The sequence below is a fragment of the Manacus candei genome, unplaced genomic scaffold (assembly GCF_025592945.1).
Source record: "Manacus candei isolate 608988 ecotype Guabito, Panama unplaced genomic scaffold, ASM2559294v1 h1tg000089l, whole genome shotgun sequence".
NCBI lineage: Eukaryota > Metazoa > Chordata > Aves > Passeriformes > Pipridae > Manacus > Manacus candei.
This window is the reverse complement of record NW_026138137.1, coordinates 2,875,281-2,947,369: the sequence shown is the minus strand read 5'-3', so window position 1 is coordinate 2,947,369 and position 72,089 is coordinate 2,875,281. Positions and strand designations below refer to the sequence as shown.

The 72,089-nt window shown below is 42.7% G+C and overlaps 1 protein-coding gene across 1 annotated transcript; it reads right to left on the bottom strand.

Annotated features, from left to right (window-relative positions):
- Positions 1–36,964: 36,964 nt before the first annotated feature.
- On the bottom strand, positions 36,965–68,903 carry CNPY1 (canopy FGF signaling regulator 1). The gene is given in 5 exon segments (XM_051812877.1): positions 36,965–36,975; positions 37,284–37,380; positions 39,115–39,273; positions 66,856–66,951; positions 68,895–68,903. Coding segments are annotated over 5 exon segments (372 nt in total).
- Positions 68,904–72,089: the final 3,186 nt, after the last annotated feature.

Genomic DNA, 72,089 nt, shown 5'->3' with positions numbered 1-72,089 from the left:
TAAGGTTGCAGCCACCATGTACTTCCCCAAGGGGCAAAGAGGGGGGAAAAAAAATGTAGTTTCTCCTCCTACAGGGACTGCTCTTTTCAGTGTCTGCTCCCCGCGGGGACAGAGATGGGGTAGCCCGGGAGGGGCCCCGAAGCAGCAGAATGCGGGGTGTCGTTGGCTCCAGCAGCCCAGCCCCGGCTAACCCTAACTCCCCCTCTCTCCTACACGGCCCCGGCTCGGTGGGAGCCTCTCCTGGCCCCAGGAGTCCCGGACAGTCTCTGCTCGCCTTCACCCTCCCAAGGCCCGGGGCCAAATTTCTTCCTACTTGATGGATTTGCACAGGGCTGATGCCAGATTCTCGTCCCCCTCCTCGCCCTCCGCCCCGTCCTGGTGCCCAGCAGTGTCCCCGCAGGCTGGGAGTGAATTCCCGGCCGTGCCCACGAGCCAGGACAGCATCCCCCAAGCCAGCAGTATGTCCATTTCCTGGGCAAATATGGTGGAGAGGGTGCTGGGAAGAGGGAAGGAAGCCAAACCTGCCGTGGTGGGTGTGGGGAAGGAGTGGGTGACCCTTCACCTTTCAAGTTCCCATGCCAGAGGTCAGAGGGGCTTCCTCCCCCCAGGGACTAGAGGAGCAGCGGGGATGGGAGCACACAACTTCCCAGCAACGCACCTCCGATGGGACCCCTGTTTCTTAGAGTTTTGCTACCTTTCCGGGGTCCTTTTTTTTTTTTTTTTTTTTGTGTGTGTGTGTGCAATATATCTGCAATAACGCCACGATAAGCTATTCCCCTCCCTGCCCCCCCTTTCCAAACGGGTCTAAGTAGCCCTTTTAAATTAATTGGTGTTCCTATAGCTAAAACATAATAGGCTTTGATTACATGCTAAATAGAATCAAACGTAATCCTTGAGTTAATTATGTGGAGATAATTTTATAATTATATCAATTCAATTTAAAAAGCAATGCATTGTAACTTCGCATTCTGAACTGGAGTAATGATTCCAAATAAAATTCTCATTAATTTGGAGTATCTCAAACTCACATCAGGTCCCTTTCCTCCCTCCCATCTCCCTTCTCCCTTAAACAGCAAACGGGAACGTACATTTATCTCGCTTTTTGTCGTATTACCTGTCTCTGCTCATATCGAGAAAGTGGAAAACACTGGAAAATCACAGACAAAAGAGGCTGTCTGAGAAGAGCATTTCCCAGCATTGACCTGCTCTCAAATGCTAAAGAAGCTGATCTGCATTTCTATTCTGCCCAGCTTGTATGTGGAAGTAACGCCCAACGGCCAGTGACTTGATGAGCCGAGGGGGAGAGGGCGGCTGTGTCTCCCAGACGATCCAGCTCGCCCTGAAAGGAGCTGTGGCCAGAGCCGGGGTGAAGGTCAAAGCCTCTGTCACAGCTGCAGGTGGCTCGTTTCCTCTCCCCCCTCGTGTCCCCCCCCAGGGCAGCCCCCGCCTCTGAAGCGGTGCCCGTTCTCTCCCCGGGCCGCCCCGGCAGATGCAGCCACCTCTGGCCGCCCCCCGGCTGCGATCCCCCGCGCACCCTCCCGCATCCTTCCTGCCTGCCCCGGGGCCCTGCTCTCTTCCCCAAACCTCCCTCCCGCGGCACCTCTTCGCTCCATCACCCAGCAGTGCGGATGCCCCTCACCGCACGGAAAGGACCTTGTGGAGCCCGGAGTGATGCTCTGGAATACAAAGCTGGGGCAGCATCAGTGTACCCCTGAAGTCACGGACCCCAGAGGGTCATCATGAGCCAAAGCTTTGGTACAGCTGCCGGTGGGAGAGGAGTTCATCTGCAGCTCACTCACACAAACTTACACACTCCTTATGACTTTTCAAACCAGGTAAGAAAATCTGGTGACATCAAACTGAGTGTTGGCTCTTGCTGCCTTTTCTCAGTGAAGATTTAAGGCATCCTGCCCCTTCCCCCCACAGGGTTATTTCATCCATACTTTTTTTTTTTTAAATGCTTCCTAGTCAAACTTGAATATGCAATGAAGCTCCAGAGCTTTGTGACGGAAATATAATTAAACTGGTGAAAGATGTAAAAGATGAAGAATGGGGATGACATCAGGCTGATTTCACACTTGGCACTCGGATGGCTGGGCCCAAGCCGTGCTCTTGCCACGCAACACAGATCAAAGTGCACTGCCACTGCTAAAAAGGCAAAAGGGGACTTAAGTATGCTAATCCCCAGGACAAATATATTTTAATCTTGTTAGAATACAAGTTAATGCTGCAGCTCAGTGGCTGAACTTTGTCAGAGTAGAGATCTACTTTTACTTTAGCTATGAATGAGGTAGACCTCCTGGTTTATTCATACTTCATAAAAGTAAATTTACTAAATGAGCCTCCTTGCAGCTCACCTAGAGGCTCCTTTAAGTGAACCAACAAAAAAACCCCAGTGACTCCTCTGTCTGAAGCAATTCGGTGTGCCCAACAAAGGCACCCGGGAAGACTCGAGCACATCCTCTTTCAGAAAAGGATCCCTTAGAGCCGAGCATCCCAAAATGCTTTCAGGTCCTCTGAGCAGCTGAAAATGTTTGCAGTCCTTCTGAGCATCCCAAAACACTTGCCGCCCCTCTCAGCATCCCAAAATGCTTGCAGCTCCTCTGAGTGCTTTTGGAAAAATTTCAGGCCAGAGGTTGCAAGAATTCCAATGTAAAGTGGAAATAATGTGTGAAAGGAATGTGGCCCTGGGCAAGAGCTGCTCTCCTCTAGTTTTGGGAGCTGCAACCTCCTTGGAGCCCAGCAGAGACTGGCCAGGCCGAGCCCTCAGCAGTGCCTGCAGCACCAGGTGCAGGAAAAATACGGGTGCTTGCAGTCCTGGGTGCCTTGGTACCTCTCCCAGGGTGCCCTTTGCAGGGTTAATGCAGCAATGGCTGGGACAGCAGGACATTACATGGATAAAAATGGAGAAGTTTCAATCAGACAAGTAAGAACTGAGGAAAAAGTGGTGTCACGGTGCAAACGTGGGTGTAAAGTATGCTGGGAGTAAACAAGATATAATCGTGCATCCCACCTGTAAAGACCAGCCTTTCTCTTACTGCCCTTCCCCAAAACCAGGAGTTTTCCTGCTGCTAAACCAGTCCCAGGGAGCCTCTTCCCAAAGAACATGTAAATCCAGCTGGTGAGGAACAGAGTGCCAGTGCATCACACTCTGACATCCAGAGTAATTCCCGATAGTCCTGGAGCTGACCTCTGCCTCTCTGAGAACTTTTTTCCTGCTATTTCTCCATTTTTGGAGGGTTTGTAATTATATCTACAAACCTCAGCCTGACTTAGGGCTGCTTTGCCTGCGCTGTGTTTTACTGAACATGAAAAGCTGAGGAATATCTTGCCTAGAGGTGGGGAACAAACCGCAGCAGCCCCTGCCTGGTTTCATTTCTCTCCAGTCACAGTTTTTCCTAATTCCTTCCAATGTTACTATCAGGCCAGCTTCGGTGGTGTTAACAGAGAGGCGAGGAGTGCCACGGACAGCACCTTTCATGTCACATCAGACAAATTAACCACCCACTTCAAAAGCTTTCGGTGAGCCTCCGTTCCTCAGTGCCTATGAAGTGCCACGACTCCAGGACTCGAATCTACAAACAGTGAGAGTTATTATTTATTTACCGAGTGTAAAAATCCCCCGTCTACTGCTTTCAGACTAACCCCGTAGCCTGAACTTCCAGAAATCAATTTACATTTTTAAATTCCTTTATGAGTCCTCGGTATTTGACAGCATTCTCTTTGCTCACAGGGATCTGACAGGCTTTGTTCCAAGATATTTTCAATATTTAGAACTTCGAAGAGATATTTAAAATATCAATTATCTTGTTTGGATAAGTAGCCATTAAACATGCAGAGTAACTTGCTTGAACTGCAAGTCTGCAGGCTAAAAGTGCCTCGCATTTTATATGACATTCTTCATCCGTGCTTTTCAAATCATTTTACAAGTACTAATGAATAAAGTTTATTAACAATCCAGTGAAGGAGACAAGAACTGTTATCCTCTTTCCATGGCATGGAAATTGGGAGATATTTGTGTGTAATCTCGTTTGTGCTCGCTAGATGCCAAATGAACTCAAATTCCTTTGCACCTCTCCAGCACTCTAAAAATTCATTAAAGTCATCTAATACATACTTTAAATTCTGCCCCAATGAAACCCTCTGTAAATGTGAATCAGATCCAACATCAAGTTCTGGCATCACTGTGACAGCCAGTCTGCAGTCACATTAATGACATGAGTATTGACCTCAGGCCCAGATTCCATCATATTTGGAAACAACAGAAAAAAGGCCACAATTTTGACTTAGAAAGACTTGTAATTTTTTGATCTAGTGATTTTTCAAACTTTTATTTTCTGGATTTTGAGCGCATTCAAACTGTGTGTTTTTATGCTCCTCATCTGATCCAGGTAATCAGGGGCTTGAAGCATTGCAAAATTGTTAAGATTGGGAAAAAAAACTCTCTAAGGACCATTCTTGTCTGAAATGCTGCAGTCCAGGATCTGCAAACACTCCATGTGACCAAGGAGAGGCATTTCAGCACTTACTGAATCAGTAAAAAAGACAATATGAGGGGAGGAGATGCTCCCTTCTTACCTGTAGGGTATGAATTTACCCTGCCCCAGGAAAATTCTTACCCAAACCCCAAACTGGCAGACTGAGTCAGAGTTTCAAGTGATTATCCAACTTTAAAGTGTTCATCACAGTGATGTCTTTTCTTCCTCAGAAGCACACGTATTTCTGTTGCTAATTGTAGCCCCAATTATTCTCTCTCATCCCATGAGGGAATAAACCAGCAAAGCAGTTGACCTACTAGTACATACACCCGGGAGGACCTTTGCCGCGCAGGGTCTCCTCTAGTTTGGGATTTGGGGGGGACACTCAGGTCCCCACAGACATTAACTGCTCCCCAGGGGTCTATTCTTGCAGCGCTCCAGTCGAGGGACTTACATTCCGCATGTCAGTAGGTGCAGGATTCGTCTCATGTGAAGGACAACTGTCACTTTATTAAATAGTGACATCAATGATCCTCTGCCTGGCAATAGCTGTGCCTCGGTTCACAGCTCTGCACTCAGGAACTAGAGCATCTTCTGATCGGAAAGACCACTTTTTATAACCTCATCCCACACGGTTTTGCAAGCAGTAATACATCCCAGGGAGACCATTAGACAAATAGGGTCTTAAAATCTTATCTCAGATCTCGCTCGAACATGAGATTTTTGTAATCATAAATGCTAAAAATACCGCTCGCGTGTAAGAGTGATAATGGCAAGCAGGATTCAGGCTTGCCTGACATTGCTGCAGTCCAGGCAATTCACAGTTAATACATAATTCTCCTGACAAACAGCTCAGATGACAACATACCTATAATTATAGTTATATCTGATCATGTCGCCTGGGGAGACAGGAAGGTGATACTGCAAACGCAGAGGGGCTGTGTCCTAGTCTCTATCTCCCAGCCAATGCTCCAGACTCCCTTGGACCTCTCCAGGAGTTACTGCTGGCTAGTCAGTCCTGGGAAGGGATCTGCTAGAGATGTCGTGCACTCACCTGTGTATCCCTAATTTTGTGAGCTGTGCAGTGCCCACTTAACATGACGCTGGCAAATTGGAGCAGCCTAAAAATGCAGGCAGGTAATAGAAGCAGGGTAGGCTTGAGCTTGCGTCTTCTATCCCTGGGAGGTTTGCAGGGCTGGCAGATGGGAAGCCAAGCGCTTGCACCGTCGTCATTACTAGCATGGTGTCGCTTGTATGCCAGCTCCCCGGGGTGTGAGCCAGCTACTGTGGCTGTGCAAGGGACAAAAAGGCCAGTGCATGACAAGGGGGATGAAGAGAGGCCACAGGGCTGGGGAGGCAGAGGGGTTTGTGTCCTGCATCCTCAGGGTTCATCCTGCCAAGAGCCCACCTTCCTGTGGAGCTGCTGCATGGGCATCAGCCTGGGCCACCTCTTGGCTTGCCAACAGAGCTAATGCCCTTCGAGATTTACCCAGTCTTCAGTTTGGCAATCCCTTTGCACCTTATGTGCAATCCTAAGTATGAAAGAAACCTCAACACAACTGGCTCAGGTTCCTGTCTGTCCCCTTTTTCTCCAGGATGTGGACTTATCCTTATCAAGCAAAACCCCGTTGCATGCCCACTCTTTTAGGATGACCACTCTCTCTAGCTCAGAGTGAGCAGTGGTACTCTGTATTTACATTGTTAGTAGAGATATGAGGCTGTCCTTCTCCTTACATTTGCTCTAAATACTCAATAGATTCCCAGGACTAATATTTCCAGGATGAATATTCTCATATGATTTTGCAACTTTCTTTTTTCGTTGGCTGAGACAGCAGCATTTCCTAATGTGTAAATTTTCCTGTTTTTTCCCTATGCATAAACCTTAAACTCTATCAATAACTAATTGTTTCATGTGTCTCAGACAAAGTGTAATCAACAGAGAGGATGGTGGAGAAGTGTGAAATGACAGAGTGACATTCTATGCTTAAATAAGCAAACTACACCCAAATCGAACAATGGCTTGAAAATGTTTCCATAATAAGGATGCATAAATTACCTCCATTACTTGGAAAGCTCTTACTTGCATCTTACCAGCCACATTTCTAGTATTCACAAGAGCTGATACACTCTGATCATGATAGACATGCCTCTGTTACAGTAATTATAAAATGCTTTGTGAAAATATCATTGTGTTTACAGAGCTACTGAAGTTGTACCGTCTCCTTGGTATTTGTTTATTGCCTCTGTGAATTTAAAAAATATAATTAAAAAGAGGAAAAATAAATGCATTTGGAAAAAAGATAGACCACTTCTTGATATTTATTCTCTGTGAGGGATAAAAAAAGGAAATATATCTCAGGTTGTGCCAATACATGATATGCACCGGCTGCAAAATGTAAAGGAGGGATGATTCATTGAAAAAACATGAGCAATAAATCCTGATCGGGTGGAAACATTTAGAGAAGGTACACTGATGGTTTCCCATGTGTGATCTCTATCACATATGCATATGTGCCTACGTACCAGGAGGGCTTGGGAGCAGGAAGCCTTTATTCTGAGAGGGCCAAAGGCACCCAGAGCTGGGTGCTGCTGGTGGTGCTGCCCCAGGCTCCGTGCAGCCCCTCTGGACCCCACAGAGGGTGAGCTAATCACTCCTCTCTCTTCCTCTCATCTTACAGTTTGAAAAGGAATTGCTAGTCAGTGCACAAGTGTCTTTTTCATTTTTGGGGTCCTACAACTTGAAAAATAGTAACTTTTTTTTTTTTTAAAGGAGAATCTTGTACAATTCAAGCAAAAATAGAGCCCTTACTGTTACTTATTCAGAGAGTACAAATCCCATAATTTTATGTATTTCTTTCCCTCAAATGTTTTGTTTGAGTTGAATACATGTCATAATGTAAAGCTATAAAAAGTCGATTTAAAATTCTTTTAGATCACTGAAAATCTGGAAAATAATTATAATAATAAATAAAAAATAAAACAGAGCAATAAATGAGGTATGATTTGCTTTTAATTTCATGTCTGGATTTATCATTTCACTGAGGTAATATCAAGTATCTGACCTGAACATGATTTTGGTCCTTATTACAGTTGCTGGATTCATTAAAAAGATCATGTTAACTTTATTTTAATAGTACAAGAATCTTGAAGGATAAGTATTTTCAAAATTAAAATCAGTCAACATACGTAAAAGCCTTGAACAAATATGAAATGTCTTAAAGGATTGTTCTGAATTAGTTTTAGCACACAGTGTAAGAGGAAAATGTACTTACATCCTACAATTTTTATTATAAAAAGCGTATGTGGAGGAAGTTTGGAGAGAAATTGTCCACAAGCAGTGAAGTGCAAAGTGTGAAATAATAAATATACTCGGGTTGTTTTTTTTTTTAAATTGCCTGGTTTTAACAAGCCAACAGGGTACGAATGCATGAACAGCATCGCCTGTATTTCAAATTAACCATAGCAAGCCCTTCCACTTACCTGGAAAACCTGATCCGTACGCTGAGATTTTGTATGTTAATTTATACTGCAGAGTTCTTAACATCTGACATCGGCTGTAACATTACAAGTTGTGCTATGACTTTATTAAGGGATGATTTCCAAAGCCCTAAAGAATACTTATTATGTTGTAATATATATTTCTGAAGAGGATTAGGTCTTTGATGCTAAAACCTAGACGTTTTAAAGGCAAGTTTACTGAAATGAGAAAGATTACACACATGCCTTTTGTGTTGCACCAGGTAGAGCTTTTCCACCTTCATTTCAACTTCGTTTCACAAACCTCAGTGGTATCACGACCGAGAAATGCATTCAAAATCCCTCAGAGTTTCATTACTGAAATGGGATATTCCAGAAAAGGACCTGGGGCTTGTGCTAACCACAAACTGAATAGGTAACAATGGGAAAAAAACCTGGAAAAATATGAAAAAAACCCCGAGGATACATCCCTTCCTGCAATGTGTTAATGTTAATATCAGACTGAGCAGCACCCGGATTTCAAGTGTCGGGTCTGGTTTTGGATGCCAGTCTTTTAAAAGGACTGAAAAAGTTGAAAGAAAAGCAAGAACAATGAAAAAGTTTAGAAAACTTGACCTGTGAGAAAAGACTGATGAAACTGGGTTTGTTTAATTTAGGAGAGAGAGGACGGGTAATGGTTTTCCAGGATGTAAAAAGGTTGTTGCAGAGAAAAACACCATCAGTTGTTCTCCAGATCCACTGGGGGTAGAACGAGAAATAATCAGCTTAATTTGCAGAAAAAAAAATGTAGGTTAGATATTAGCTAAAATGTCAAACTATAAAGAGAGTTAAGCACTGGGAGAGGTTACCTGGGAGTACTGTAAAAAATCTGGCACTGGAGGGTTTTGAGGCTGGGTTAGAGGAGCAGTGGGGGATGCTCCAGGTACAGGAGTTGCCTCGGGCATGGGACACAGCATGTCCTTCAGGGCGCACCCAACACCACAGCACCACAAATTTGCTTCCACAGAAATCAGACAATTCAACATCATTACAGAATAGTCTGGTCAGGTTGGGATTTTCAGACAAGGGCATTTTGTCATTTTGCTTGAAATAGCCCATTTGTCTGTTCTCAGCATCAGGAGAAATACTTTCCTTTTGGCATTCTCCCCACAGTTTATTGATATTTCAGCTCTTAGGTTGGTGCCTATTTTAATATATATATAAATACACACACACATATGTATTTTAGGTAGGAAAATAGTTTGATTACCTTAATTGAAGAGAGTTTACATTATATATGTGCAAAAGTAAAAGGCTTTTTGTTTTTTCACTCCCTCCAACCTCTGCCAGCCTCATCTCCAGCACATGTTCCCAGGAGCCCAGCAACCAACCCAAACTTACCTTTCCCTGTGGGATGGCTCATAAATCCCTTGGTCCTCAGTGCTCAAGAGTACCGTATCCCCAAGGTCACTTCACACTCTCAGATGAGGAGATATTGCCTTCCTCCTGCATGGAAAACGCAACCATTTGTTATCACAGTAAAATTTATTTGCTCAGAAGGGAACTTTCTCAGACACTCTTTGAAATGGTGCCATGATTATGAGCTCCTTTAGGAGATGTGGAGCACTGAAAACCCCATCACACCTGGGGTTTTGCAGTAAAAAGGAGTGAAATCTTATTTTTTCTTTTGTAAACTGGGGAAGGGAAGGGAAGGGAAGGGAAGGGAAGGGAAGGGAAGGGAAGGGAAGGGAAGGGAAGGGAAGGGAAGGGAAGGGAAGGGAAGGGAAGGGAAGGGAAGGGAAGGGAAGGGAAGGGAAGGGAAGGGAAGGGAAGGCAAGGCTTTCTTTTTGTTGGGATGTGTAAAAAAATGTAGATCACACATGGACAACAGAAATATTTACTAATGTACACCACATTGCTATCAATAAACGACTATAAGAAATTAATAATGAGACTTCCACTTCCAGGCTCAGCCTGACCCTGCAGACAGTAGCTGTCATGCTCTTCCCTCTCTGCTGTGATCCTGCTCACTCTCACATCTGGGTTTGTACTGAGATTTGTGTCCTCCCATATGAATTCCCATCTTCCCTGCTCGTGGACAATGGAGTTGTTGAAGGGCCCAGAGCACGAGTCTCATGAGAGGCAGCTGAGGAAGCTGAGGGTGTTTAGCCTGGAGAGAAGGAGGCTCAGGGTGACCTTATCACTCTCTACAACCACCTGAAATGAAATCGTAGCCAGGTGAGGGTTTGTTTCATCTTCCAGGTAAGAAGCAATAGGAAAAGGAGAAGCAGCCTCAAGCTGTGCCAGAGGAGGTTTAGACTGGATATTGGGAAAAATTTCCTCACTGAAAGGATTGTCAAGAATTGAACAATCTGCCCAGGAAAGTGGTGGAATCACCATCCCTGGAGGTATTTAAAAGACATGTAGATGTGGCACTTGTGGACATGGTTTAGTGGTGGACTTGGCAGTGCTGGGGTAATGGTTTGACTCAATGATCTTAGAAGTTTTTTCCAACCTAAATCACTCTATGATTCTATTTTTTCTCTAGGTCAGTGCAATGAGCAGCAGACTTTGTGGATGGCTGGAGCAGGAGCACAGGGCCATGATGGAGGGGATGCTCATAAGCTCATAGCCCAGTGGAGAATAGTTGCTTGGGAAAAAGGACCCTGTTCCTTGCACTGAGTCTGTTTTTTATATTAAACTGTCACTGGGTAAAATATGGAAAGGCTAGAAGCCCCTCTCTTCCTTAGCCAGTGATTAGGTTTGGTGATGCTCCTTTCTGGGGGATGTAGGGTGCTGTTTCCAGGTCCAGCAGCGCAGGCTCAGCCTCCAGCCCTATATTGTAATCAGTTAGTTCATGTTACAGGGGCAAATGTCTTTGTCTTTATCAGGGCTGCTGGAAACCTGTACAAATCTTAAATGTGTTTTAAATTTATGAGATGAAAAAAAAAGGAGGGGGGGATGTGAGCCGAGTACATTTGCACAGTAGCTCAACTTGAGAAGAAGTGTGTAAATCTGCACTCTTTTCATCCAGCTCTGTTCTCTTCTCAAAGAAAATCCCCAGTGAAATACTATTCAGAAAAGAGTCACTTTCAAATACGGGAAATGACAGTGCTTTTTAAGTGGCATCTACATGCCCCAAATCCAGGGAAATCTTAAAGACACAGCATGAATCTGTGCTCAGGCATTGATGCCATCATACTTTCAGACACAGAATAAAACTACATGTGATAAAAAAGCTGCTTTGCAGGATCTGTGTGTGTCAAACTGCATCCTGACTGTATCCTCTCTATTAAACCAAACACTTCTCTTACACAGTAAAACAAGAACATAGGTCTGCAAGAACCAAGTTACACTGAAACAAACACCCGTAGGTTCTATGGGGAAACGAGGGTGCTGTGTTTAAGTGAGGTGCTATCAGCTCACAGCCAGGTAATCTGAAGACATGCAACACTGTCAGGTTCCTCACCAGCACAGGGTAGCTTGTTTCTGTTCACAAGATAGTTGCCTGCTACTCATACCTTTAAATTGTGCTTTTCACCATTTCACTGCGTTGACAAGGTTCATCAAAGGATGATTTAGGATATTAAGAAGGTTTTGGAAAGGAACATCCCCATTTGCCCCAGTAGCAGAAAGCCCCTGTTCAGAACTGCAACTCACTGCCAATATTTGCTAAAATTCTGTACCAGATGTTCTCTCACTGTAACAAAGAGCTCTTAATATAGCCTTTCCTTACTTAGTATTTCTCCATAGCAAATTCTTCTTTTTTTAGAAAGAAAGTTGAAAAAGGCTCCTCTTACCCTCTCCAAACCTTTGTATCAGCTCCCAAAGATTCTTCCATGTACCTGGGCTCCCAGGCTTGGCTCCTCTTCCTGTCCTCCACCTTCTGTGAAGCACATTCTCTCCACTTTCTCCCATCTCGACAAATACACCCACTTTCTACCAGGGAAAAAAAAAAAAGAAAAAAGAAAGAAAGAAAAAAATTCAAACAGACACAAGAGCATAATTTTTTCAGATTTTCAGTTGGGTTGGTACTGGACCTGCAAAGATACTTGTTTTCCATCCCTCTATCCTCAGCTTTTCCTCCCCTGAGCATCCCTCTGTCCTGCTGTTTGTATGGTGCCTTTCCCATTTCCATTCTCATTTCCATCTTTTTCTTCGACTTGCTGTTACCCAGGAGCTTCCACCCACCTCTCCATGATAGCTCACAGGGTGATCAGCCACATGGGAAAAGGTTTGGATGTGTGAAAGCCGCTTGTTCATCCTGTGACTCTGCTGCCTCCTTCCTTCCCTGGGCTGGAGACAGAGCCAGAGCTACACGAGGAGTGTTCTCCAAGATATGGCCTGGGTTTCAATCTCCCTTCCCTGGGGTATTTATTGCCATCTGACTTAGTACCCCAAAACAGGGACTTCAGAGGAGATAGTGGTATGAACCTCAGCTCCAATATTTGATTTTTTCTTCTTCTCTTTTCTGTTCCTGTCTCTCAATGCACCCCTCAAACGGGTCCAGCAGCCACGTGTTCCTGCAACCGCTTTGTTGCCTGCCCTCTCCCTCACCAGCTGCTGGTGCTGTTGTGGACCATGAACACACCAATTTGGTGTTGAAACAAACAAGGAAGAAATGGTGAAAGACAGACTCAGCTTTGCCATCACGTGCTCCTGCTTGTGGGGATAAGCACCTTCTGGCGTGGACTCTGCGTCTGTATTACTCTGCCTTTTCATAACTCAATCCTGCCAGCCTCTGAACTATTTTTATTGCTCTCCTCTGAATAATTTTCAGTCTGTCACTATCTTTCAGGTAATGTGGTGCCCATAATTAAATACTGCAGGCGCTACCGCACCAGAGCCATATGCAGACGGGCTATTACCTTCTTGCGCTGTGATGTCTTCAGCCCCAAATCAAATTGGCCTTTTTTTGCTGCCATATCTCAAGGCAAACTCATGTCTAATTTACTCCACACTATCATCTCTAGATCTCTTGCAGCATTACTGCTTCTCGGGTTTTTATCACTGATTGAATATCTGGGGTTTAGATTATTTTTCCACAAATGCCGTAGCTTCTATTTTCTCTGTTGAATCTCATTTTATTTTCTACTCATTTTTCCTGCCTTTTTGGATTCCTTTACATTATTTTGCCTTCATCTTTGGGATTTTCAAATGCACCTAGCTTAGTTTAGTTTGCATATTGCACCCACAAAGCATTCACTTCTTCTTTAAGATCACTGAAACAGCTGGTAAACAAGCTCCCCATTCAGTGAATCATTTCAGCACCTGCTTATAACCTCTATGAGGTGCCCAGATATGCAATGAAGCACGTGTTGGCACACTCATTAGTTTGGTTCTAATAGGGAGAGCATCCTTCATGTTTGAAGTGCAGCAGGTGTCTGTGGTGGGGCTGTAGTGAGGAGGGACAGGTGATGTGGGGCAAAGGATGCACTGAGTATCGCTAAGGAAGCAAACTCATCACAGGCTGCCAAGTGCATCCACACATCCTCACCTGCACAGCCAGGGCTTGCATTAGGGTTTTGCCCTGTTGAGATGCCACCAGAGGCTCCCTCAGATCAGCTTGTTGCCATTCTTCTGTTCTTTCTGCTGAGACACGTTCAAAACCACGTCAATCTGAATTAATGTTGGGAGTAAGACGCTGGGTGACAGCAGTGACTGTTTTATTAAAATCCAAGGACCCAACTGGGCAGTCCTGAACTGTGCTCACATGGATAATCCCACATATTTTGAACATCAGACCTGAATTCACAAATTTTCTATTTCTAGAAAATAGGAACTCAGTGTTTGGAGGTCAAAAGGTACTTTACACAAATCGATGCTGTTTCTTTGTTAACCTCTAAGTGCCCAATCCCACCAAAGTCTACGAAAGATGCGCTTTGCCTCCTGACATCTTCAGATCTGGCTTCAAGGATTTATCTACCTGGAGAAAAATATCTGGAATATCGACAGTGAAATAAAATCAGTCCCACCATCTGAAACACATTATTTGGATAATCTGTTCTAAAGTCAAAAGTATTCGGTTTTGGAAAACTCCACTCGGAAGAGATGGTGATTATTTGGAACCAAACCCTCATTTATCTGGGGATATTGCCCACATGAGGAGGTGCTCCAGTACAGCTATTTTTTAGTCTACCTTTTTTTTTTTTTGCGGGGGGGGAGGTTGGAGGGTGGGCTGGAGTGGTAGCAGAATGGTTGATATCGGCCAAATTCTCTATGTAGACAAACTCAAGCTCATGTTTCTTTTATAATGTTTGTTCTTTTAGTTGAATTGGTACAGGAGATCTGTTATTTTTACTAGCAAAACAGGACTAGCTTTCTTCTGGCATCATAACATTTTCATCCTAATTTTCCTACAGCTCTTCAGCTTTTCATTAAGAAAAGAAAATAAAGTGGCAGTGCTTTAGGAAATTTGTTAGCTAATTCCCTTAGCGGTGAAGAAATCCAGGTTAGGTAATTTTTATATTGTCACATTTCGTAGAATCAAACTGAATTGCCTTTTTTATTCTGCTTGTCCTTAAGAAATTCCATTTCAGAGCCTGTAGATACTTGGGTAAACAGGTTTGTTGTAGGACTACTTGCGAAAAGCCAGTTTTAAGTAACATGTAAGAATATTGAGGAAAAAAAATGTGATGATACGATCCTGGAGAAGTCTGGCTGGTGGCAAGCGGGGTCCTTATGGGGAGGCTTCCACCCTCTTGCTCAGGCAATGGCAATACAGACTCTGACCTCTCTGTCCACTCAGATGAATTCTCTCAGCCTCAGGTTTGAGGAGCAAATGCAAACAACTCAGCATCAACACACTTCACAAACAGTTTACAGAAAACACTGTGCAAGGGTATTTAATAAGTGACATCTCAGAAACCTGTAATACCCTTCCAGACCATCTGTGATCCAAAAACAGGAAAAAATCAAAGAGATTATTTGTTATACATTTTTACCTTTCCTCGCTTACTTATTTTACAGTTTTCTGACCTCCTTACAGAAATTGCCTCTATTTTTTTATTGTTATTAAGAATATTTTTTTTTTAAAAAGTCCATCAGTCCACTCATTTTTTGATTCACCAGTAATTTAAACCCCTTCTAATTAATTAATGGGCCTACTGTCTCTCCAGAATGTCTTTTCCCTTTGATATAGGTTGTAATGCCCTTTTAAAGTTCTTCGGTTGGCCTTAAATTCTTTTTTTCCCCCTATCCTTATTATTTCCCCTATAATCCCTAACTGAATTTGAGTATGCTTGTTTGATTCCTTCCCCTGCCCCCTCTTGCTTTCTAATTTTGACTACAGCTTTTTTTTTCTTTTTTTTTTTTAATTAAAAAAATTAAAGCCTCAGATCTTTGCACAGTCCCTTATGAAGCCACATTGGCCGCTTCTTGTTCTCTCTGTTCTTCATTTTGAGAGGAGCAGGAGTCTCTTGCAGCTTAATTATGGTTTCTTGCAGGAGTCCCCCTGCTTCCCCTCACGCTGGTGGCTGTACAGTATTCCTCCTCCTCCTCCTCCTCCTTCTCCTTCTCCTCTGCAGACTTTTGTTAAATACAGTATGCACGGTGTGTAACAACCTTTTAGATCTACCAGATCTCTCCCACACTGATTTATAAAAATACCTGCCTAAGGACTTTTCATCCAGGCAGGCATTTTCCTGGCCCTTGCCTTCTTTCTGGAATTAAATCCACTTCCAGAAGGACCAGGGGTTGCCTCTCTTTTTGTTAGATTTAGCGTCCATTTTTAAAATTGTTTTCCAGCAATCACAGCTACAAGGTCACAATCGATCCATGGCCAATGTTTTGGCACATTTTATATATTTCATCTGAACATAGCTGAAAACAGGGCCAGATCCTGCAACAGGGGTAAATCTCAGCATCCTTTTACTCCCTTAGACCTGCTTTCTGCAGGCAGCGGATGTGGCTCAAAGTTCCTTAAGACACTTGGGAGCAGTTTCAAAGCCCTTCTAATTTTCCTGATAATATTGGCACTCCTGGGTGCTGGTTTCCTGGTAGCTTAATTTTTTTTTTCCTATATATATATAAACCTGAAAATGTTGATAGCTTGAATTTCTGGAATCAACTCTCAGCCCTCAAGAAGCTATTTTAATTAGAATGGGAGGGCTCTGTTAACTAAAAGTGGAAAAAATATTGATATGAGGATGCTCTGAATTGTGCTTAACCTAGTGAGCATCTCGTAATTCCTTGTGAATGCTGAACTATATGAAATTTTAGGTAGAGTCGGGGCAGGTGACTTTTTTATCTCTCTCTCTTTTTTTTTTTTTTTTTACTCTTTTTTTCTCTATTTTTTCCTCTCTTTCTTTCTGTTTTTCTCTCTTTTTTTCTCTTCCTCCACCCTTTTTTTTCCCCGCATCATCTACTATTACGACCTAAAATCTTTTGTTCTCACATCTGTAAAACACCACATTCCCAGCCACCCTTTTCAGAGCACGCATTGACGCTCAGAAGATCTATAATATCTCCCTGTCCTCTTAAACCACTACCCTTCCCCAGCCCTAAGCCCACATATGGCGCCTTATAGTCTTGTCTTATTTGTTTACATCCACTTGGTTTTAGTTCCTCGCTCTTTTTCTCTGCGGAGCCTTCTATCCCCCGGTTTCCTCTGAGCTGCCTTTCATGCCAGCGGAGCCCGGCCGGTTAATTGTCCATCCGGGATCGGCGAGGTTGAGCCGGGCTGAGACGCGTTTCCTCTTGTCGTGACAATTGTTCGGACTGTTCGCCACTTCACACTCCGATGAGTTTTTCCCTCTCCGCAGCCCGCACGGCCTCGGTTGGCTCTCCCGCGCCTCCTGGGCGCAGGCACATCCTAACACACTTCCCCTTCAGGGAGACTTTGCCTCTGCCTCCGCAGCAAATTTTTGGCCATTTGGGGTTGGGATTTTTGCCACATTCTGCCAGGGCTGGCGGTTTTGTCCCGCAGTCAGCCTTGTGCGGGCTGCCCCAGTATTGACTCCCAGTCCTTCTGGACTTTTATTTTATTTTGTTCAATGTTGGCACCATATGGCAACTATGGCAACTGAATATATAACCCTATTCAGTTCCCGACTCCAGTCTGGCCTGTTAAAGGGCTCCATGTTCTGGTCTGGAGGAAAGAAAAGTGATTCTTATAGGACATAGCTGTAGAGAAGTTCAAATAAGACTTTGCTGCCTTTAAAATTCCCCTTTTTTGTTATGACAAACAAACAGAAAATAGAGAAGGTAAATATATTTGGAACAGTTTCACATTGGGCAAACATATATGATGTTGAAAGAGTAACAGGTTAGTTTGAATTGATAATTATTGTATACATAAAATCACACTGTGTGTAAAGCCCATGAGCAACATATTTGTGTTTATTTTTATTTTGTTTTATTTTCAAAGTAAGCTGTAACCCACTGCTTCTCAGGAAGCCAACTGCTAATAAAGCAGCTAATAAAGCAGCTGGCTAATAAAGGGCAGAGATAAATGTCTGAGGGAAATATTTAAAAGCATCCCGGTGACCTAGGGACATGTGTCAGTTGGGACACATCATTTATTTAGGCATTTTCAGAAATTACAAGTGGAGCACGCGCTTGCTCACATGAGTAGTTTCACTTGTGCACTGCCTTTGAATTCAAGTTAAGGTTACTCATGTGCATAACTCTCCTCAGGACTGGGCCCTACGGCTGTTTCTTCCTCCTGAAAAGATACTGAGGGAACTAATTTTTCTGATGATTAATCTTGAACGCTGCACCTGCAGTGCCTGCTTTCACTTGAATGAGAAGAGATTGATTTATCTAGCTATCTTTCTGTCTGTCTCATTATCCATCTCCCGTAGCATCGCAGTACCTCAGAAAGTGATGACGAACTTATCTTCCCAACATCCATGTGGGGCAGGACAGTATTATCTCCACTTGCCAGATGGGGAGATCAAGGTAGGAATCAGCAAAGTGACACGCCCGAGGTTGTGTAAGAAGTTAGTGCCAGAACCAGGCTGTGCAAAGAGCTTTCTGGGCTCCCAGAACCCATGCCAGGATTCCAGTGCCATCCAGCTGCTTTTTAGATTCTCTGCAAAGGATTAATAAATCCCGCTGCTCAAACCTGAGCTCCGGTTCATGGAGGAGCAAAACCTTGCTGTGGTCCAGCACGACTGATTTCCTGCACTGGTACTCGAGCAGAGAGCTGCAAAACACACGTGTCCTGGCAAGGGAGCTGTGAGGGGCTGGGGGAAAGGAGCAGATTCTCTTATGTTTTAAGAATAGGAAAAATATCACTATCAAAATAGGACAAAAAGTAGATATCTCCTGAGGTTCCCTCTGTGGTCCCTGAGGTGCAGCACTTTAGTTAGTCAGGAGCAGCAGTGGGGAGGGTGAGCATGGGGGGCTGCCTGGGGGGACCCCAGCTACAAGCACAGCATGGGCAGAGCAGGGTTCTCATCCAAAGGGGTCTCCTTTGGATGGGTGAATACGTGAGGGGCCAGCTGGGTGTTCCTACCACCTGGCACAATGGCAGCCTCAGCCTGGCACACAGGGAGCTGAAGGAAAGTGTTCAGTGACCATGTCTCCAGTGGCTGGAAAACAATCCAGTCCTGGCCATGCTGTGTGGAAAGCCCTTGTGGTAACCTTGACAAAAGGCTTTTGTGTGAATGTTTCCATGCTCGTGGGTGCAATTCCCTGCCAGCACTGAGGGTTTCTCCCACAGGCTTGCAATCCCATTGATTTTCCAAGGTGAACTAACAGAGAGCAGCTCCAAGGATACCCCAGTATGTGATACACCTGGAGCAACCTGCGCTTCTTGCCTGACTCCAAATCAGAGGTTGAATCCAGGCTCCTTCTAGTACCTAGGCATGACCCAGACCCTGACCATCTCTGGTGCTTCCCTCTCTGCTCATCCAGCCCTGAACAGCTGGAGTGCAGATCTGACCTGCTCCCGATAGGACCTGGATTCACAGTAATCCCACCAGGAACATGCCGTGAGACAAGTTATCTGGTAAGCTCCTGGGTATCCCATGGTCAGAGGGGACCTTTCAGATATTGGTAAAGGTGGGCACCAGCCAGAGCACTGGGCCCGGAGCAGGGACACTGAAGTTTCAGGCTTGCCGAGATCAACTCCTAAAGCAAAAGGGCAGACAGCATTAATTAAATTCCGAAAGCACCAGCTTTAATTAACTTTTATCCTCTCCCAGCGCCCAGTAGCACCTCGTACCCCTGGCACCAGGAGGATCACGCTGCAGTGCCCACCAGCTGATGGAGGTGGCACTGTGATGCCTGGGCATGACCTGGCCAGGTGCCAGTGAGGCTGCTGGGGATGGCAGAGCCCACAACAAAGCCGGCTTCATTCTCTTGCCCCAGCCTCAGCCAGCTCCCGGGGGATATCCCCGCTGAAGGCACTGCAGGTTAACTTTTCCGGGCATGTCAGCTCCATTGCTTTCAACAGGGCTACAAGCACGGAGAACCTCACCTTTCTTTTTTCCTAATGTGTGTCTTAATGTGCAGTCGATGGGGCTAGTTATCTTGTCAGGGGCCTGGGGTGAGCGGGGGGTGATGGGCGATGGCAGCCAGCAATAGCTCTTCGCACGCCGCTTTGTAGTGTGCACCCAAGTATTACAAGCCTGGGCCCAATACAAATAAATAATTAAGCGCATTTCCCGGGGCAAGAAAATGAAGGCTTGGAGCTGTGGCAAGAATGAATAAGTACGAGACCTCTAGACCTGCAGTGCGCGCACACAGCGTGTGACCGACAGTGGGTTTCTTGCAGTCATCACATCAAAGGCTCCAGAAAACCACTGTGCCGGGTGCTGCCGAGAGGAGAGGGCCTGGCCCTACCAGAGGGGGGGACCTAGAGTGCAGGGTGGGGTCTGTAATGCAATCCGAGGTACTCCGGAGTTTGAGCACCCCTAGGAAAATTTGCTGTTCTTCAGACGGCATCGTCAGTTCCAGCACGGCGGCCTTCGGTGAAGAGGAGGATAAGGGCCTTCCTCTCCCCAGCCTCACAGGTTGAGGGTGGGCGGCATGTGAACCTCCAGATGGACCCCAAGGGACAAGTGAGTTGTCACCTGTGTCCTCAGTTGGCTCCTGGCTCCCTCCAGAGCTGGCTCTCCTCCCATCTCCCACCTCCCACCCGAACCCACCCACTCGTCCTGTCTCACTTCTGGCAGGACTCAGGGCATTATTATCTCCTCAGAAACATAGGCACAAGCCTTAAGAAATGAAGGAGCTCTAATCCCCAGCACTAAAGATCTTCCTATCATATAGGCTGTCATGTTGGTGATGCCTGGAACTGCTGGAACTGCTCCTTGATACCTGGGGCTCCTGAGGGGCATGCTGGGAAATGGGTCAGCATAAAAGCCATCCTTTCCTAAATCAGACCTGGGATGCCTCCTAAATGTGTTTCCAATATGTAAAACAGTGTGGAAATTGCTGCACATGGGCAGCAAGAAGGTTTTACACACACCTGTGTACTCAGCTTTCTGCTACAGAGAGAAGGGGCCAAAATTAGGTACCCCAAATCTTCATCCATTTCCCCAGACAGGCTTTTTGGGGTCGGTTGGAGTCTCTGTAGAGGTCTCTCCATTTCGGAGCATGCCACCTTTGGAGTGAGGGCTGCATGTTGTGGCAGGTTGACACAACACAAAACACTCCCAAGGCACTGCTCAGGTCTGCACATTCACCACCAGCTTTCATGGGCCATTGTAAAATAGACACCTGGTATCCCTGCTTGAGTTTTCATTTTGGCCTTACCTTTTTCAATAAACTGAGTTTTTCCTCTTCTCTGTCTGTAAGTTGGTTTAAACCTACTTTTTATTTAATTTCCTTTGGGGATATTGGATTCTGTTTGATTTTGTAAAGAATCTTTCTCAACTTTGAGGGGAAAAGAAATGCAGCCCAGTGACTCTTCTCCAACTTTTCCCTTCTTTTCTACAGCCTGGTTCCTCCTAGGCTCTCCTTTTTTGATCCTTCCTTGGATTTTGGAGCCTTCTCTGGAGAAGACACAAGTACTAAGCAGGACACAACAGACTCAGAGGGGACAACAGCACAAGGTAGTTAGTCCTTTGTAGAGAAGGCAAGGAGCAAACCTGAGCCCTTAGACGTCCATGAACCTTGGAGTACACATTACTGAATGGGCTCTGTAGTGTAAAACTGTGCCCAAGCTCTGCCTTAGTTATTTCTATGTTTTGTCTTAATTCAGAAGTCATCATGTGGTGAAGAACATTAATATTCCTCAAGGACTATACTTCAATAATTTCGAAATTGTCTTTCTCATCGTGACCTGGAAGTTTCTTGGAGGTAACTATCTCCAAATAAAGCAGGACAGGAACCTGTCAGTGAAACAGCTACTTCAGAATTGCTTTGCCTGAGTGAGCATTGCATCCTCTTGCCGTGACACACAGACCACACTGTGCAGAAGTGTGGCTGGGACTCCAGGTTTGCTAGATCAGAGACCTGCAGAAGACATCCTTGTCTTGGGATGAAGTTGAGGTGGGAGCAGTCTCTGTGATACAAGCAGGATTAGAAACTAGAAGATACAGTGTGATCTCTGCTCATTCTCTCCTTTCCCATGTGGGCTCATCCATGACACAAGCTATGAAAAACTTGGACTGAATGACCCTGATTCCAAGCCACTATTTGCATCATCAGATGCATAAGAGGAAGGTGGGTCAGTCCTCTCCTGCTCTCCTTCAGTTTATTCAAGTTTTGACCAACAAAAGTTGCTCTTTCTGGTGACACATCTATCAAAAGAGACTGGTATCTTGTTTGAAACAAGGAATTGTGCCTGTTTGTCCTCAGGAGTGAGAAAACTGGTCCAGAGTCAAAGAGCAATGATCAGACTGAACCTGGGCTCTTCAGGTTAAAAGCGAGGCTGACAACCTTCCCCAAATGCACATACACAAATAAATTCTTGTTCTCGAGGGAATGGAAATCACTAGTGTGGAGGATTTGTATTAAATATTCCAAAATACGTGTCCTCCTTACAATAAGACAAGTGCAAGATGAAAGATTGGGAAGGTGATAAGACTAAATGCAAGTAAGAAATTGTCTTCTACAGAAATTTGTCATATGATTATAAAGTTATTTTTCCTGTCAGAATACCACACAAGATGGTATCAGCCAATAAGATGGGATCTCACAGATTTGATAGTTGGTTTATGCACTCATAAGTAGTCTGCATATATATGGAACATGAGACACATTTCCTTAAAAAGTTTGTATCAGTTTCTGGAACGATTGTGCTCAAGCTCTGAGAAAGCAATTAGGAGTGGACAGATAGAAACTATCCCTAACTAAATACTAGTTCTGGATAGTGGTACAGTGATTTAACATGTGTCTGTTATCATCAATCACAGTCTAGGCTGTAGGTGCAAGGATGCAGAAGCTTGATGCTTCCAGTATCAGACACATCTATCTGAAAACATTCAATTCACAGCTTTTCTTTGTGGAATGATTTATGTCTTCTGAAGCTAGAAATGTCCCCATGGACAAGCTTTTTCTGATCTGAATGATCTTGGGTTTGCTGCAGAAGATCTGGCTGTTGGGATGGAGGTTGTGACTCCAGGTCTCAGAGGCACAAAAAGCAGAAGTAAAGTTTAAAAATCCCACTCTTGTTGGTTCTGAAGGATTGTGTCCATCAAGAAGCTTGGACCCATGCTATCCTGGAACACAGCTGGAGGGACTTTGTGTTTTCCTTTACAAAACTAAGGTTTTTTTCAGATCTTTCCTCTCTGTAGGAGGAAGAAGTTAGAAAATACACTAAAAAGAGAAAACTTAATCTCTGTATTCTAGGTATAGTTCATTCATCATCCAAGATGTAATTCTGAACAAGACCTGCTAAGACGGGACCTGGTGCTGAAAAGACTGTTCCATGGCCTGAGCCCTTGCAGACAAATAGAAAGATTTGTCTGCTGGTATGGACAATGTCCACGCAGTGTCAGTGAAAAAAACCTGCTGATTTGTTCTTTACTTGCAAGAAAAGCTCAAAATATTAGAAGAGTTGCCTTGATTTGTTAATGATTTTTTTATACAGAGAACTCAGCTCTTTATGTGTTTCTATACAACTTAGCTTTTCCAAGAATAATCCATTTTTAAGAAGTCTAAGATAACTCGTATGTTCTGCCTGAAACACATCTTAGGATTGCTTTCAGTAAGCACAGAACAATGAAAAAGGCTTTTGAAACAGAAAGTTTAAATTTTTTTGAGGTGTGTTTTAAGTGAAGTCTGTGTGTCCCACTGAGGTTGATGCATTTCTGCTATCCAGATATGTGGAAGTCAAATTTAAAGCACAGCAAAGTGTAACACTCTTGTGGAAGAAACTGTTGTAGTTCAGAAATACTACTTTGATAATTAGTCAATGAGAAAAACTCTTTCTTTTAATCATGTCAACATGTTGGGTTCATTTCTCTTTTGAGAGCATCAAGAATAAGTTCAATCAAATTCCCAAAAATTTCCTGGTATAAAATAAGTCCCATCAAGAAGAAAATGGAGCACTTACAGCATTTGGGAGAGTGCTATGAAGGTCACAAAACATGCCACATCTCCTTCCAGTGTCTGTAGAACTGGAAGAGAGTATACACTACCTGCAAAGTAGAGTAGAATCCTTCTGGAGATGTTCCCATAAATGTTATCCAAACAGGACCTTCCATACAAACCTGTGGCTTATACAGAGCCTAAAAAGCCTGAAAGCATTGCAGTAAATGGTAAGTCATCATGAGGATTTGAAGAGCATCTTGGAATAACCGTGCTGGCTCCAGACCCCATGGCTGTATGCAATGCTCCAGCTGCACAAAAGCTGTATCCAGGTTACCACTAAGCTTTAGCTAGATGGTTTTCTTCCTTGAGTCACCCAGCAAATAAAGACCAAAAGGACAGGTCTTCCATGAAATCAGAATCACTCCTTCCTTACAGCTTTTGATATCTGGAAGCATCTGCAAAGCAATCCAGGTTGGATCGTGCTTTGAACAACCTGGTCTGGTGGAAGGTGTCCTTCCCCAAAGCAGAGGGGTTGGAACTGGATGATCTTTATGGCCCCTTCCAACCCAAACCATTCAACAATTCTATGATGATTCCCCCTGTGTATTTCATGTGCTTAAAACTCACCCTTCCTAATTTCTTGCACAGTTAATACAAGGCCTTAATCTCTGTGGGGCAGGTGCCAGTACTGCCCATGCTGACACCATGAGAGCCCTGCTAAGGAAGAGTAACCTACCTGCCTTCCTGAATGCAGCCACGACAAAACAGCTTCCCGTCAAGGTAAACTAATATTTTATTAAAAAAAAGCTGTCATATAGAACTAAAACCCAAAGCTGTGAAGTATAAAAGAGGCTTTCAAGCAGACTTTCCTTGAACAGTGGCAGCTTAAATCCTGTTGCCATTGCTGAAGCGCATCATGAAATCATTTAAAGGGCTCAAAGGTTAAGAATCTGTGTTTTCACCTGGACACAAAGGTGAAAGATCAGATTGTTGATCTCAGCTATTTGTGTTTTGTCTTTTTATCATAATCTTCAAATGAATCAAGGAGCTGTTCATTCCATTTCATGAGGGCAAGACTTTTTTAGACGTATCCAGTGTTGTTTACAGGCCTTTCAGGAGAAATGGAAGACCTTTCCCGAAGAGAAAAGGAGGAGATGGTGATAATCTTTGTTATTTCCATCACAGCATTATTTCAGGAAACACATAAAATTAGCCCATGACATTAAGTTTTGCACCAATATGTAGTACCAAACATGAGCTCTGTCTTTGTTATTTGAATAAAGAAAATAGATGGATCAAATGAGCAGATTGGGCTGAAGGATGGAGGAACATCTCCCACCATGGAGACTTTGCAAAGTCAGTGGGAGGTGGGTAACTGCTCATACCTACAGTGCATCACATCTGGTGTCCCAGACTCTGGCTCCCACTAAAGAGAGAGCAGCTCTCTTGTTTTGTGTGTGATACTCCAGGGCTCTCCCCCAGTACTTCTGAAACTCTTCACAGTGCAGCTGTTCTGTGCAGAATGAAACAGGGTGACAAAATCCCTGTTGAGGAGAAGCAGTCTTAGCCTAAAAGGACTCCTCCACAGATAAAAGATGCCATTTCCTCATTCCTTACAGGTTTTGTGCAGGAAAGGACTGTAGGCAGATAGATCTTCATCTGTCCCTCTTTTGAACCTGAAAGACAGCAGACATGTGGGTTTCCTGAGAGCTTAAGGTTTGACTGTACAGGAGAAGCACAAACATGGGGAAAATGAGAGTCACTCATTTTGGGATGATCCCAGTTCATGTCTTTTCCAAGTGTTCCCACTGCTCTCAAGTGTCCCCAGCACAAGGGTGGCTCAGCCCAGAAGGACCTTGGCTGTCATCCTTCAGTGTGCTGCATTGAAATGTCCTGACTGTGCTCAGCACCACCAGATTATTTCTCAGCCTGGTTTCAAGCATTTACTAGAGTCCCAATATTCACTATATAAATAGGCTGCAAGTGCAGAGGTGCCACCAGTCACCTCGGAAAGTGAGCAGAATTGGGGAAGCAGTGTCTGGTGGGAATGAAGGTCAGTAATCCAGGTTATCGGTGACCACCTGCTGAGCTGCAGTCCTCCTCTCACCTGGGCCAGTGTAATCAAGGGCTTTGAAAACAGGGAAAAAAATCTGGATTTTGGTGCAGTATGCCACAAACAACATTTCAATGCAAAGTTTTGTGGTCGGTACCACTGAAATATAAATATAATTGTAATAACTAATAATAAAAGCAATGTATGTCTGCAACTTGGTACCTATTTTTGTTTAAGTAATGTGGAGCAGAAAATCAGGAGATGGACATAGAATGAGAATGTATGATTTGTAGTCCTGTTTCTGCCAAATTTTGTCTCTACTCCTTGTTATTTTAAGTTGTGGGTAAAGATACTTATTCACACTGGTAAAGTGCTTGGCTGCTCTGAGGAAGAGCACAGTCAAAGGCTGTATGAAAGATGTCTCAGGCTCAGAAAACAACAAATATCTTGAAATTCCTTTTATGATCTTACCTGGTCATGCAAAGTTAAGTCTTTGAAAGAAAAAAAAAAAACAAAACAACAAAAAACCCCAAAAAAACCTCACATATTCCCACTCCCTGGGATTCAGGAATCATTACCCTTCTCCCAAGTTGTGCCATCCCCTGGTGATCACAAATGCCTCTGCTTCCACGTAAGGCATGGCCAGGAAGGCTCAGGGAGACACAGATGTTTAAGTCAAAGCCCATTCCAGGTAGGTAAGTGTTAAAGTACAAGCTGAGTGTTGGGGTTTAATTATGCATGGGAAGCTTCTTTAGGAAAGGCAGCAGGCTGGGAGCTGAGGGCTGGCACCACTGCCTGCACTGGGGTTAAGCTCAAGGAGCTGGAAGGAAGGAAGATATTTGAAACCATGAGACCTACCAAATCTAGACAGTTCAGTTTTATATTCTGAAATTCAATGGTAGTGGGGGAATTATGAGGGAAGGACACACATGGAGTAGATTGATAACCAAAGCCACACAGTAGGCATAGCCACAGCTCCATACTGTCATCAGCCTTGTAGGCACAAGGAACCCAGAGGCTTATGCAGGGTGCTCAGGTGCTCTCTTTGCATCCATCAATCACGAATTTCACAGATTAGGAATGAAACTGATTCTTCATCTTCTTCCAGAAGAGTCAGGACTGTCTATCTGGATGAAATGCAGTATATTTTGCAGTTCACTTCGTGTGCTGCAATGGGAAGAGCAGAAGACTGGGAGCACAACCACACTGTCTTGCTTCTGGCCAACATAGCTGAGCATAGCAGAACCCCCCTAATGCAGCTAAAAGGAGTGGAGAAATGTTCATTAGTCATCATGGTACTGCTTACACAGGGAAATAAGTTGAGATGAGTCTCCATCTTCTTTGGTATCAGTAAACAGGCCTTTAATCACTCTTTTGTGTCCCCCGATAACACTTTCTAATAATTTACCACTCCTGTGGAGGCCAGAAGAGATGGTCATGTGGTTAAGACCTGGCTTTGACAAGGCAAAAGTGTTTAAACTCTGCCCACTCTCAACCTGTGTTAATGAAGGAGCAATGGTCCTGCCTCAGCAGGTGTGTGATGACAGGAGCATCAGCTCTGGGTGAATTAACTGTGCTGCTTGTGCAAGGCCAAGCCCAGGGGATCCTGATCCCGACCAGGGCTGAGAGCCACCCCTCTAACACAGCTCCTGATGAACAATGGTGATAGTGAAACTCAAAGACAAAACAGAGCAGCTCAAGATAACCTGGTCATGGTGTGACCAGGTGTGCACAGTGCTCAGCATTCACTTTCCCACTCTTTACAAGCACCAGTGGCAAGCTGAAAATTTCTGCAGGAATTTGCAGAACTGACCAACATGGGCAGTCAAATAAATACAGCCCTGCCAAGCACCAAGCCCTTCTGAACTCCCACCTTTCGCTCATGTCACATTTAATATGACAGGGAAGAGGTTTTTTTCTTTTTCTTTTTCTTTTTTTACTGTTTAAGAAACATTGCCATATTCAAATATCTTTCTTTCTTCCTTCATTAATATCTGTGTCACCTCAAGGGTTGCTATAATTCCTTGTTGGCTTCTCTTCCAGATTTGCTTTAAGAAAACTTCAGCTAGTTTTGAATGTGGCTGCGAGGTTAACTAGAAATAGAAAATGTCACGAACATGCTGGATAGATATCCCTTCTGCTTCCCTGCCACTAAGCCAGCTTTTCATAAACTTTGAAACTGATATTAATATTTAACTTTTAACTCACAAGATCTTTCATGGTCTCAGCTCTGCTTAATTAGCTGACATTTAGCTCCCTCTATTCCACGGCACACACCTAGGAGTCCTTGGGTACTGGTTTATTAACATTCCCCAAAGTAGATTGGAGCAGGCGGTTACCAGAACCTTTATCAATTGCTCCCGAAGGCGATGGAATTTATTGCAGAATGCCATTAAACCAGCCAGGTCTGTAAATATGGTTAAAGGCACGAAGACACTCTAGTTTTCTGAAGCTTCTCGCTCAGTTTAAATGAGCTTTGTGAATTGGTCTCTCTTTTTCTCTCGCTCTTTTGCACGCAGCCTTGTTGAGGCGCTCCTAAAGAAAGACTCTGTATTAACCTGTACAGAATTAAGCACAGTTCTGCTGTTAATCAACGCTCTTACAGCGACATACGCTGCTGCAGCGCTGCTCCGGCACAGGCGCGGCTGTGTGGAAGTTACCGAGTGCAACAACTCCACCTTGCCTTTATTTCCTAACCTTCCACACTCTTCCCTCGCTAAAAGCTTTCCTTGTTTTCACCCAGCCTCAGAAACCCCCTGCTCAGACAACGTAAGGTGTAAGTGCTGGTTGCACATGCACACTGTGCCCCCAGTAGCATCCCAAGAGCATTTCTCTCCTCACTCCCTTCCCACCCTGCCGGTGGTGCTCCTGCCCAGCAGGTAACTCCAAGAGACTTATTCTAGAGGTAACTGCATCCACCCCAGCACCAAGAGTAAGGACCATTTTCAGAGACCAACACAATTTAAGATCACTCACAACTCCATAACCACAATGCTAATTACCTACTTAAGCCTCCAGAACAAAGTGTGCTGCACTCAGATGTGTACGCCGTAATTACAAGGTATTCCTCCCCGCTCCCGCTGTAAGACCCATTAATAGTCTTTCATTTAATATGTATCTGGCTCTCCTCATTTCTGGTAAACTTAATATGTATTAGGAACACCATACAAGTTAATATTTGGCTCATAATATTCCAACACGCTTGTTCTTTGTGGCAATGAAACAAGCAATACGTAATTTCTAAAAACTGTATTTCGATGAAGCTATCACAGTACAAGTAAATGTCAGACCACAAAGACAAATATGAATAAAAAATATGACTAGTTAGTGAGAAATCTTGTTTTAGGGTTTATCTTAATAGATAAAACATTGATCTTGCTGTTTAGGATCTTGCTTCATCCGTTTTTGGTTCCTCATTGAAATGAACTTAGTGACCTCCACTCATTCAGTATAAACCATATTTGCAATAAAATCTGTCACTAGAAAAGTGCTCTTTGCCTGGTATATTTGGCATGGAAGGTGAAATTAACTGTTTTAAAAAAATATATATCAATAGTCCTCATGAACTGGGGAACCCAAATCTTCCCAGGTCAAACGTGACAGCTCTATCCCAAGTGAATAGACTAAAGCTACTTGCTCTGGGCAAGGATCCGGTCCTCCTTTCTTAGAAATGATCTTTACACTTCTGTTGCATTGATAAAAGACTAGATCATGCCTTTGGATACATCTCTGACTTCATCAGAGTAGGGTGAGTTAAATATAAAAGAGAAGACAGGGTCTGAAGTCAGGACATATTTCCTTGGATTCCCATATAGGTTTTGAGATGCTCATTTCTTGGAGGGAACTAAAGAGACCAGCTGAAGACAGCTACATAAATATCTGGATAGATGGGATCCCAGGCAGTTCATGTCCTGTCACATCATACATCATATCAGATCACATCATTTTCCCTTATCTGTTAATTCACAGATGATAAAAAGCACGAATCCTTTTTTAGACTGAGCACATCTTACTGAACCCAAGATGAGTTTGGCTTCACAAGGGGCCTTACAAATACTAAGTTTGCTTCTCATTATCTGTTTCAATAAAATGATAGTGAAACAATCTGAGCATTTACCCCAAAAATAGATGCCCAAGGCTGGAGAAAGCACGTATCAGATGTGGTCCACTACAGCATCTCTCCAGCTCTACCCAGGTTTCACCAGGATAAGACTGGGGTGATACAGGTGTGAATCTGGCCCATATCTTTACATTGATGCAAAAAGGAACAGAGACCAAAATTCTCTGGCACTTTTTCCACTCCAAAATCCAAAGACAGATTGTAAACATGTAAGCGTGCAAATTATAGTTTAAAGACCTTCCTTTTGAGGGACGTGTGTCTCACTACCATCATCTCGTAGTGTTTTCTCAGCACAAACCACACCAACTGCAGTGGTTGGATGCACAGTGAGGACTTGATGCTCAGTAAAACAACCCAGCCAGATTACTCAGGAGGTCTTTTCTAGCATGATTGTGATCAATTTTGGGAGCATTTCAAATAAAGCACAACACTGTGCTCAAATTTTAAAAAAGACAGAGAAGGAAACTCTAATATACCCACCTGAAATAATTTACCAGTTGCTGTTACAGAAAGCATGAAAGTTCCCTCTATTAAAAAAAAAAAAAAGGAAAGAAAAAGAAACCAAAATTACCCCCTGTTGTCATCTAAGTTTGTTTATTTCGATCTTTTGATAATGGTTGGCCATTTGCACTATGCTGTTCTCCCAGAAAAGCAGTTTTCTTTGTTACTTTTATGGGTTTTTCACGTTGAATGATAAAAAGGAGATGATAGAGAGAGGCAAAATACTTTTAAATTTTTTGGGGAAAAAAATATATGACTAAACGTAGACTTTGTCATAACTGCACAGATTCCAAGCACCTGTGTTCCTTTTATGTGATCTGGCAATATATGGTTTTTAAACACACTTTGAGCCAAATCTGTCTTTCAGGACCACTCAAAAATCAACAGATTTCACAGAAAGGAAATAGGACTGGAATCCAAACCTTTCCCATGAGTTTGAAACACACATATCTTAGTTTTATGTGCAAATGTATAAGAAATATTTTCCTGCTCTCAGACTTCAGTCAGAGCCCTTTGGCTGTAGGTTTTGCATATGAGGTGAGCTCAGTATCCACACTGAAGAACCCATCCCAGCATAAATTGGCTGTTTGGAAGCGGAATGAAATACAAACAGTTCAAATATTTGAAAGTTTCTTTAAAAATCTCTGTTTACATGCACATGAAAGAAGGTGTTGAATTGGATTAAGAGTGAAGAAAATCTTCCTTAAACACTGAAGGCATTATTTCCATTTTATATAGCATAGCTGCTCCACGATACTCAAATTATAACTTTGATGAAGTATTCTGCAAAATTGGTCTGTCAGTAAGATACGGCAGCAAATATCCCACCTTGAGCAAAAGCTTCAGTCTTTTTAAAAACATGAAACCAGACAACAAATCTTTGTGTAACAGGTTTAGGGGACCAGATGTTAAACTGTTGTAAATCAGCACTGCTCTAATGGCTTCTGTGAAGCTCCAACAATTTACACACACTGAGGGATGGACCGTGTTATTGTTGAAATATTTAACTTTTGAAATATTGTAGAAATGCATAAATAAACTTTAAAATTATGACTTATTAACAAATTTTTAATCAGAGAGAGTTTTTTTTTTCTCCATGATATGATTGATCATTTTACATTCTTCGGTGGTCACTCAATCTGTAAAGGTGACCTATGCATTTTCAGAACTTTTTCTTTGTTATAAAGCCTACTGTTACTCTAAAAATTCTACTGCTTTGAATGAACTAATCTTGTTACCTTAAAACCATGGCTAAGTAGTTAATGTCCTTTTAAACAGTGATTTCATAGAGTATTGGAGCCTGAAGCAGATACTCTCCCACTTTATCTTCTGGGGACACAGGAACAACCTCAGCCGAGTCCCAGCTCTGGGTGAGATTTATGACCAAATATTTCATACTGATTAGTAAATATTTTGGACAAAAAAACCTCACCCCAACGATGAAAGGCATAACCTCTGTCAGGAATATTTTGATGTTTTTTGCCATTTCTTCAGCAAGAAAGCTTTAATTAAAAAAATTATTACACTAGTGGTGCTCAGGTTGAGTGAACGCTTATATCGGGATCAGTAGGACATTGATATGGAAATTTTAAAGGAATGGCTTGTTTTAAGAAAACTGCACACATTCCACTAAGCTATTTCACCTTTAAAAGGACAAATATTTTGAAAGTTTCCCATTGTCATCTCAACAACAGTGACAGAAACTTTGCAGCTCGTAGCTATAAAATCTGAACTCTTTCTGGTCTGGAAATACAGATGAAATGATCATCTGTTACACACATGAAAAAATAATAAATTTGTTGAAATTATCTTAGTAATCTTTTTCTGCTGGAAAAGGAAGTTCAGTTTTTAAAGACTCCAACTCTGTGACAATCAGATGTTGATTTTGTGAAAATCGGCACAACTGAGATGAATACCTTGGGGTAAATAAAAACCCAAACACAGAAATAAGGTAGAATACCCAATTCCCCAATAAACTCCACATTCTCACCAGAATCTATGCACATTTCATGTCAAAATATCAGAAACAGAAAAACAGTTAAAATAATAATAATAATAATAATAATAATAATAATAATAATAGGAAGTGCAGACACATTTAAAGATTAAAAGTAGAAACAAGAGGAGGTATTACAATGGCAAAAATTGATAAGGCAAGGAGAAAAGTGGTGTTTTCACCTTACTTCAGTGTGAAATCAGGAGCTGATCTTTTCTACAACCTTTGTGGGCAGCAGCCTTTGCTGAGCCACCTAAGGAAGGAAAAGTTCCCTGTGATTTACTGATGTCCTGCCCAGTAACACTTTGCTGAAAGTACCTGTTTCTTTAATTAAAAAAATATATTTTTCAAACTAGAAAAAACCAGGTTTTCTTCTTGAAGCACTTCCACCACTGGATGTGTTAAGTTGAAAATTAAGGCATGTTAAACAACTTTGGGCAATAAATGAGAAAGGAGGAACAGCGTGAGGCATAACCATGACAGTGAGTCAGGCTCTTTTAGATACGCTCTTTGAAACAGATTAAGAAGGATTTTTAAAAAACAGAATGAAGCAATCTATTCTCAATTTCTGTCTTCCAATGTCTTAAATAATTGAGTGTCCAACTCTTCCTTTACAGGGCACGAACACCACTCGTGCATCCCCACCCAAGATGGCATTTTTGCAAAGCCCTGAAAACTATCGCTCATTTGAACTGAAAAATTGCCCCACGATGCCGGGTTCTCCTCTGATTTTTACATCACATAAACACAGTTTATGGAGAAATAGCTGCTAGAAAACCTCCTGGAAAGCACCCAAGCTCCTGTGGTGAAACTGTCGCTGCCCAGGTGGGTTTTGGGTGCTGGTTTTGGGCACTTGACGGTGATGGGGTTGGCCATGGATCAGCCTTGGAGAACAGACCCCAGCACACTGAACCCTAAGACTCCCACACATACAGAAAATATCCCATCTCTCTCTCCAGAGGGGGCTACGTTAGTGTTTAAATTCACTTTCCCTTGTCTTCTCAGTATAACCTTGTTGCTGATGGGTTTTTAGATCAAACTTCGTATTTAAAACAAGGAGTGACACAGCCCAGCTCTTTAGTAAACCCCACTGATATGGATCCTTCAGTGCCTTGTAGTGTTTGGGGAAATCTGTGCTCATAAATCCTATCGCAGGGCAGGGACGCAAAGTCTAATCTCTGTCTTCACTGTTCTTTTTCCTAGTTGCACAGGGAGAAAAATGTGAGAAAATATGTAATTCCAGAGTGCTGTGGCAGCATTAAACCACAGCTTTGAACCCCATTTATTGCCTTTATTAACTGTAATCTGGCAGAGAGTGTTAAGGTAAGTGGTAAATGGTTTAATGGCAGTTTAATATTCTGCACATACCCATAACAGACATTTTAGTTGCTTTTAATTGATGTAGCTGCTAGCTTTGTTAAACTCTCCAGGAGAGTAGTTCTCACAGGGAATGAGCCTCTTGGAAAGTATCAGTTTGCAAAAACACAATAGTTTGAGTGATAATTGTGCAGAAAGAGACTTCTGGATTTCTTTGCAGTAGAATAAGAGAGTTTTGTTTCACTTTTCTATAACTCAACATCGGGTGCCTAAATTATAGTCAAACTTGGCAAACAGCTAAATAAAGAAACACATGGGATAAGTCACTTTTAAGATAAAATGGGGACTAGAAGATTTTAACCGAACAGAACATTTTATAGCTGTGAACACATAAAAAGAAAATCATGTAGGAGAAGTCCTGGTGTTACTTAAACAGTAGCTTTCAGCACCCATAAAATATGTGGTGTTAAATTATTTTCCACTTATAAATCAGCTGGCTCTGGTCTGTACGTTACCACAAGCTTTAACTGGTTTCTGGCTTCTTACTGGCCTTCACATAACTCCATTTAACCCTGAATGAAATGCTGCTGGCACGGCACTGAGCGCCAACTATCACAACTAAAAATATATCTAAGTCCAGAAAGAGCACACAGAAAATTATTGCAATCAGCAAAGAAAATTAAAGGCCAATTAAAAAAAAAAAATCTCTGTTATTCCATTGGGCTGACCAGCAACGGGCACCTCCTGTTTGGGAGAGGGAGGGGATAAAGAAAAAGGTAATCACCTCGAAAATTAACTTTCAGACTTTTTTTAATCTTGTAAAAATAGTAGAGGATCTGAAGGTGCATCTCAGCAGGTTTTGCCTGCCTGTCTAGCACCGAGACTTTTTGTGTGATCAAAGAATACATGACAGTGAATGGATCTATGCTTGTAAATATCAAACGGTTTGATCATGCTAAAAGACTTTATTGAAGTTTCCCACTTTCTAATCAAACAAGAAACATCCACCTCCGGTAGCTATATAAAAAAAAAGTCTACTATGATATAAGAATTAAAGAAAAGCGCTGAACGGGACTTGAGGAGAAGGGGTTTTCTTACCATAATATGGGACGTTCATTAATGTCATGTTAGTAGGCTGAGAGAAAACTGCAGTGCTTATTATTTTGCCATGGCACAGTATAAAAAGGGTTTGATTACACCAATATTAAGTCCTCAGTGGCCCACAAGAAAAAAGCCATGTTCACATACGTAGACTTTTAAAACAAAATTAAAAGCATAATAATGAAATGAATACATCACTGACTTGGTTTGGTTTTGTTAGGTTTTTTTTTTTCCCCCTACTTTATGGTGAAATCCACAAGCATCAAAATCTGCAACTGGCCCGTGGAGAGGTTTTCTATACTGTTCCTGTCGCTTAGTATGATAATTCAGCAAAAAAAAAAAAAAAAAAGTTAAAAATGCCATTCTAAATGAACACACAGAGCTCTGAATAAAAAGAGCCAATAATTTACAGTAGGATGATAAGAGTGTAATATTGCTTTAATATAACGTATTAATGAAAATTGCCGTTGTAAGATAGATAAGACCTAATAATATAAGTCTCATTGTGTTCTGTGAGTTGGAGGCTTTGGTAAGTTATATGTTAGAGCTGCGTGGCTGGTGTGAAGCCTGACACAAATTCGAAGACTCGCCGTTTCCAATGCCACCGGTGTCTGAATTTATTTTCCCTGGAAAAACATAAGCAGGTACTTTCCTGCTCTGTCAGGTATTACTGTGCTCCTCTGCCATCTCCTTCCTGCTGCAGAGTTTATGAAAACGTGTTTTCATTATCTTAAATTCAATTTAATACATTTATTTTCATCCCACTTTATATGTAGAGCGAATTATATTTTAAAAAAAACCCTCTCTGTGGCTTTTTTTAGTCTTTATTCTTTATCATACTAACATTTTTTTAAAGGGCAGTGGGTTGATATGGTGAATGGCAGATTAATTTCTTGTCCTTATTTTCATGCCAGGGTAGCTCAGCATCCTCTGTAGTGTTCCTGCCGCTTTTGCAAGCATCCTGTATTTGCAACGTTGAGAACTTATACTTCTGTTTATTAAATGGAAGCTTGTTTGTCTGTGCTAATTGCCAGGAAGAAAACTAAACTACTTTCCCCTCTGTGGACCACTATTTATAGTCAGAAAGAGCAGCCCTGCACATATGCAGGGGGGTATTTGTGTGAAGGAGGCGAACGTGCGCTTACAGCAATCTCGTCTGCCAGAAGGAAGGAAATTATCTTGTTGATGTAAGAAGGCTGGATGAGCACACAGTGTGGGTTTTAAACCCAAAATGTGATTTTAAAGGGGGAGGCGGGGAGGTGAAAGCTTTTGAGTACATCCATGAAAAAAAATAATAAAAAGAAGTTTTTAACAGCGTGGGCTTTGATATCAATATTTTGCCTGTGCCTTCAGAAAATACTTTTACAGAGTTCCTGAAGATGCACAAAACTGCAATTTGTTCTCTGAAAGGGTTAGGGGCTGCTATGAGAGGACCCGAGGAGGAGAGAGCATTTATCCCCGTCTCCTCCTCTCTGAGAAAATCACTCTGGAAGATGATGATTTTTCTACACTATCCCACAGACCGCTCTGGGTTTTGTTTCCAAAACATCCAGAAAGTTTTTCTGCGCAAAACCCACTACCAGAAACCCTGTCGTCCATTTTGGAGGAAGTACATTGTTTTCTAAATAATTTGCTACTCCTTGTGTCTGTTCTGTCACAACCGAGAGTAGCTCTATCACGGCAGAGATGACAAATAAGAAATATCTGTAATAAATCAAATTTGTTCTGGAAAGTTTATTTTCTGGGGATTATTTGTCCAGGGAGATTATAAGAGAGAACTTTGTGGCATTATAGATGGAGTTCTCCAGTGCTCCCGATTATGTGTTTTCAATAAGTATTACAAATACTCTGACACTTTAAAGTATACAAACTTATTTCTAAGAACTTCTTTTCCAACTTCTAGTACTTTTTACAAGCCCTGTTTATCACATCCCAAGTAATGGTTACAGCCTTTAAATCTCAAACACACACACACACCCCCCAATATTTACAAGCCTTGATTCAGAGATCGATATTTTCATGCATATTCCTGCACTAAAGGCAGCACATTGAGGAAGGATAACCCCACTTCATTTAAAATCTTAGAATACTTAGTGCCTTATATTCTTTTCAGATTCAGAAATAAAAGTAAAAGTTAAAAAAAAAAAAAGCAGCAACACTGAAAATGAAGGAAAGAAATAGAGGAATGGAGGATGATCTTAAATAAGCTTAAGAAAGCATTTCCTTACTTTGTCAGGATTGAAAAGAGGCCTTACTTATTTGGAATTACATATTTTATGGAGAAAGAAAACATTAAATATTTATAAAATACATTTTCCCTAGCAGGTGATGGCAGTGGGCTGGCCAGCCCTTCTAAGGACAACTCTTGTCTGATGGCAATGAAGAGTTCATCTAAAAATGAATAACACATTTCTAACCCTGCCCTCTCATGTCTCACGGTCCAGCTTAGTGGCTGCAATTAGCAAGTAACCAGGAGAAACAAATGCCTGTATTTTGTTGCAAGAGGGTTAGTTTCATTTCTGACCTGGAAGTGACAGCACAGACACACAAGGAGCAAAAAAATCATGTAACACCAGGAGGAAAACACACCACGTTAGCTGGGATGCTCAGATTATGCTGCATTAGTATGCACGAAAGAATTAAAAGAATTAAAAGCCTTTAAGAAAGGGGAGTTTTGTTTTGTTTTGTTTTTTCTTCTCTTTAAAAACCATGTAGTGTCATTGCTTATTCAACAACAGCCCACTTCTCCTCCAAAGCAGTACGCTGGGTTTGAAAAAAACACCCAACCCCACACGGCTGTAGAGAGAGCACATGTTACATCAGACACAGTACCTGATTTTTCACTGCACAGCTTGTCAGCTAGATAGTCTGCCTCTTGGGCGATAAGTGAGAATATTTCATCTTCATACTCCTCTACGATACTTTCCCACTGTAAGGATGAAAAAAAGGAGGATACTCGTACTGTGTTTTTTTTTTTTTTTTTTTTTTTTTTAATAGCTAGAAATAAGCAGGGCGGCTGCGAGGAGTCCTCGGCTCGCTCTGCTCTCCCTGCCCTACACAGCGTGGGGATGAATGGGGAATGCCCAAGAATTCATGCTACCAAATATTACTTAAACTTCATGCCCAACCTCACTGTTGTTTCAAAAACACATTCATGGACTGGGGCGGGGGGGGGGAAAGCCCCTCCAAAAGGCATTTTACTTGGTTAGGGACACTCGACCCCACCCCCCGCCCCTTTCAACATGGACTCGTGGAGGAGGCACTCAACATTTAAATAAAACAAGCCCATTTTGTAGTCTGATATTAGTGGTCACGATGTGCAATAAATACAGCTCCCTGGCCTTGCGGATGCAGCTCTGATTTCAGTGCAGATAGAGCAGTCGACAGCACTGAGCTGCTGAGCCCCCCCTCGCCCTGGCATTTAGGGAGCTGCTGAGAATTCACCTCGGTGCCACAAAATGGGTCTCTACCCCCCCATGAAGGGTAGGTGAGTGCAGGTCCAAGGGGATACACCACTCAGCCTGGTGTTTGGCACCTCCTAAGAAGTCAGGGTGCATATTAAGAGGGAGTTCCTGTCTCCAAAATCTAGCCTTCAACCCATAAACAAGGGGAAGCTCTTTAACGTGGGCGGAGAAAAACCATACTGAAATAAAATCTGCTTGCTGGAAGTCATGCTCAGTATAAACACATACACACACAGAGAGAGAGAGAGAGAGAGAGAGAGAGAGAAAGGCTCTTTGCTGTACTTGACTAAAAAAATCAAAGCAATACCTGCCAGGACATGCAATAACCGTGAGCTGGCAGTGACCGAGGCAGAGCTCTGCCTGTGCTCCTCACTGGCTCACTCCCCTGCTTCTTTCAAGTCCCAAACTGCTCAAAAGGCCAGGGCCAGCACAACCCCCTGGCTTTTTTGTAAGTCCTTTTTTTTTTTTTTTTACACAATTTTCACAAGAGTTAAAAAAAAAAAAAAAGACCCCAAAAGCATTAAAAAAAAAAATATAGATATAGATATATGTGTATATGAAGGCTCTGGCACAAAGCCAGGCAGAGAACCTCGGTGTTTTTAGTAGAATTAGCTGAGAAAACCCATCCCTATGCCACAAGGCCTAAGGAAAAAAAAAAGGATGACATCCCTCCCCTCCTCCCCTAATTTGTCCATAAATATTTGAAACTCCAGTTAGCAATCTGGATTTTAGCCACTAGTACAATTCCCTTATTTCCTGCACATAAATCAGCAGAGATATTTTTTTTGCTGGGAAACGCTGATTTATATTTAATCACTTAGAAAAAATCCATGAGTAAATTGTAGTTTTGAACTGTCGAAGTTTAGGAAATCTGTAACATATAAAGCAGCTGGTCTAATCCGTGGGTTACTTCTGCAAGTGGCGTGCCTTTTGTAAATGCTTTATTCATATTTATGAAGCCCTAAATAGATCCAAATACATTTCTAAATAACGTTATAAAGCATCTGACAAAATGCAGTGTTATCACCAAATACTCAGCCGGTTTTTGTGAGGAACCAGTGTGGAGTATGTTAAAATATGGCAAGAATCTTAAAACAAGGCACGATCTGCATGAATTTGCTAGTGACGAGAAAGGATGGGCACACTGACACAGCTTTGGCTGGAAAATAAAAGGTTACTCATTTGTTATGTTGGCCTACCCCAAATTTCAAAGGTTTGTAAGCATCAGATTAAACACTGCTTTTTTTTTTTTATAATCTGCATAGATTTTTCTCCCCTCGCCTAGGAGCAAATCTATCCCATCTCCTTTTCTGTCCCAACAACTCTGTTAAGTTGCTCTCTGACTTAGCTAAAGGAACCTCATGGAGGAAGAAATTGATTTTTTTTGCTTATTATATCACCAAAAAACCCACACTTCATACAGATAATGCCCAGTTAGATCGCAGAAAGAGGAAAAAAAGAACATCCCTCTCGCTATGCAGAACCGTTGACACATTACATTACACACGTAATTAAAAACGTCAGCTCCAGCTAAGGTGGCCCTGGAGAACCTGCGCCGACCCTTCCGGCTCACACCCACCGCGCCCCTCGTGCCCCTCGCCCTCCTCCAGAAGCCAGCCTCCCAGTTTGGAACCTCCCGGCAGCCCGAAGAGACCGCGGCGAAGGGACACGGCCGGCGGCGGCGGATGTTTCGGGCCAGGAAAGCCCTTGGCGCTCCAGCCACTTGTTTCTCTGGTTGAAGCGGAGTTTGCAAAAGTCCCGGGCTCTCAGTTGTTGCTCTGTCTTTTAGCCGCTGCTCGCCAGCTCAGATGCAGCTGTTTAATACCTCCCAGGGGTTTTGTGCAGAAAATAATAGCTTACAAAACCTAGCTTCTCCCAGGTTCTACTATTTCAGCTTTATTTCCGAACAGCTGGTCCGTGTCTTTGTCCATCCCCTTCCCTCCCGGCCGCGGCGAGAATTCAGCAGGAAACCTCTGTCCACTACCTACGCCCTGAGAGCCACCACCGCTGGTGGTGGGGGTCAAAGAGCAACCCTCGCCCTTGGAAACGGGGACAAAAAAAAAACCCCAAACTTCGCGCCCTGTCTAGACAGGTCAAGGTGCAAGATGCTCCTCTCCCTGTTGCGTCTTCCGGAAAGGGGCGTGAACCGGAGCCAAGTGCACAGCAAACACCCGCGCTGCATCCCTGCCCCTTTAGAAGACTTCTTTTTTTTTTTTTCCTTCTTCTTCTTTTTCTCTCCACCCTCTGCTGATCAAAGTAGGAAGTTTTCATGACAACCATAGTCAAAGGGCCTGCATCGCAAATGAACTCGATTTCGGCGATGTTGATATATCCCGGCTCCATTGTCTCTTTTCAGACACAGTATGAACCCTTCCGGTCTCAATGATTACATTACAGAAGGACTTTCACATGTGGGCTTCATTTGCACAAAGGGGTTGCCTTGCTTCACCACCATCTGGCCACAAATCAGATAAATAAAGGCAGGAGAATTAAAATTAAAGCTTAGAGGGTTTTTTTTTCCCTCTCTGTCCCCCTTCGTCTTCTTCTTGCACCAGGGCCCATTATGAAATCTCTCCCTCCCCCGGTCACATACGGATGGGGAATCTGCTTTTTATGAAACCTGGGAAGAGCAAAAAAGTGACTAAAAAAAAAAAAGGAAAAAAAAAGTCTGGGAAACACAAAAAAGTGCCTAGTAAAAAAAGAGGACAAAAAATATAATAAAACGACGGTAGCCTTTTGCTCCCAATCCTGTTTGTAGGGCAGCATGACTTATTTTACAGGAAAGACAGCCTCATACAAACCCCACATTTTGTTATTAAAATTCTGTCTCATCTACTGGGATGCAAATTTATTTTTTTTTTTCGAGAAAACACAATATCTCACAAACTGAAAAAATACGTAGTGGTGGCAGAAGGTGGTGGCAGAAACTTGTGGTGTTTGAAACTTGTGCTCCAAACTCTGATGCTTCTTCCTCCCACCAGGACGGAGAGTGCAGAGTCTCTGGCAGCTTAGGCACAGAGCAAACACTTTCCCCCTGAAAACCAAGAAATACGTGGTAGCTTCTGAAGGTAGAAAATAAAAAATCCTGTGAACGTGGGAGGAAGTTTTTACAGCCCTTATGACAGAAGGTGAGATTCGATCATATAATCTAATTCCTGCCCTGGCATCACTTCTATTGAGGTCAGTGTTGTTTCGGGTGGGATTTTCTTTTTTTGCAATCTGACTGCTATAACAATAAATTGCACTAAATTTCGTTCCCCTTCTAAGCTACACCCAGGATAGTAACTTAAATTAGTTGAGGGGGAAAGCCACTTTTCATGTCTGCATTTCTTTTCACATAGAGAGATTCTGTATCATCAGCAGAAGGGTTTTACTCTGCAAATTCTGAAAAAAAAAAAAAGATTTTTTTCATGTCTGTACTCCAACCAATATTCAGGTGTGTAGTCATATCCCCTGCAGCTTCCTGGCTGGTCAGGAAAGCACTGAGTGTGGCTGAGTCAAAGCCCATGGATGCTGCAGGGTACCCTACGCAAACACAGGTACTCACGTCTCCTGAACGTTACCATGTGCAGCACAACCAAGGACCGACCTGGAAAAAAACATATCCAACGTCTGAAAACAAGAACGAACCCTCAAAACTTACGTGACAATCCCCACAAATTTACAGAAAGGGTTTTGCTGAGTGTGCTTTCTTTTGGATGCACAAGTAAGTTTCTGTGCACGTACTGGCACCTATGTGATGGGGTTCAGCCTTATATTTAGCATCATATTTAGATTTGGGCTGTACTCCCTGAAAATGTAATGAAAAATATTGGAGAGATAGGATATACATGGAGAAGATGAATAAAAATACGAGAGCTTAACTTGCCAATAGTTGGATTTACTCGTTTTTTGTTTCTGTCTAATAAAAGAGATATTGGATGCTCAATCTCTGCATAACTTTGCCTTCCCTCATTTGGCTGGAGTCAGACTCACACTTCAGGTAGGAACTACCATTATCTGAGCATGTTTCTTGTAAACCTATGGATGTAGAAGCTGCCAGGGCAGTCTATTAATTTTTGGTGTCTACTTGTTGGGGTTTGATGAGGGAAATCTTTGCAGAAATAAATGCAAGTTGAATTTAAGCGAAGTATTTTTGTGCTGAGCTGTGCCCTGCCCGGTGTGCAGGGCTGTAGGCAGTTGAGAGTGCTCTTTCTGAAAGTGTTTTAATAGTAAGAGAGGAATAAGTATTTGGACAAGTGGTGGAAAACTAAAGCCTTTCTTTCTATACTGTGAAGATTTTGAATAGTACTTGTCAATAAAGCAACTCCTATTGTAATTGTACCGGAGACATGGGCCTCCACCCCGAAAAAGCTGTCTCAGAGATACTAACCTCATTAAAATATGAATGAAAAGGCAGCCATCATTGTAATGGGAGAAAACCATTTACTCAGCAACAAACTTTATCTTCTATCTTGCGTAAAAACATAAATATGATATCCAGCAGGTTTTTCATTACATTTGACGAGGAAGTTGATGGATACACAATTTTTTTTTTTTTAAGTTTTCAACTAAGTCACAAAATTTGCTCCTTCCCTCCCTGCTTTTCTACTGAGCATTTCAAAATTGGAAGCACCTTCAAATAATTTGAATCTTTAAAAAGGAAAAAAATAAATAAGAGGGCTTTGTTTCTTTGGGGAGTTTTTTTTTTTTTTTAAGGTTTAAGGAAACTTTTGCATTTGTTTTTGTGTTGGGGTTTTTTTTTTTTTTTTTACTTTGTTTCCCACCAGAATATCTCATCCAATTTCAAAAGAAAACAAGAGAATTCATTACAGACCACTGTGACAACACCTTAATAACAGTCAATTATAGGGTGCTCAAATGCCTGTTCATTACTATGTCTCTGTTAATCTAGTCCTAAATTTCTTGCTTGATAGATACAACTGGCCAAGAATACAATTGCATTACAAAATGCAATGAAAAATATACACAATGTAAGTGCAGGAAGTAGGCAGTTTCAAAATAACCGAGCTGTCAATCAAACATTTGTCAAAATAATTAGACTTATCTGGCCCTTTTTTTAATAAAATATGAACAGACTCAGAACGGATAATATGGAAAGCTTTAGGTTTAAACAGGAATTGTTTCAGTGACTTGGAAACAAGTCTTTTAAAATGTTTCATGTAGTTTAATCATTATCTTTTCATCCACAAAAGTGTTCAAATCATTTTTGATATTAGTTAAAAGTCAATATTTAGAAGTGAAAATTCAAACCTCCTTTGCTCTAGGCTAAAACAGGAGCAACATGAATGCCGAGCTACTCTAAAGGCTGATGGGTTATATAATTAGCTATTATGTTAATTGAATCCACTGTGAGTTTGTTGTATGAGATTTCTTCATATAATATGCAAATAGCTTCGAAGGTTTAGTTTTATTAGACAATATAATTAGAAATCTTCTAAAGGACTGAATTCTAATGAGGCATAATAAAGCTTTGTAAAATATCTGTTTGCTGGGTGAGCAGACCACCTGGGCTTAATCAATACCGGGAACTTTGTTGTGTAACAGCACATTTGAAAAAAGTTTAAGAATTTACCTTTCTAGTCCCATTCATCACAGTTTTATTTTAGGAGAAGGACAGTTCATTTTGGCAAGGAAGGGATTAAATTCTTGTAATAAGGAAGGAGGTGAAATTCCTGTAATCTGAGGGGAGGAAGTAACTTAAAAAATAAACTATTTGAATTCTGCTAATTTAAAAGAAAATAAAAATAAATTGAAAAAAACCCTCTCCCAGCTGTAGCACCAGTTATGTGCATCTCAAGATGCTTAAAGTAAAATGTTACATGAGCAAAGTTAGCCATTATTCCTGCCATTAAATGCCTGCTTCAAGCAGATGTACATACTTTAGCTTCTGTAGTGTAACTAATCAGCGTAACTTCACTTTTAGTAAAATAGCCCAACATGTTAATATGTGGAATTAAACACTCTCTTCTAAAGAAAGAAATTCACACCAGGCTATGCTGGAGCTGGTCCCGAATTCCACCTTCGCATTCCACTTGCTTTAAGACCACCACCAAAGACAAAGCTTAAATTATTTTAGCTAATGCCAGAATGCCAAAAATGCGTAATCTCTCGTCTAATTCGCCTTGTTCGCACTTTAGACTGTGCCAAAGCTGCGTTGTTCAGTCTTAATATTAATTGAAAATAATAAAGACAGGATATTTTGCTCCAGTGTTGCATTCAGAGAAGGGCATCTTTTTCCCCCCTACCAACAAGAATCAGCAGCAACACATCAGGAAAAAATCAGAAGCGCTGATTAAAGCAGTGGATTTAACCAAACAAAAATGAAGCACGACACAGTAAGTGCCCTGTCAGCCCGCTGGAGAGGGGAGGCAGAAGACAACCTAAAATGCAGCCAGGCTGAGGCTACCTATGAAATGTTTCATTTCTCTGTACCATACCAAAATACTTCTGGCCCCGTGCTTCACAGAGACGCTCTCTGCAATGCCAAAAATCTGACAATCCCACACTTAACGAAGGCAATGAATATATTGCTGTGAATATATCGTAAACTCATCTTGCTTTGTATAGTGTGTTACAAATCCGTCATACCCAGGTCTGGGTGGACACCTAACTAGTACCAGTAGCCGTCCCTTATCACTTCTCTGATCCATACACTTAAAATCTGCAGCAGCAAGTGTTTATTCCTCTGAATAATGAGGATCTCAGCACGGCAGGAAGGAATAACATTGTACACATCATTTTCAGCTGAAATTAAAGAAAAACAAAAATCACCAAGTTTGTTTTTCCGAGTTCTGCTCTAAGCTGTACCAAAAGTTGTTTGTGATCTCTCAGAAACTGCCTCTGCTTCCCACCACCATTTGAGGAAACAAATAGTCAGTCAAAGCCAACCTTTCTCCCCAAATGTGAACTTTATTCACACTCCGTTTTTTATTTCTTCCTCAGATTCAAAGCGTCTGAAGGAAATAGCCTGGAGCAGCCTTCAGAAATCAGGACCGTGCCCTGGAGAATTAGTGTCAGAAGAGGATGTTACCTGTTTGCCTTGCCTGCTATCCTCCCCTTATCCCTTAAGGGAACAAAACCAGGCGGATTCTGCCTAATGTTAATTAAATCACTCTGTTAATTAGAAGTAAGGTGCTTTAGCAACAAGCAAACAAAGGGCCCTATTCCTCCCTTGCTCTGCAGTGTGGACTCAAATGCACTCAAATGCTGACTGGATAAACTCAGGAAGAAAAAGAATCTGAGGAGGAACCCATGTGCTTTGATCATCCTTTCCCACCCCTTCCTCAGGCAAATTGAGCTCTCCTAAGGAAGAGCTGCCTGCAAGGGATGCTGGATATTGTCAGGAAAGGTTGACTGGACAGAGAACCTGGGAACAAGTCATATATGTGACTCAGCATATACAAGTACTCAGCAAAGGAAAGAAAGTATGAGATAAAATTAAGTTTGATAATCTATTGTGCTGGAAAAAGTTTAAGTGTTCAGATCCCATTGGCCACGTGTGGGCTAGCAGACTCAACAGGCACCATCTCAGGCACTGAAATACAGCTGTCCATGCTGCTGGGCTTGGGCTTGGGCTTGGGCTTGGGCCACCTCCTTGGAGGGAACAACTGGGAAGGTCTGTGAGGTGAAGCGCTGAGCAGGTCAGGCTGGAGGTGAACACCTCCTTTTGGAATGCATGGATAGACTTCACCCTCCTCGGGAGACCTTGGTGCTGGAGAGTATGCCATGGAATTTCATTGAGGGAAAGAGAGCAAAGATGAAGTGCTGGCTTGCTGGGATTCCCACAGGATACAGATCTGAGCTGAGCAACTGCATCCCTGGAGCCATTGGTTCCCAGCTAAGGGGTGACGCTCCCCTTAGGTATCCCCTGACAGTACCTGCTAGGCCACCTCATCCCTGGGGATGACACCATGGACTTCCCAAACCTCTTTTTCCATCCCTGAGAGTAGGTGAGTCAAAAGGGTTCCTGCTTTCTGGTGTTCAAAATAAAACAGCAAGTTCTTCTCACTAGTCTATTAAAGTTGTAATTTTAAAGCAGCAACACGCCTGTCAGGGGACAAGAGTGCTGGAAATAACACTGATAAATGGAAACCCCGCTGGAAATTTTTAACTAGTCTTATACATGACAGTAGATAAAATTTTCTAATCTGTGGACAATTTCTATGCTTCATAGATTTCGATAGCTAAAAGCTCAGAGTTTCTTAAACTCCTCTATCCTTCTCTGCCTGTACTCTCTGCTCAGAATGGCAGGTCTTCAGCCTCCCCCCCTGCTCCCCAAGGAAATCCTCCACATCCTCCACAGCACTAAACCTACACTGGGAGTATCACACGAGCCTCCATCCACTGCTGCTTCTTGCACACTCCCAGGGCAAGTAAAGGGTGGCAGGTTTCAGCTACTTGGCTGCAGCTCTCTGAGACCACCTATAGACTTAAGCCTGTTAAATTAACCTTAATACCTTCATTATTCCTCTGCTGGATGGTAACCATCTGGCCATGACTTCGAGTTACAGTTAACCTAGGCTCCTGCTTAGATTTCAACTGAAATCCCTGTTTTTTGCCCTCACTATCACAGCAGTGATTGAGACTGGGGTAGGTTTAAGCTGGTCTGTGTCTCCCCAGCATCAGCAGGGATGTGGATTGGTGAATGCTATTCCAGCTTACCCTGGAGCTGGAGCCACCAGCTGTACAGTGACTGCACACTGCTTATCTCTGGCTGTCCTCTGGTGCCCACACTCATCCCCCTGTGAGTACAAGGGGTTGGAAAAACAGGCCTCCATGTAAATGGTAGTTCCTAAATACTTTCGGCTATTCTCTTTGCTTCGGGACTCAGCTAATGCAGTTACATTTTCACCTACAATAGCCTCTAATGTGACATTAGTAGCATGGATACTGCCCAGGCTAGAGTCTCCATTTTACCTTAGAGGGTGGATTTTGTGTCTCCCCTGACTACTCCATCCTCACTCACTCCACTTGTGCCTGAAGCTACTTACATATCTTATGGTCCCATTTACTGAGCCCTCCACTACAGCAGGGGCCATTTCTGTTTTCAAGGTCCCATTTCTGTTCTCAAGGTCCCATTTCTGTTCTCAAGGTCACATGTGCACCTTCCCACATGTACAGGGAATGATGAAATACATCACACAGTCCTTGGGGATGGGAGCTTCAGGTGACATTGCCTGTCCTCAGTCAAGAGCAACAGATTTTTTTTCCCCTTCCTATCTCTGGACAGAAAGCAATACACTTTCACTACCTGAGAAAACTCTGTTAAGCCACCCCAGCCAAGTGACATAAGACTTTTGAGGAGAGAATCATAAATTAGCAGACAGAAAGGAAAAAACTTACAAAAGAAATGCAACCTGGGCTGGCCTACCATGTCTTCTTATCACACCTTATCATTTTACATAATTTCTTTTTTATTTCTTAATAAAGCTATCAGTGGCTGCACTGCTTTTGCATATCCAAGATAAAAGAAGTAAGCAGGAGGTTTACTTCAAAGATATTTCTGGGTCACAAGGTACTACAGAGACATGACAAACTGTCCATTTGAGGTGTGTTTCAAAACATTTCATGGACTCATGTTATTCTATACTTACAGTCAATGCTTCAAAGCATTGATCCTTTGACTTTAGTGGGAGGGAAGTGTATACCTATAAGCTTCACTATATGTATCATATATGTATGTGTGCTTAAATATCTAGATCATGCTTATAGAGGTTATCTAAGTGCACTGGATGCAGAAGATCCAGAAGAGCCTCACTCCAATTCTGTAGCACAAAATCACTATGAGTGCGCCCACCCTAAGAAAGGGCGTCTAAGAGCAGTTTAAGTCTGTCTGAATGATGGATCAAGAGCAGAGGTGATCCAGGTGAGCTCTGCACAGAGAGGAACAATTGACTGCCCAGGAGATTTATGTATTTTATACCAGATTTTCTACGGCAATGCACAGTTCCAGCCTATGTCTAGTGTGGTATAAATCCTGCTCAAAACTAGGGAAAACAGAGTGTGTCCAAGCTTCAGAGCCCTGGTCCTGCCTTCTACTAGAGACAGCTGTAAATCACAAAGCTGGCATGCTTGTAGCCCAAAAGTCATGGGCATCCTCACTGCTGCCCCAGTGAGCATCACCAGCATCCCAGCAGCCATGAGAAAAGCGCTGCCTCTTCCTTCAGTCAGTCTGAACAAAAACAAGGGCACTTAGCATCTGTGAAAGGTATTCCAGGAATGTTGAAGTTGTGGTGGTTTTTCACTTTTTCTTTCTCCAAAAAAATTCTACTGCAAACATTTAGAGCTGCCCTTCAACACATCTACCTGCATACCTGCCCAGAGGAAGGCAGCAGAAATTCATAACCTCACCTAAGAGCAGTCTAAATTAAGCTTCCCTCCCGCCCAAAAATTGACTCTGATTAACTTAGTGGTGAAAAGAGCCCCAGCTGACAAATAAGCATCACCAAGTAATTCTGTGCAGACTTATCAGCTATCGCTTACCAGAGGCAAAGGGGATTATCACCCCAGCTGGCAGGAGCGGCCGCCTCTCTGCTGCACTTACAGGTACCAAAGGTCAGCTCCTTCCAGCCACTAGTTGGGACTCCCTGCCTTTCTCCAGGGAGTTAACCCCCATTCCACAGAAAACTAAGAGCTGGTTTTACTTAAACACTGGGAAATGTTTATACACGTAGGGAAATTAACAGTAAGAACTAGTTTCTGTTTTTATCTTTAGGGGGACGGTTGTCCCTGAAGCATCCCTTGTGTACAGCTGGTAAGAAAAGTTTGGCTGTTTTTCTGTTCAGTTCATGAAGGTATTTGATAAAATTGGATGTTATTTTGGTTAAAAAAAATGTGGAGAGCAGTCAGTTTCTTGAAATAATCCTAATTTTCTACAGTTAAGCCTTTCTAACTTCTAGCTTTGTTTCTAGAATGTTTCTGTGGATGGTAGATTCAAATATTCCAAGCACATGCGTAATTTTATGAGCCATCTGCTCTAAGGATACATTTGATAGTGCCTTAGATACAGCTGCGTAACTTTTCCAGATCACTCTAAGCATTTATGAGTGCTGTCCTAAAGCAAAAGTGCATACAAATCTATACACGCCAAAGTCATTTGTTTTCAAAGAAAATGCAAATTAATGGGGAGAGTTGCACACACAAAACCATTATATAAAACCAGGCATACCTGCGTGCCACGAGCTAAATACCATGAGCATAAATCTGTGTTGAACCCCAGGCACCCAAGCCCCAAATATCCTTCTGTCACCGATTCCCCATCCCACAGCAACAGACTCCACGCGACATCCAGGAGCTGATTATGAGCTATTACCCCACCTAGCAGTGCTGAGGAAAGGCTCCCACGCTGAAGGGAGTCACAAATAATTAAATGTTTCAAAACACAATGGATATGACATGCTTTCAAAATAGCATCTATAGAATCACTTCCACTAGGGCAAGGAGCTCTCGGGAGGAAAAGCCCTTTCACTCACTTCAGTTGATTACCTGTATAAAAGGGCTTAATTTCTCTGGAGCGTTTCTTTTCCAAATCACCTCTTTTTTGCCAAATCCACTGCAGCATGAGTGGCAGGTACTCATACAGCCCATGAGATAATGCTTCCCCAGACAGATCTATGAGGACGTGGGTCCTGGCTAGACTTAATTTTTAACATGCAATTAATTAAAAAAAAAAAAAAAGGAAGGAATTGGAAAAAACAGTTGCCATTCCTGGTCTTGTAGCTCACTGGTAAAATGCCCAAACTATTAACCAGAAGGTCTGACCATGACTGAAGACTTCAGGGTGCTTCAGCAATGTCTGGGAGCTTTGTCTTGGAAACCACCTTTTCCATTCCAATTCTGCTAACTCAGACCTATCGAGAGATGCCCTTCCTTTTCTCAGTTTGACAAACAGCATGTTCCTGAGGGATTTCCACATCCCCTGGCTCAGAGCCAGGCCAGCTCCTGGCCCCCTTCAACACTCATTTGAGAAGAAGGGGTTTCCCAGCCCCTTTGGCCATGGTGCCCCATGAGTCACTTCCACATCAAAATCTTGATCTCTTTGGTGGGTTCCTGGAGTTGTGTCCTAAACTGGTGGTGCCATTTTCAATATATTTTGATGGGAGATGCTGGATGGCCAGTGGTTTTAAAAGATTGCCTCGCCTCTTTCAATGAAGAAACAGTTGTTGGGAAATGTGACTGCAATTACCCTTTAGAAAAACCTCAGTCAGGTGAAAATAATTTCCTTAAAAACTATCTCATTGTGTTAAAATAAACAAATTAATTAAATGCTTAAGGAAAAAAAAAAAAGGTATGCCATTGTAAAGTTGTGTAAAACAACCAGACATCCAAAATGATAGGGAGAGGCAGTGTAAAACACAAGGAACTGATACCAACTTTTACCATCTGCAGTGAACTGCCAACAGTTTCCCATGATCAATGATTTGAACAACTGTCCCTTCACCCCTGTCACCCTATGGTTAAATCAGGATCCCTTCCCATTGACAGCAATAGTACTCTCCACTTAAACTAGTGGGAGCCAGATCAGGTCACTGGATACTTCTCTGTTTATTACCTTAACATGCTTTTAATTCTTCTGTAGTGTATATTTATATCTGGGCTTCCTGGGGGTTTTAGGCCCTTTTTAAGGATAATTACAACCTGTTAGGAAAATGCCTTTTAAGTTCTACAACTATATTCTCTACTCTGATCTTCATTTTATACAGATGTTTTCTCTGGGATTTTCTTTCATTTAAAAACATAATATTTAAAAATATGTATGTAAAGGAGTGAGATTAAGAAATACAAGATTTTTGGCAGACATGTTCCTGAAGTGTTCATGGATTTGTGGGCTTTCCCAAGGACTTTATGAGACTTAACATTTTTACAAGCTTGAGACAAATGAGGATAAATCACACATATTTTCTAGAGAAACTTGGAGATAAATATAGCCAGTCTGGGCTTTCTTGTCATTGACATTATATTTACAAGGGAATGTTGCATGGTGGCTGACTGATAAAAATAGGATGTTAGTGTTCCAGTGTGTGCAGAGGTATGAGGTTGGTGCCAGTAGAGATGCAACTGGAAGAGAAAAACCACAGATTTTAATATCTGTGAGTTTGATTTTGGCATTTGCTTGGTGCTGATTTTCTCCCTGGAAGTCTGGGTCTGTCCAGCTGGTCCTGATGCCCTCTGTTGAAAATCTCCATTTCTGTCAGTGGCACATTTTTCTTCAACACTTTTGAGCTCTTTCTTCAGAAAACTGAAAAACTCAAATCACAGAGCAACTAAACAACTTAAAACTCTGATGGTGACAGAGATAAGAACAAAAGAAGAATAATTAAGCATTAAAAATCCTATGTGAAAATTACTTCATTCTCAAGTGGGTATAAAACTAATATACGTGTGGGACATTTGAAGAACACCAAAGGCTCATGAGATACTGCGGTGAAATTTAGACCACAGCTAATTTTATCTCCTCTGATGGAATGGCTTTTCCTTTTATCCTCTGGTTTCCAAATTTTCAGGGCAGACTTTGATTTCTCCTATTTAAAATACATCTATTTTTATTGCTAAAATTGTTTGGATTAGAAACACCTTTAGGTAAAAACTGATTTCTGTAGTGTCTTTGTGCTGGGCCACGTGGAGTTGGTTGCTCCATGATTAAGACTGTTGGTACTACTGAGGTGCCTGCACTAAATAGTAGTAGGTTCTAAGTGCATCCTTAGTGGGTCTTGCTTCAGAAGAGATGATGTAAACTCCGCAGAATGGGATTATTGAAGAAAAATCAATTTGCTTTGTAACAAAACACTAAATCCCGTTCTTGTGAAAGTTTCTCTTTAGCTTCCACACAACAAAATCTTGGAAATGTTTGGGAGTGATGAAGGATCTGCTTCCTTCTCCAAAAACCCAGGCAGCAGCTCTCCACATAGGAGAGGATATGGTCCAGTGGATGGTAGCACCAGGCTCCAGCTCCCAGCTCCACTATCAAGCAGGCAAGTCACATAGCCAGTTATGTCCCTGTTTGCCAATCAAACTGTTCAGAAACAGCAACCCTGCCTCTGTGTACATGCCAGGGGCTGAGTTGGGCTTGGATGGAGATTTTTACCTCCATTTGGATTGTTTAGAGGGATCTGGGGAAGCAGACTGCAAGGATGACCTGTGTCTATATTTCACCAGCATCTTTAAGGTGTTTTTATGACACCAGCATCTTTAAGGTGACTATGTCTTTAGCTCCTCCTCCTTGAGAGGAGTGCACACCAATAAAATGGGTGGCTCCCAGAGTGGGAGATTAGAGCTGCTCACACCCTGGGGGATATTGGAAGTGACAAGAATATCTAAGAAGAGCTTTAGAAGTACAGCTTATCCTCCTTACATTGCCAATCTGCCTTTTGCTGAGAGCTGCTTGGGAATGGATCTCCCACTGGATTAATTAATTCTAATTATGACCTTCCATCATCTACCCACAAATTGGCTTGGTGTGGTCATAGGTGAGATTTCAAATACGGGCTACACATTAAATATACATATATATATGTAGATCTGTATGTGTATGTACATACACTAGTAATTCTCCATCTGGGACCACATGGCAACTATGCTAGATGCTGTGTGCACATACCACCAAAGGATATTCCTGTCTCCATTGAAGAATGAAAGGTAACCAGCCTGTCAGGTAGGCAAAGAGCAGACTTTTATATTAGATGTTGGGGTTTGATCAGATTTCTTTCTTCTTGGTGGTTTTTTCGTCAGACATCCCCTCACTGCTCTCCCCCAACTACAGTCAGTGTTGGTTTCGTCTCTGAGTAAATTTTCACCTCTCAGCTCTATGTTTCTTTGTTTCCAATGTGCCCCAGGATCTCAGTGGCATCTCTTGGGGATGCAGAAGTGCCTTCCAGGTTTCCGGGCTGTTGTAAAACACTGCTAAAAGCACCCACAACCTCCACTTCCACTACACTGCAGAGCATGAAAGGTATGGATATATATAGGACACCGGCTTATGAATTAATATTAAGAATGCTGTTTAAAATAACACACTGGTTAGAGCCTGAGGGGTGCCAAGCCAAGAAAATTACTGTAAATCTTCCATCTGCAACTCACCCCATGGAGTGTGGAATGTGCAATGTACCCTTGCTCGATGAGCCCAACTTCCCAGATTGGACCAAGGGGACAGGGCTGCTGTGCTCTTGCAATTTCTTGTCCTTGGAAGCAGAGGATTAAAGAAATAATTCTCCTTTTCCTGATACTCTGCTGCAAATCTTCTAGCACAACAGTGGCAGTAAGTATCAGCTACTGTTTGTAATCCATATGTGTGGAGCCATAAGTATTACAGTCTGGATTAAGGCAACTGGAGCCCATCTGATCTCTGTTGTCAATAAATCATATAGATCCAGAAGGACTCAGGTGAATCTCAGGAGGTGAAAAGCTATAGTTACCTCTTTGTCTTATACTATCACCAATGATTCACAGAAAGTTTGAGACTGGTGATGTAAAGAAAGCTCGTACCTACTCTGAAAACTAGTCACACATTGCTGCTCTGAAAATGCTCAGAATGGGCTTGTTTTGAGAGTGTTAAATCCAGGTTGCAGGAGATTCCTGCAGAAAATAAGAACCAGCCCCTTTTAAGCTTATTTTTTGAGTGAAAAATAAATATTTACATGATTATATAATTTCCGTCTGATTATATAATTTCCATCATGCTTATAAGAGCATTTCCCCTTTAACATTTTTTGCAAGATCAGAATAATGGACAAGTAAACCTCAAAAAGCCTCATTAGTTTGTCTAAATTAAGGAAATAAATGTCACAACAGCTCTTTTTAAACAGAAGCCCCAACTTCACAACTCTTCCCACAAGTCATCTAAACCAAGTGCAATTTTTATCTTGATTTTTTTTTTGGGGGGGTGGGGGGAGAAGAATTAAGAAAATAATATGAGTTTAAGAAATGGGTACTGCCAGCCTAAAAAAATAAAATACATTTAAAAAAATCTCTGCTTTTCCCCTATCTCTTAGTGCAGGTCGGGTCATCTTTGGGGGCATCCTTTTGGGAAAGCACTGCCCGAAAGAGTGCCTGCCCTGCAGCCCAGAGGTGTAATGGCAGTAGTGCAGTCCAGCCCTGTTCAGACCTCGGGGTGCTTCAGTGAGTCTTCACATTTCTCTGCACAAAGGCACATCACCATCACTTCTATAGAGTGGGGTTTGTTGTCCAGAGGCTCCTAGGAAAATCCTTATCACTTCTCTCAGTTATCTTTTTATAAACCACAAGAGAATGAGACCGTGCACTCAAGACTTTCAGTTACAATGTGTGAAATATTTAAATACAGGAGTTTTTTTCTGCCCCCCACTTTTTCTTCTTTTTTTTTCTATTTTAAAGGCACACTTGCTGCTCATTTTATGGTGCCATGCTGCACCTGGAAACAAAACTCCTTCCCTTTTTAATTTTCATAGCCCAGGTATCACAGGTGTACTGAATGTGCCCCTGAGATGCTCTGCTTGAGCACCTCCAAATCATATCCTCAGTCATTTCACCATCCAAGACTGGAAAACCCAAGGAGATCCTCAGCAGGTCTGGGGGCCCATGGTCCAGGCACATCCCAGGGCTGATGCTGCACTGGGGAAAAGCTTTCGTTGATCCCAGCACAACGTGCTGCTATTTCACCCCTTACTGTCTCTCGTGCTCACAGTGTGCCACTTACATGTTTCCTGCTGCTGTTATGAGACACCTCAATGGCTACACAAGTCATTTTTCCAGTGTCTTATAAGAGAGTAATGCCTTTATTTGATTGCATGTGTGAGAGCTGCCCTGCCGGATATTTTTGTGGCTGAAAGACCATCACAATCGAATCAGGCAGATGCAGCATATAGGAAATAAGGACTCGATGCCAGAGAGATGACACTTCAAATCACATGCCATTTTAGACACAGGAAATGAAAATCCCAAAGAGACTCTGAAGAAATGGAAAGTCGTTTAACATTTCGATATTTCTGTATCAAAATCTCCAGGTAACAGCCAATACCAGTCTTCAACAATTTAGGAGGCTTAGAAGTGCCACGAGGAAACAGAGATGGAGATTGCCAGGATCCAAATCCTGGCAGCAACAGGGAGGATGGTGGGTGGTTTATTTGCCAACAGGTGGGCAGTGTACAGTGACGTACAACCCCCAAAGGCAGGCAGGTAATAAGTCAAGCTATTGTATACAATCTCTTCCTTTTATCTAGTCTTTTAGCTAAAAAACATTATCCCTTGTCATATCATTACAGGCCAAACAAAAAACTCAATCTCCATCTTTCTTACAAGGCTCCTTTAAACACCAAAAAGCTGCCATAAGGTCTGCCTAGAGTCCTCTCTCCTTCAGGTTAAACAACTCCAATTCTCTCAGCCTTTTGGAGAGGGGTACCATCCCTCTGATCATCTTCAGGACCCTCCTTTGGTCGTGCTCCAACAGGTCCATGTAATTCCTGTGCTGATTAAAGGTGTTTGAGAAGCTGCCACAGGCTAGAACTAGTGCAGTGCAACTGATGGGACCTCTTTGCATAGGAGTTGAGAGTCCCAAGGGTGACACCAATTTCTGTCTAATTTTAGGAGCAAGAAGATAACAGAAAATGACTCCCATAACAATGGGAGAAGGGGATACTCCACGCAAGAACAGAAGTTACTTTTGAATGTCATGACATTAATATTTCATTAAATGCTTCCAAAAGCTTGCAGAGACATCAGCATAGCTTAGCCAGAGGTACTGCTTGTAGCAATTTGTCATTTGGGTAACTGAAGTCCAGGTCAGTCTCCTCTCTGGAGAGGGAGAGGATATGGCAGCACTTGGGCATCCTGACCAGGGTCAGGGTGATGGTGGTGGTAAGAATAAGATCAAAAAAAGGCCAGGGTATTCTAGAGGTTTGTGGATTTCAGAGCTGACTTAAGCCAAGAGCTATCTCGACACAGGCTGGTGTGTCCTGCACTGTCACTGCTCGGACACTCCTGGCTTGCTTTGAGGGCTGCAAAAACCCTGGTTACGTGATGCTGTTGTGGAAGCAGCTGGAATGAGCTGGACCAACTGTGTGTTGCAGGGGCACATGGAGGGAGACACCTGAGCCTGCACTGCCCTCCCTGGTGCTCTGTGGTGGTCTTTTCCATTCTGAGTCATGCAGACCCACCATCCCAGTACAGTGGAGTTATTCCTGTGGCTAGTCCAGGCAGAGCAAGACATGAGATGGGACAGCTGCTAAATTTGTCAGGCTAAACTCCAGACCAACATGTATGTCAGAGCAGTTATTTGATGAGTATTTCACTGTGAAGACCTCACAGAATATCAAAGGGTCTAAGTTTCAATGCCCTGAGGTTAGACAAAGAAGCTCAAAGAAACACAAAGCAGAAAACCCGAGCATCCCTGACAGAGGACTTCAGGGACAGGTAACAAAGACAAGCAATCTGTATATGGACTATGCGATAAAACATCCCTATATTCCTGGACAACATGCCTATTCAAGAAATTGAATACTATTTGTCTCTGAAAAGAGGTAAAGGTGCAGCATTTGGGGGAAAATGAGTAGAAGTGAGACTCATTTAAAAACACCCACAAGAGTGGCATATGCTCACTGGCTGGTTATAGCACTGCTGAAGGGTGTTCAAGGAAATGTCAGGAGCAACTTTCTTCCCTTTTGCTGCCACAGCCCAGTTAAGATCTGTTTGTGGAAGACCATAAGCAACATAACTGATCAGCAAGTAAATGAGAGGCCTTTAATGCCTGCCAAGCCTCCTGGATCGTTTCCCTTTAAAGGCTCTAAGATGCATAGGATTTCTGACAGATGAAAGTAGAATTGGTTCATTTGTTGAATGCAAACTGAAGCCTCTCAAAAGCATTAAGTCCCATTGTAGGGTTAAAAAAAAAATCTAGCTCAGAAGTCAGCCTGCAGATTTCTGCTGTGGAAGACAGAAAGCATGAGCTTCATTGAGCTTCACCTCTGCAGAGCCAGGTTTCACATGCCAAGGCTGTTAGAGATTTTGCAGCTCCAGTGAGCAAACAAGACTATACCTGATGACACAGAAGGTGATGTCTGTCGAGTTTCTTAAACACCAGAGTTTGATTCAGTCCTTTAGGGGAGCTCAAGGTGGTCAATATGGAAAGTTAGGCAGTGAAAGGTAGCCAGGAGAAAAAGAGAAGGCAGGGCAGAGAGCTTACAGCATGAAACAGCAAATAACTTCAGCGAGCGTTGAGATCTGGGCAGTCCACATCCTCTTCTGTTCAAAGTCTGCAGATAAATCTTGAATACCTTGTTAGCAAATTCTAGAAATAAGGCAGTCATATATATAAAGGAACTAAAAAAGCAGATCCAAACATATTATGTTACAGGCCTCTTCACACTGACTAGTCAGTGTTATTCTGGATGAAGACTTCATTTTTATCGTGGCAACATGTTTCTTTCCCTATTCTTTGATCCTGCCTGTAGTATCCCAGTATGCAGTCCGTGGCAGAAATGGGGCCATAAAGCAGTTGCTGAGAGATGTGATAATGATCTCAGTCCTCATGGAGAGCTGTGCATTGCACTGGAATTACAAGCTATGGTCTGGAACAACAGGTGGAGAATTACGAGGAAGACTTGTGCTATGCCTATGGATTATAGAATTAATTCTATTCTACCTGTCCAGTTTACCTTGGCTTTGGAACAAATGAAGAAGTATTGTGCAACAGGAAATACTGGAGTCTGGAAGCCTAGGATTGTAGTTTTACTTGTAACATCATAAACTATATATCCTTGCAATGAAGTAATGGGTCTATCTAGATTAAAAGCAAAATCTTTCCATTATTGAACACACATACAGTGCTTGCTGAATGGATTCTAAATATTTCTGCTTGCTTCAAACTTTTCACTGAAGGATCTAGTAAATGGGGGCACTACATGAAATGCAAATATATATTTTTTGTGGAAGGAGAAGGGGAAGCTTGCCAGTACAGCTTTTCTGGAAAGTCTTCCAGCAGAGGATTACGAACTGTGGATGGCATTTCCATAAGCCCTTGTTTTTGGCCTGACTATGACTCCCAGAGAAGCTGATGGTAAATCTGCCATTGTATCCAAGAGGAACAGACTTGAGACAGCGCTGAGCAAACTGAAGATCCCAGCCTTTGACTCAGGAGTGTAAATATTTTGCCTTTATAAGCAGAGATTAGTAAATTCAGGGATGTTATTCAAAACGCAGTTTGGTAGCTGCTTCAGTGAGCAGGGTCCATACACACTGAGCATACTTGTCTCCCACGGTTTTAAAAACTGCTTCGTGCCATTAAGGAACAGGGACATAAATCACAAAGGCAGCTGCAGTCAGTGTCGTGGTGGGTAATCTCAGCACAAAGGAGACAAATGCTTTGCAGACATATTATTCTCTTTGCACCCCTTATGATGATCCCCACCCCCAGGGAGGGTCTGTAGATGTAGGGATGGGTGCTAGGAAATACCAACACCACTTCTGGCACAGGTGCTTGGTTCTGGATGGAAGCTGGTAGCGTTGGTCTCTCGTGTTGCTGATGTGCTGTTTTTAGAGCGAAAGGAAAAGAACTGTGGGGAAAAAGGTAAATCCCTGTTCATGTTCAAAGAAAGAAATATGGTCGTGTATAGAGAGAATTTAATCCACTCAGCAGAAAAGTGTCTGTCTGAGAAGGTATCCAATAAAGATGTTCAGATCTGCTTAAATGAGTTGGAGAGTGGATTTTCTGAGTTGTCTCTCCAAAATAGGTAGTGAAGGTAGGAGACAAGAGCAACATTTCTTACCTTGTAGCTATAGCAGAAGCCAGAGTGGTCATAAAAAACTTAGATATCCACAGGCACTGTTATCCACAAAATGCCTCACTCAGTGTTTGAGGAAGAAATGGGATTTCAGGCTGACATTTCAGGTAGTCAGGAGAATGTGCTTGTGTTTCCCTAAAGCACTTCATTTGAGCAAATCAGTCTACAGATCTATACCAGCCTTCATCTGTGTGTTCTACCTTGGCTCAGAAGCTCTTCTGCCTTATTACTGAAGGCTGGAATTTGGTAATTAATTGAAGAACTAAAAAAAAAAATAAATTCTTGCTCTTGAAGAAAAATATTTTTTTCTAGTTTATTTTGAGAGTTATCAAGCCCCTGTATCTGGCTAAAACATGCAATAATGGAACCTGTCAAAGAATCCAATTCAGAGAAAGTCTCTGACTTGAAATTTGTGTGTGGAGACTCTCTCTGTAGCTGATGAACAGAAGTAGAGTCAGCTGGTAAAGTAAGATGCAGAACACTGTTGCAAAGTTGTAGTGTAAAACTTTGTGGGGGAAGAACAAGAAGTATTTATATAACAGCAGTTTTATTACTTGGGGGTTTTCCCAAATAAGCTGGTAACATCATGGCTTGCAGAATTGACGTTTCACTGAATTGACATTTTACTTAAATATTTTGCTCCTGCTTCAAGATCTGACCCTACAGTTACATTTAACCTGCCCAGAGTATTAGCTGAAGAGCAACCTTTCATGTCACACACTAGATTAAATCCTGTGCAGTGACTTCTCTGAGTGTCCAAGGCAGCATTAAAGAAGTCCATCCATCTCTGTACTTTGGTCTGACAGATACTTGCCTCTTTTTGTAACAGAAAATTTCGGTGTGAAAAAAAACGAGAAGCCAAAGATTCAGAGCAAAGTCTTGAGAGAAATCATCAGAAAACCCATGTGACAGAAAGAGATGGACAGTAGCAGAGATTTTTGGTCTTTCTCTCTTCTGTACAGTTTTGGAGAGCAGTGGAAAAGTGGCAAGACATTAATTTGAGGAACACCTGTGCTTATTTATTCTCATTCATCTTAAGTCTCGATAGATGCAGAGAAAGTCTGACACTAGTCCACTGAAATGACTTATATGAAATAGGATAGTTCCCTAATTTAATTTAATTTAATTGTTTTAAAGGAAGCCTCAGAGATAGCCACCCTTGGCAGCAGTGCATACTGGCAGAGTGCCTGAAAGAGGAAACAACTCTCCACTTAAAACTGAGAAGCTGATATATCTGAGCTAGACTGAGCTGTTCTTGTTCCTCTTAGTTTGCTTGTGCCTGCGCCTTCAGACCTGCTGACACTAACAGGCCAGGAGAGCCTGTCACCCTCAGACACGATTCAGAATCTTCACAGATCACTGTTTTGGCTGCTGGAGCCATCATTCATGGATTCATGAAGTCTTCTAATTTATTCTGGAGGTAAACACTGTATTTTGAACTGGGACTTGAAACGGTAACCACAGCTGGCATCAATACCACAGACATGTGTGTGGTCACCAAGTGTGATACTCCACAGAGACAGGGAAGACTCTCCCAATGTGCTGGCAGAGAGCAAGAAAAATAGATGACAGGAGTTACTGTCCTACTTTTGTGGAAACATGAGATCAGAATCCATCATAGGTTTCCATGAAAAGTAGATTTCTTCTGCAGTGCAGCCCCTTGTTTTCCTGTATGGTCATCACAATTTTCTGTCAAATTTCTGCTGAGGTGACACTTCTCATGCAGTCCTGTTTGTTTTCACTGCCTTGGCTCCATCTGCCTGCATTTACAATGAGTTGAGGATCCTCCAGAAACGAGTATCCTGATGCTTTCTTGAGCAGTCCTTTGAGTCAAAAACCTCGATTAAAAACCATAATAACAGTCTCATTAATCCCTCTTCCTTAAAACCAATGCTCATGCTACCATGCCACAGAAGGAGAAGAATTTGTCAGATCAAAGAGCAATGATCAGACATTGGGTAATGGGGAAAGCCACCCTCCAGATGCAGCGTGGAAGAACCACATAAGGGGAATGTGAAAACCAGCCTCCTTTGGGAACAGAGTCAGACATGGAGCCCTGCTCTGCTGGAAATTGGACAGAAGAAGGATTGTACTGCCATGACCCAAAGCAGATGAAAAGGGATTTCATTCACACCCTGGTATTTCCATGCCCTGGCTTAAAAATGCAATGTTAGAGCACAGGAATAACAAAGTGCTGTTACATAACTCCAGCAAGTAAACTTTCTGGGCAACGTTCAGTGACATTCTTCTGAGTAAAATTACAAGTAGCCATTTCCCTCTGGGCTGGAAAAACCCCTTTCCCCAGTCATTGCTGTGATATAGGGCAGAGCCAAGGTGCTGGGACCAAGCTCTGCATCTCACATCACACCCTGCCCTTGGCCGGGTCACCCTCAGTCGAGTGGTGCTTTATCCTCTCGCCGTTCAAGGGCTCCAGACATTTCCATATGGTTTGTACTCCTGCCAATACTATAACTCAATTTTTTTTTCTTATGTCTTAATAATCTGAGCTTTTTCTCTGTGACTTTCTGCCTCTGAAAGAATTCCCTCCATGTCCCAGAACTAGTACCTGGCCAGAGACACCAATAATGGTTGGCCATCTCCTGTCTTCTTCACTGCACTTCACCCTGTGTACCAGTAGTAATATTTTTCCTTCTGGATGGATGACACCCCTGAGATTTGTCCCCATCAGCCCCCATCAGGAGGGGTAGACTGACATTCTTCCCAGAATAGTTCTAGGGGCTATTTGTGTCCCTCATCTCCAAGACACTGAGCTTATTCTTCCTCCCAGCTCATATGGGCCCTCCTCAAGAAAAGATCTGAAGTATCCCTGGGGGCTTGGACATGGGGAAAGGATGGGAGGGGATAGGGAAGGGATAGGGAAGCTGGGATGGGGTGGTGGGGTTTGCATTGGGAGCAAATTCTTGGTTTTTTTTCTTTTGTTCCATGCAGAAAAAGCAAAGCCAAGCACCCCAGCCCATTCTGTGTTATGGGACCCAGCCCAGTGGGCCAGCTTGGCTTGCCTGCTATAAGGACAGTATCAGGTATATATAGAATCACTGAATCATAAAATTATAGAATGGTTTGGGTTAAAAGGGACCTTCAAGATCATCTAGTTCCACCTATATATAAAGATGCTTCCTTTTATCTCTGCCCAACAGTCCCATTTCCCTGTGAAACATGCAGAGGAGGCAGTCCCAGTGTACACATTCATGACAAAAGCTCTGTTGAACAGAGAATCTCCTCAAAATGTAAGTGCTGCTCTGGTACCTGCCTTGTGCTTGAGTTTAGACATTTGAGGCACCTTGAAGTTTTGTGGATGGAAATCCTGGCCAAGCCACCTACCACCCACCTCTGTGGGGTTTGTATGATGGCTAGGGGATTTGCCTCCAGGTTTTGATAGTGATTTGCTTGGAGGATGAAGTATCATGCAGGTAAATACAGTGGAAGTATTTTTCTTTTACTGTAGGGAGGCTGCAGAGGACCTCCAAACTCCCCAGAGGCTGCTGCAACCACTGGTTCTTTGGCACAGCAAAGGCACTGAAGTGTTACTGTTGTTTTAGAGAAATAATGGCTACAAACCCCGTTGGTCAATTGGCAGAAATGTGAAAGCAAAGCTTGGATTTTAAAACCCCAAGTTTGTCAAATCTGAGATGGAACTGCAAATGTGCCTAAATTCCTAATTTCAGAGTGCTCCCTCACTCTGAAAGGTATGAGTCGTGTTGCCTTCAGCCTGCTGGAAAAGCAAGGGGAAAAGGCATCCCTGAGCAAAATTCTTTCCCTGAAAAATGTTTATCCTTGCTCTCAGCTGATGATCACAGCATCTCCTTCTCTGACACCGCCATCACTGTGACATGCACGTACAGATGATGCTGCTGAGACGTGTGTGGGATTGACTTTAACCCCCTGTGTCACTAAAGGGCATGAGTGAGTCTTATTCAGCCTTGATATGGCTTTTCCTCACCAGCCTGGCCAGGGTGCCAAGCCAAGGTTTATACTCTCAGTCCTTCTTCATATGATAAACCTCCTCTAGATGAGTTGGTTTTTAACCTCCTTTGACATTTAGGGCTGGTCTAGGGCTGGGATTTAATTCAAATTGTTTGAGGATGTGAATTTAGAGAGGAATAATTATTCTTGATTAACTCCCTGTGCGGACAATCTTCTTCCAAAATAAAAGTGCTTTCTTTCAAATGGATTTAAATGACTCCAAGAAAATCAGTAGGTTGTTTTCCCTAAGAAAAAAAAGGTAGATACAAAATGAATAATACCTTTTTCCTTTTAAATTTGTTGAAAAATGCAAGGATTTTTGAATGTTATGCAAGTTTTAACTGAAAATTGCGGTATGTTATTACGTATAATTTGCACCTCTGATAAACTGCACGCTGTTAAAATTATTGTTCCATGAAAATAATTACACAGCAGCCAACATAATTAGACAAGCAGCGCAAAATCAGAGGCAGAAAGGTAGGATGAGACTGTGACTGGGAGGGCTGTTTATAGGGAGGTTGCTCTGAGGTGTATTTTATTCTGTCCACACACTCACATACATCCTGATTTGCTGAAACCAAAACTGATTACAGAATGTGACAAGCCTCAGAAAAAAACTTGATCAAAAAAAAAAAAGCTTCTCTGCTTTAGGACGGATTTTCTGTTCCAAAAACAGCAAGAAAAAACAGGGATCCCAGAACAATCAATACTCTGCTGTGGGAAATCAGAGATTGGGGTGCCGTAAAATGTCCAGCAAGCCCAGTGGTGGAGGCTCTGATGTTGCTGACACCTGTGGTACCCAGAAGAGAGAGCTGGTTAGGCAGGGCTCTGACTGCCAAGTGTCACAGATGGGCTCAGGCACTGATCTTGTATCATCCATATCATTGAACTGATCTCATCCCAAATATCACTATTTAAGAGTATTTTATAGGGACAGGGCAGGATGCAGTGAGCAATTTAGGGTGAAGAATATTTAGTATGAATCCAGACACAGCTTATATCATACCTTTGACAACAGGGCAGGGGACTGGTCCTTGCCTTGTTGGTTTCTAGGACAGACCTGCCCTTATAGCCTGCTCTTTTTAAATATGTGCCCTGTCTAGGTGGCAATCCAGCCTTGCACAGGAATGTCCTCCTGGAACTAAAAAATCTTGCCCTTGTGAAATTGTCATCAGAGCTGGTTCATGTGATTCTTACAAAAAACTGTCATCAGCAGCAAATCAGTGTATTCTGAATTAAAACAAGAGAGAGAAAAAAAAAAAAAGGCGCTACCTAAAATATTTAAAACTCTTCTGTGAATCAGTAGATGGGAAACCTTATTCTGGGGCTTCCCAGATAGTAGGAGCTACCATTACTGGCCAACTGGAAAACACAAAACACAGGCTTTTCTTAGCTTCCTTTTTTTTCACCCAGTAGCAGTTTGCAGTGAAGCAGTGAGAGCCAGCAGCCCCTGGATCCCAGCTCTGATTTTGGGAACACACAGGAGCATGCTGAGACTGTGGTAATACAGGGGTGTACAGGACAGCTCAAGTGCAGAAAGATATGCAGAGCTCTGCAGAAACAGAGACTTGAACTGAAACTTTGGCAATCATACCAAGAGAAGGAGAAATCTTAAAGCTTTCAAAGAAGGTTTTTTCTTTGCTTTTCTGGCATTGCTCTCAATACTGGGCTTCCCTGACCCTCCTTTGCCAAGATGGAGGAGCAATCAATAGACAGGAAACAATTATGCCTTTCTTTTCAATAGAGCAAAGAAATCCTCTCTCCACATTTATCCATTTTCTCTGTTCACTTCAAGGTACATTATGAACCCTTAGTCATTCATACCAGGCCAGACATTTCTCATCTTCTTGAAGACCAGTATCCTAATGAAATGCATCCTTGTCCTTGCTATCAGGTAAAAAGAGATCATCAGATCATGGTTGGTTAAGCTTCACTGCACATCTCACCACCATGGTCACCAGGTCCAGAACGAGCAGGAGCAATTCCACCACCTCTCTAGTCCACACACCCTCAGCTTGTGGTGGCAGGGAAGGCATTGGCCTTACTGTGGGATGGAAATTGGACATGGCAAATGCAAACTCAGGAGCTCAGGAAGGGTCTCCAGTGCCGCACTTTAGATATGGCACTAGTAATTTTGGGGACTTTCAGTAGAGCTTGGGCTTTCTGGGGCCTGAGCCATTCTGAAAATAGGACTTGAGGATTCTTTTGTACATTTTAGTCAAGGTGAATTTGTACTGAAGTCTAAATCCACAGTTAATTACAATGAAGTATAAATGGTTCTGAAGGATTAGGGATGAGCTTTTGAAGGAGGCCTCTGAATTTTAAGTAATCAATTCTCATTGAAAGTCACAGGGTTTGGGCATCTAACTCCCTTGTTCACTTTTGAAGATCCAAACCAAGGTCTAAAACTCATTCTGTCAACAAGCCAACAGTATATCTTTCCTGGGAAAGCAGTCTTCCAATATCCTAAAATTAAGACAATAGAGAGCTACATTTTTTGTTTTATTCTCCCAGGCTAATACTGAAACAATATAGAAATTGTGAAAAATAAACTACAGCAATTTAGATATTTAGTTTTCAAATCAGTTGACAGGCATAGGAAGGAAATGTTTTTACCTCTGAAGAAATAAATGTAATAAAATACTGTTTAAATAATGTTTAAGAGATGTGATGAAAGACAGGTTCACGAACCCTCTGTTATGTTAACAATTAGCAGTGCAGGACATGGATTTTGTTTAAGAAATGTGTACTGCTAATGCTGGGGTCAACATATGAATAAACAAGAATGGCAGCATGTACTAGAGCCAGGCTGTATTAGTGTATGCCTGGTTATCTGTGTTGCTTTACTTATCATACCAAGATCTGCTGCAGTCAGGTCCTGTGTGTCCCTGTGTCCACAGGCAGGTATGGGCAGTCATTCATACTCTTGCCCACATCAAGACATCATGGGGGTTGGAATAGGTGATCTTTAAGGTCCCTTCAATCCCAAACCATTCTATAATTTGTGTGTGCTGAAATGATTTTCTTGCTCAAAGTGAGGAAGGGACACATATCAACCCAGTACTGAGGTCTATGCTGACACACACTGCTAGAGGCAGTCCCTGGGCTGGGGCACTGACCTGGGATCACCCCAGGAGCTTGTTCTGCTATAGACTAACCATAGAATGCCAGCCAAGCCTCTGTGCTCTCCTCTCCCTTTCTCTCAGTTGTTAATCTTATTTAACATAAGCCTGTCTCTTGCTGATGGCCACAATTGTACCCCGAGCCTGAAGCTCTCATTGACAATGAAGATAAACTTCTTGGAGCTGGACTTCAGAAGACACAGACATCTTGGACAGCTTCCAGTTCATCTCATCCCCAGTTGCAGCCCATTTCCAGACATATCCTTGGACAGCTTGTTCCTCAGTCCTTCTCAGTGATAGCTTGGGAATAGACATGTAAAGCCAGGCCTAAGAACTATCATCAGGAGAAGGCCACTGCCATTTACAAAGAAGCAGCTTTCACCTTCTTTATGCTTTAAATACTCTCTTAAGCCTTTTAATTTACAGACAGTGATGATGGAAAAGTCTGTTATCTGAGTCAACAACAATTCCCTTAAATATTTTCTAAATGACTCAGGTCACCAGGGGGTTTTCTATTTACATGGATCTGGTGTGATCTCTATTTTTCATGCTGCAAAACACATAGAGTAAATCAAGCTCTGCTCCTGGGTGTTGGCAACGTGATGGCTTGTTCCAGCAAAATGTTGGCCACCCTCAGCTCCCACCATGGGCAATGGAATTTGAGGATATTCAGCACCCACAGGAAGCCCATGGACATCAATGGACACTACCTGGACCCCCAGTGCAACACCTGATTAGATAACAGTCTCTAGTCAGAGTGTATATTCTCTTTCATTCTTCCTTTTTCTTTCTCTGTCTTAATAATGTGTGTAGCTCTGATTTATTTTTTATAGAGATTAACAATGGAACAATACTGCTTCAAATATTAAAAAGGCGAAGAAATGTAGGTACTGAAAAGGAAGGAAAATACCTCAATTTCAAGCCTAAAGATTACTTTGGGTCCCAGAGGAAGCAGAAGCAATTTAGTGGCTGATACCCTTAGCAAGAAAAAAGGTTGTAAGATTAAGACCAACTGCTGTTTGGATAAGTGGTTGGTAATTGCACATATCAGCAATTATGTGCTGTCATATCATTTTTCTGCTACCTTACTCCTCTCTTGTGTCCCGTCAGGGTTTACTTGGAATGACCCCACATCTATGGTCCTCTTTGGATTCACCTTCTTAATGTCATACCACAGTGCCTCACAAGTTCGAAGAAAAAAGAAGTCATTATTACAGGAGGTGCCTGGTGGAGGTGCTCCTCTTCACAGATGTAGCTAGAGGCTACTGCTGTAATAAGCAGGCTTCCAGGGAGAGAAATAAAGAAAGGCCTCCTGAACCTGCAAAAACCCTCTTTGTCCTCCAGCCTCGCAGGGGGAGAAGGGTGTGTGTGTGGGGGGGAGAGTTTTAGTGGGGAGAGGTTTGAGTGGGGTGGGAGAGGATTGTCTCTGTGCATGGTTCAGATGCCATCCCGTCCCAGATGGTGCAGCACCTGGCTCCAGGTCACAGTGTGGGGACTCAATAGGAGCTGAGTATGCTGGGCCTTGCCTGGTCAGGGAAGCACAGGTTATGTTGAATCCTCTTCAAACGAAAAGGGGGAGCTTCAGTTCCCTACATGTAGGCTGCTTATAACTCCTGCCCCATCCGGGGACATTTTGGGGAGTAACAGTGGCCTGCCCTTGAGCTGAGCAGTGGGACCCACTTCCACAGCTTGTCAGAGCCTTTGCATCCCTCAGAAAGGTGAACACCATCAGAAACACCTTTTTCCTCACAGAAATAACTGATTCCTCAGTAAAGTGTCAAAAGATAACAAAGTCCGTTCCAGCTAAACTCATCTGTTCATTGCCTGAGGGAAGCCTCCAGCTTATATGGCACTGGATGCTCCCATGGAGCAGAAAATATTTAGCTCGCTAATCAGATCCAGCAGGAGGTGTAACAGGCAGCCTGCAGTGTACCTATGGTACATCTAGAGAGGACAGGCACAGCTGGCCTTCAGGTGTCCCAGGGCTGACCTGCAGTGATGCCTCCAAGGTCAGTGACTTTACAGGGATGTAAAGGAGAGCAGGGCTTGACATGGGGATCTCACCACACAAGCAGAGTCTCTGCAAGGGCCACCAAGGTGAGAAGGCCTGGGAAGGACGAGTAAACCTCTGTGTCATGCTGTGGGAGATGCCAAACTGCAGCCAAATGCAGGAGTCTTAGCAGTAATAGCAAGGTGCAACCTCACAGCTCGTGGAAGAGCTAATACCCTTTGAAAAGCAGATAAAAGATTCATCAGCACAGATGAAGATATGAGGGCCTGGGCTTAGACAGCCTGTAGCTCCTGCCAAGAAATTGTGTGGAAGGTAGAAATGAATTTAAAAGGTTGAGTGGGGGCCAGCAAGTCAATAACTGAATAATCCCACCCAGATAGGAAACCAAAGCATAAACAAGAGTCTCCACGTACTGACAAGTTAGCACTGGTTGCACTCTGGAAAGGATCCTAAAATAACAGAGATTCCTGGAGACAGAATAAACACATCTCTCAGTTGTCATCCTGAGCAGAGGGTAATTGCCTAGATGTCTGATTGACTCACTGCTAGAACTAAATATGTACTTCTCTGACATGCTGTCACCTCCTTCGCTGTACGTCTGAGATTTTTCAGTAAAGCACATCAGGAATCAAAGCAAATGTCCACAAGGAAAGATGCATCTCGACCTTGAACTTTAATCACTGGCAAAGGGCTGAAAATATATTTAAAAAGAAGCAAAGTTTCTGCATTCCTGAGAGTGACATTTAATCTCAAAATTCCCTGAGGGCTTGTGCACATATAACCCAACCCCCAGCAGAGGAACGTGGAACTGCAGCCCCTGTCTGAGGGCTGGGAGTTGGCGTGTGGCTTCCCGAGCTCGCCAGTCACACCAGGACGTGGTCCTCAACTTCCCGTCTGATCCCCATTCCTTTCCAGCAGTTTCCTTCAAGGTTTCCTTCAAGGTCTCATCCCAGTTTGCACTGCTGGAAGATACAGAGTAGAGTTCCTAAGTTAATCTTCCTTCTAGTTTTAGCAGCTCTTTTACTCCTAACCTGAGTGTTTAATGCCTTCTCAAAGCCACTACAAGGCTCTTGGTCAGCGATTCCTATCAAGTGCTGAGCAGTCCTGTTTACCCTGCTCATGCTTTGCTCCCCTCCTCAGAGTTAGTTCCAGTTTCAGCTATGTTAAATTTTTATTTACAGAAATGTTAGAGAATCTGCTCAGAAGCCTTAACCCTATAACATTAATACGAATTTTCAATAAGTCTTGGAAGTTGCAGGGGGCTGGACAACTGTCAGCATAATACTGACTTTCAAAAACAAAGTGACCTGGCCAAATCCTAGGCTGGCCCAGCTCCTGGGAAGGACGATGTGCTGGTTTAGAGTTCAGTTCATAGTAGGTATAAAAAATACTATACTAAATGCAATACAATGTGAATTCATGAAGGTAACTGTTTGTTAACTAGATTTTATACTCTAACATGTAAGAGACTTGTATAAAATAGTTTACTCCATACTCTCTGACAGTTTGGTACTGAACTGGCATATCATATGTGAAAGAAAAGTATTTATACAACAGGCCTTTAAAGGTAACTGTAAGAGTAATTGAAGTTAATTCTGAAAGAGTCCTGGTTCTAAGTCCTTGGTCTTTCACTCTATGCATTTGGAGAAAAAAATAAGGTCATCATCAGAAGGCACAGACATTTGATGTGTGATCAAATGGGGCCCTGAGAAATCTGATCTAGTGAGTGGCATCCCTGCCCATGGCAGGGGAGTTGGAACCAGATAATCTTTTAGGTCTCTTCCAACACAAACCATTCTATGACTAACAGCAAAACGATAACCATGGATGTGGGGTGATCTGCCTCACCTGGTCAGCTGTCCATGGGTAATTGGTGTAGTTGGACACCAAGCAACTCCTCACCAAATGAGGAATGTGGGTAAGCTTCCGTGCAGGCTGCAATGGAACCAGGCAAAAGCAAGAGTGCAAAATGGATAACACAAAACCTGTGGAAAATCTGCGAGTGGCAGGGGGGAGAAAGGTCACATCACCTCACGAGACAGGTCTGCTTCAAAACTGCCTCCAGCAGGGCAGCCCAGCACCACCACCAGGTGATGGAGAAGGAGGGGCTCTGAGAAGCTCTGCAAAGAAACCAAGAATCACAGCATGGGGTGAGTGGAAGGACAGCTTCTTCTTTTTCCCCCCATAGAAGGGACACTGGAGGCAAAGAAGGGATCAGTCACGTGGCAAGGCAGAGGAAACCATGCACCTCAAGTCCTGGTTGGTGATCCAAGAAAAAAACTGTCTTCTTGATCTCCCTGTATTTGAGAATTCACTCTGGAGTGAGCTGAATTCCAGGTCAGAGTGAGGTTGTGAGGCTGGTTTGCAAACTTGTCCCCTCCCCTTGCCACCAGTCTGTGAAGGAGAAAAGCATTTTCTAACAGAAGCTCCAATGGAGCTATCACTTTGTGAACACTGCAAATATATATATATGAAGCAACTTGTCTAATATATGTTCAAGATAAAAGTTTGAGATGTCAGAGAATTTTATCTGAAAAAAACAGGCATTCATGTACAAGAGGATAACTTCAAACAGATCTACCCATCTATTCAACTCTGAGCTTTAGGTAGATAGAGAAATCAAGCAGAAGCAAAAGCAGGCAGACACATGTAAAATGATTCCTGCAGGCAGAGCAAGACATTCCCACAAGTACTGTTAAACTGAGTTTTGGAGGGAAAAGTGGCAATCACCCAGCCTGTGACTCCTGCCCTCACACACACGGCCCCAGGAGCGAAGGGATGCACTCAGCTGAGACAGGTAGATGTGCCCCACATTTTCACTGCAGCCAGCCCCTGTTTTGCCCAGGATGACCTACTCATCTTTCTCTTTTCTTTTAATTTAGGAATAATGTTACAACAACCCAGGGCAAATGGGGTTTAGGAAGGTGTGCAGAACAGACCGAAGGAGTCCAGCCCAAGACAAGGTGCTCTGTCAGTGCTGCCTCGGTCTGATTTCATATCAGCGATGACTGGAAATAAGCCCAGTGATTTAAAACCAGTATAAATGAGTCCTAGCTTGGGCTTACCTTACATCAACTTCCCTTGCTCTCCAAAATGGAATTTGTCATCAAGACAAACCTTCTCTCACAGAGACTGCAAAGCCAGAAGGCACTCTCCATTCATTTACATATTAAAACTCAACAGATGATGAAGAAGCAATTACTGGACACAGGAATAGTAGTTCTCTTAGCTATGTTTATTAATTTTCTTTTTTCTCAATGAAGTCTATGCTCAACAAAAAGCTGACTGTTTGTATACAGCACACTAAGTGATTTAACACTGTCAAAATGAATGAGGAAATGCAACGCAAAGGAAATGTGTGGCACTTCACAAGCAGGGAGCCCCATCATTTCAGCTGGCCTGTGTCTGCCACTCTGTCAGAGGAGAGGTTTGTGCACAGAGCCAAGTGCTGAGCAACACCTTGAGGTAGTGCTCAAGTGGAGGTGCTGCTCCCCTGCCCTGGGCAAAGACAAGTTCAGCTCTGCCAGCAGCAAAGTTGGCTGTTCCAGCTTTATCTACATGATTGGTAGTGGGATGGGTGCTCTCTTTCACCCAGACCATCTGTACAGATGATGGATCCTGAAGATGATATTTTTAACTTTCATTTTCCCTTCCAGTGCATTTGGATTTATTTTTTTCTCTCCCACATTAACTTCATTCAACTACAGGGAGTATCAGAAAATATTACCTTAGCTTGAGAATAGATTTGCTCTCAAGTGACATCTTGCAATACTACTGATTTATACCCTTTTCCTGCATTGATCTGTTGGGAGATTTCATCATCTATATCTGACATAAACACTGTATTATTCTGTATTGCACTATACCCTAGAAATCCAGTCAAATCCCTTTGCTCCTCAAATTAAAGCAATATGCATTACAGTGTCCTGATTTCCTTCTATTCTTGCATTTGCATTTTTGTATCATGCTCTAGATTACTCATGTATATTTTGGCATAAGCATCTCCCTATTCATTTAAGAATATTGCCTTTAATCTCCATTATACCTTGAAGCATACAAAACCCTGGCCCCAAAGGACACATGGAGATTTTTAGTTCCCACAGTGGCTGAATTTCTGTGGAAGTTATTTAAAGCAAATGTGTTGGTCAGAAGCCCAAGCCTTGTTCCAGGGTAATCCCATGGACACCCACGGCGTGCCCCTGGTGTCACTGCTCCACACAGCCTGTGAGGTTCGCCTGCCACACTGCAGATCCCCATGTTTTTGGGAAGGGACTTCTCTTCCTCCCACAGTGGTGCAGACTGCAGCC